Raw genomic sequence first — 72,089 nt, 5'->3', positions numbered from 1 at the left:
TGGCTTTCAAAGGGGAAAAGTTCTTGGGAAAACAGGAAGAGAAAAAGGTTGAAGCAGAGCCAAAAATTAGGCTGGGTGAACAGCAGAAATCATAAATCTGTGCACAGTTTTTACCTGCTCTCGAAAAATCCCAGTCATGAAAGAAAACCAAACTTTCATGCTTGAGATCTGCACAGCAACACATGAGCAGTTTCTATGGGTGAATGCTCAGCTGAGCAGCTGAAGGAGAGGCTGGCTGTTGGTTAAGAGTTAGTGATTGCAAACAGAGAGCTGTTTATGTTCACAGGAGAAGAATGGCATACAAATATCCTACTGTTAAAGAAACAAGGTCGGGTCAGGTGAATAAAAAGGATAAGACATTGTTTGTATAACAAAAGGGGCTGAGTAAGGATTTCAGAGTGGGGTGTGGACAAAGTTACATAAACAGAACCATTAATAAATCTGCTGTCAGTACTGAACATTTGCCACTTGTGCATGTGGGCTGGGCAAGGGGCCAAGTGAGTACACATTCATCTGTAGATTCCTAATTTTAGCTGGATAAAACTTGAGTGTGCCACTGTAAATGGAGTCCTGTATATTTTCCCTTTTGTCAATGGAAAAAGAGGCGATCTCACATGGGGACATATTCTGTTGTCAGACTCTCACAGAACTCCCTATAAAGGATGTATATATGTGGGTGGCTCAGAATAGGTGCCTCTTTTCTAGATGGCTGAGTTAGGTAGATGAATCCCAACCACAGAAAGTGCTTTTCTTCAGAGTAACCGTGGAGTTTTCAAAATGTAAAACTAATGCTTGAGAAGCTGAATGTAGCTTGCGGTCGCTAATATTGATCTGTAAGTACATTTCCATCTCCCCAAAATTATTTATTTCTGTATCTCCCCATCTTCATTTATGATGGCAGCTCCCACTAGATTTGACCAAAGAGGTATTGTTTTGCTATTGATGCTCCCATGATACATGAGTTCATCCGAGTCTCCTGTTTGAAACAAGCATGCGAGGGGCCAATTCATTGAGTACAATTTATTCCAGATCTTTGCAGAAATATACAATGCTCTTGAGCCTGTACAGATGTGTAGCCAATAGGGAGCTGTTTGGCTACACAAGTTTTTTATATATATTTTCAACTAAATCAGAAATCCAAATGCAAAAGTCAGCACTCGGATGTCTACATGGATTTGTGACTCTCCTGCCTGAGTTGTAAGGTTATAAACCAACTGAGGGATTAAATTCATATGTACATTCTTTTTCTTTATCTGACAGACCTAAGATGAATAATACTGCTCATTTACAGAATTACAGAACATTTAAATGGGAAACGTTTCTTTAAGCCACTGAGGTAAAACCATGGATCTTTTGAAAGGGTTTTGAGAACCCTCAGTGTCACCATTTTTCACAGGAAGACATCTCTTCTGCTAACTCTGATGATTTCTCATGTGTATTTTTCAGAGCCTTGCCCACTCCAGCTTAAAAATACTCAGAAAGGGGACATATGCTGGCAATCCTACTAACATAAACCAAAGTAATTTAATAAAACTGTTAAACTCTCCATTTTATCCAGTCCTTTCAGAAAGCCATATGTGAAAGAAAAGGAGGACAGCAGAAAAGTGATGCCATTGGCAGTGAATACACAAACACTCAGGTTGCTTCAACCCACAGAAATGGGTTCAAGGATTATTATAGCTCAGGATGTACACATCGAGTTCCTGAATCCTGCCGCACCCATCCCTCTGACCTTAGTGCTGTCCTCATCTCAAACCCACCAACAGCTGGTCAGGTGGCCAGCCAAGTACGAGAGCTGTGTCACACTTGCTGCCAAGCCCTCGTGCCAGAAAGGGGGGTCTGGACTCGCCACAGGCAGCTCGGGGCATAAAACCTGACCTCACAGTCTTGCTTTACAAACATCACTTGCAGGCTTGGTCTGTACTTTTTTGGAAAGGTTCAGCTGAAAGTGTTACACAGGATAATGCTGACACCTGAGGGCAAGATGTGTTATATGGGGCCTGCAGGAAATCCTGAGCCAAGGTGGCAGGGATGCAGTTTGCCTGGGAGAAGGCTTGTCCCACGCAGTGTAGACTAAAGCCAGTTGGTGCCTGCTAGAAGGACACTCTTAATCCAGTTAGACCTTTTTCCAGGGTCCAGATTAACAGAAACCTGAGATTATATTTGTTCCAAATTTCAGATGATGCCCTGACTACCCTTCAGCTTAGGATGCTTTTGAAATGAGTTCCACTTTCTCTTGGAATAGTGGTTGATGTCACTGCCAGGAACATATCACAGACCCTACAGCTGGGGCTGGGCTGGTACCTACATTTAGGGTATGGAGGTCAGCAGCCCTTGCTGGTGAAGCTTCAGAAAAGACAGTCCCTAAACCCCCAGGCCTCACCATTGCTTAATCGGAGAAGAAGGAAGACTGTACCTTTTACTAAAGGCTGGAAGAATCCATGATGAAGTGGCAAGGCAAAAATAGGGTCAGTCTGGAAGAAAAATTTTATATGTGCAGTTAGGTTTTCAGTGTAGGAAGAAGTGATGACAGCCTGTTTGCTTCCATCCAAATCCCTCTATCATCCAGTCTTGGAGAGGACCAGGGTCTCTACATGGGACACACTATATTTTAAATCCGATTATATTATGGCTCAGTCCCTTTCCTACAGCTCAAGCTAAAGCACTAATACAATTAGACAGCAACTGGGTTTAACAGCCATAGCCATAAACTTGATGGTTTGCATAATTTAGTTGGGAGTTTCCTTAGAGATTTGCTGAAAATACTGAACTTTGGGGTTTGTTTTTGTTTTTATTCCAAATGTAGAAATGGAGACTATTACAAAGGCTATAAATACAAACCTGATTTCTCTAGAAAGAGAGGCCTTTGCAGTGTGTTCTTTTTTTGCAAACATGGTCATGAACTGCTATTAAATTCAGTGTGGCTTTGCATCTTAGGGAAGAGCCTGCAGGATTGGGCTTAGATCCATGGAATTGCATGCCAGACCTTCCCCAAATACAGCATTATCAGTTTTCACATTGTATTTTTCAATCAGAGGTGTGGCAATCAAATGTGCAATTTCTATAGACAAATGCAAGAATGTGAATAGAAAAGAAAAAAGAAAAGGGGAAAAAAGCCTCTCAAACCACAACTGTCAAAGTGATGGCAGAAGTCAGGGTTGGGCTTACAAAGAAAGGTGAAAATGATATGGCTGTCCTGTTAACATTATCACCAGCCAGAGGAGCAGCATGACATGAAAGCACTTGAGTATCTCCTTTGCAGGCCCCCTCCTAGATCAGAGCTATATCTGGCCCTGAAAGTACCTCACAATATAGTCCTTCCAATAGGAAAAAATCCACCTCAATTACCAACAACTTTGTGGTGTTTGCTGTAGGTGATTTGCTTTTTAATGTCATTATAAATTAACATCCCACTACTATAATACGAAAATTAACCCATATTTAATTTCTTTTTTTTGCTGCTCTTTTAATTTAATGTAATATGGTTTGGACAGGTAAGCATTTAAAATCATAATTCAATTAAATTACTACTGCTAAGGTATTTCCCTGACCAAAGAGCACTGAGTTCCTTAGAGTAGAAATTTAGACAAAACACAATGTCTCATTTTTATTCTATGGTTCTATTAAGGCAATGTGCCTGAAAGGAATCAGGTTATATTAGATGTGTTAGCAGGATTGTAAACCACATATGCATGTTTTGGTCCTGTTAATATAAGGCAAGATGCTGTCATTTTCTTGAATAGTTGAGGAAGTGTTTAATTTTCTTGTGTAGATTTTCATTCATGCATGTTTGAAGTTGTAATGGGCTATTGGACATGTTACAATGAATCCTCTGTATCTTCACTCACCTGAATTGCCCATGGTCATACTGAAAGTTAATTGGAAGATGTGAAAAATCCAGGGGTATAATTTTCTATATTCCATTACAGGCCAACAAAAGGGAGCGGAGAAAAAAAAAAAAAAAGGAAAAAGAAGGAAACTTTTGGTTCTGAAAGAATTTATTTGAACTATTTCTAATTTTACTTACCTATAGATTCATACCATGTGGTGAGTTATTTAGAGTTTATATTATGGATGGTTATAGTTACTCAATGTAAGAACATTTGTAAAAAAGACATGCACTGGATACAATACATACTCTATCTCTTCCCCTGTAGAAAAAACTTGCAGAAATCTTCTCCCTCACCCCTCCCAAAGATCTGGGACTGTCTCCAGGTATCTGTCTGCTTTTGCTCTGAATTTTCCACCCAGAGTTGGTGAAATATATGTAAAGCTAATTCTGCAGGTCATGCTCATGGCAGAGCCAGAACCAGTTAAACAGGGCTCCCAAACCAGACCTAGCAATGTGCTCAGCAGGTGAGTGGGGAACCAGACAGAAGGGCCAGATGGATGTCAGATCTCTGTGACTTCATCGTTGGCTCTGCAGAACAGGCACTGGTGAATGAGTTTCAGTTTTGGGCCTGAAAAAAGGCGGCAAGGAAGAAATGGTCTGGGTCAGCTGCGGCCCCTAAGGAGAGTGGGGTGCTGAAAAGGATCCAAAGTCATTCCCAGAGGGCTGAAAGATGAGACACAGGGATGTAGCAGACCAGCTCCTGTCTAGGGCAGCAGCTGGAAAGCAGAAGAGCTACAGCAACACATCGCAGTCATCATTGCATGGTTTACATTTCAGCAACAATTTGCATTCTTTAATGTTTTCTTACAGTGCCTTGCACTTCGATTTTTCAAGTGATTTTAAATAACTTTTAACTAGCTAAATAGATAACCTCAAATGAAATATTTAATTAGACTTTTCCAAACAAAACCTTTTGTTGTTGTTGTTTTTGTTTGCTTTTTTGTTGTTTGTTTGGGGTTTTTTTCTTCAGCAAAAGCAGTGTTTTCCACTGTAGGTTTTTGCAGAGAGTACTGTTTCTTGTCTGGAAGGTCTGCCCAAGCAAAAAATTTCCAACAAGTTCTATGCTGAAAAAGTGGTGGGGTTTTTTCAACCTCTGAGACTCTGAAAAGTACAGTCAGGGCTGCTGTGGCTTTTCACAGCATTTCATACAGGCTTATTTGTCTCACTGTTTATGTAGATAGGGGGCTGCTAAGAAGTCTTTTCTGGACCTTCCCCTCTCAGATGTCTGGGACACTTCATTTTGAAATCAGAGTGAAAGGATCTTTTCTCTTCTCTTTTCACTTTCTTTTCATCATGCCAAAAGCTGTCTTGAATTATGCAGCTTTTGTAAAACTCCTTGAAATGTGTTTATATAAGAACAAACCGTAAAAATTGAAGTGAAAGGATCAAATCCAGTGCTGCACTTACTCTCCATTGATGAGGTACTCAGGGAAAGCCTGAATGGCAGCATGTGAATAAGAGCAGAAGAGAGACTAAATAATAATACTTTAGGGAGTTGAGGCACCATGGGCAGGCAGTGCAGATTCTGAACTTACTCCCTATGGATCCCATATGTAAAGGTGGACGGTTCATTCACCACACCAACACAAAATAAAGACTGAGTTTCTCACCCAGTTTGCATGGCAAACTCATGGTGTAGCTGGCAGCTGTTGCTCTGACAACCATACTTGGGAAATTCATACAGTGCCAAAGAAAACAGTGCTCCTCTTCTCTTTATAACTGGTTTCCTTATGGCTGGAGCACTGGTGCTGCCCAGCCTGGCATGTGTGCTGGGCCATGGCTGGGGCAGGCACCGTGCCACAGAATGGGGCCCTGAGCTCTGTGGCACCCAATGTAGGAAGGACATGGACCTGTTGGAGTGGGTGAGAGGAGGGCCACAAAGACAATCAGAGAACTGAAGCACCTCTCCTACTAGCACAGGCTGAGAAAGGTGGAAATGTTCAGCCTGGAGAAATCTCCATGAGACCTTGTACCTGCCTTCTAATACCTAAAAGGGGGCCCAGGAGACCTGGAAAAGGACTTTTTACACAGGCATGTTGTGCTAGGACAAGGGAGAATGGCCTTAAATTGAAACAGAGTAAGTTTAGATTAGATATTAGGAAGAAACTCTGTACTGTGAGGGTGGTGTGGCCCTGGCACAGAGAAGCTGTGCATGCTCCATCCCGGGAAGTTTTCAAGGCCAGGCTTGATAGGGCTTTGAGCAACCTGACCTAGTGGAAGGTGTCCTTGCCCATGGCACAGGAGCTGGAACTAGATGGTAATTTCCAACCAAACAATTCTATGACTCTATGATTCTTTATCCTCCTGGGAGAGAATCTTGCAGGCTTACAAATGCCCTCCACAACTATGCCTTGAAGGCCATGAGGGTCCTTTTCTTTAACACCCTCCGGCACTGTCATTGCCAACCAAGTTATAATCATATTTTAATGGTTTTTTTGTTTGTTTGTTCATTTTTAACTAAGGTGAAATTACTGGAATTTACTTATTACAAACACTGCTTTCTGACCAGTCACCGAGCCCCCTCTTTGCCAGTGTATGGATACAGAGTTTCTAGGTGTTGAAAACATGTAAACCCCAGTGACTTAGGGTGAAGCTAAAATAGCCCATCCTCTGATTGACAGCTCAGACATACCATTTAACAGTACTCCCAAGTGTCCAGGCATTTTGAAGCAAGACACAACTCTGTCTCTTACTCGAATTTACTGCCCAAAAGTAAATCCCATTGGCCAAATCCCCACCTTCCCACTCCACGAGGCGGATGTCCTGTTGGGAAGACCAAAGAACCAGCTGGCTCTAAGAGCCTTCCTTGTAGCAACCATGAAGAGTTCCTGGAAGACACCTGACTGGTCCAAATCACTCCCACCCCAAAACCATACTATGGGACTGCAAGGGAGCTCAGCCTTCAGCTGGGGAAGAGACTGGAGCAGGAAAGGGTTTCATGACTCTCTTGCCCTCCCACGATCTGCTCACCCCCCCATGTCACCACAACACCTTAGCAGCACAGGAATGACCCTCCCTGGAACCTCCCCCCTCCTGCCAGGGCTGCCCAGTGCAGCAATAAGAAGCTTCCCTACTCTTCACTGACTTATAAACAGAGGATAATGCTTGGCTTTATGAATGTGACTTTGCCTGATTTTTGAGATACTGACACAATGCATATTTGCAAAGGCTGTTCCTTCCTCTGGCCATCTGAGTACAGTGTTTGAGAGAGTATTTATGTTTGGATATGTGAGATCAAAGACTTAGGCAAACAAAGGCTTCAATAGAAAAATAACAAACAGAAGACACTTGTAAGAGCTGAACACAGTTGAAAGCACAATGAATATGAGGATAAATACAGGTTCCTGTCAGCTGTATGCTTGAAGGAAGAGATCAGCCACAGACCCAACAGACAGGCACAAAGGCAGAGTGCTACAGTGTTTACAGAATCATGTTTGCCAGGGAGTGCCTGAAGGATCTGAGCAGGGTACTGGGAAAATCTGTGCATAGATGCTCCCAGCCAGCACCAGAAAAGGCAATGAACATTCCATCTGAGGTCTGGAAGGACCTAGAACAAGCCCCAGAGATTGTGTTTTCCCAACCTGTCAGAGCACAGAGTTGGCAGCTGTGTTTTGCCAGTGCTGGCCAGCACAGCCTTTCCCCTCTGGTACCAGGGGACTGTTACTTTTCAACCTGTTTCTGGCTGACAGGCAAGAGATTTCAAAGGACCACTTTTCTGCAAGACAAAAGGGCACGTGGAGTTACTGAGGGATGATGTCAGTGCATTTGCAGCTAATATCTGCATGCTGTCTTTTCCCCATGGTAGCTTACCTCTATCCCATCAGAGTCTAGTTGCAAGGCAAAGTTGCACTACAATTAAATCACTTAAGGGAGAAATCTCCCCCAGACCCCTACACAGGTTACACTGGCCCTCAGCTACCTCTCAACACAGACTCTATTGTTTCATTCTTTCTGAAAAAAAATAGCCTAGCAGTTTGATTCTTACCTTTTGTTTCCTACCAAACCTTCCAATTCATTTGCCCAGAAAGAAAAGGAAAACAAACAAACAAACAAAACTCCCAAACAAACGAATAATAAAAAAAAACATTAAAAAAACTTTTTCCTTTAGCTCTAAATAAATATTTTGGAAGTACATGTACCCTAAAATGTTCTCTGAGATCCCTACTAGCTTAAGTACTGGTAAGTTTAGAAGATGGCATAATTTGGTAATAAATTAGAAAGACATGTAGATAAATGCCTGACTTAATGCACTTTGAAGGTCATAAAGATCAGAGATGGACAATACTACCAAAACTCATGATGCAAACAGCAATAACTGTTAACTGGGCAAAATAGTGGAAATAAAGGGACAAGACACACACACACATGCTGAGAAATCATAGCTGAAATGAATGCCCAAACACAGCAAATTAGGCATCCTGAAGTAAGACGCACAGAAAAATTAAAATGAGCAGAAAACAGAGGAATTGACATATTGCAGGAATTGTATATTTTTCTCATGCAGGTCACATACCTAGGAGCTATGTGCTTTACAGGAATCTGTCAGTTTAGTGCCTTGGTGCTGATGGTTCTTATTCCACACTGCCCGAATGCCTGGTGGTTCTGGTTTGCAGTTCATAAAAGCAGTTATTCTGAGAGCAACATTTTATTTGTGACCCATTGTGGTTCCAATTTCTATTGTTTTTCCCACTGAAAACCTCTAAAAATACATTATGTCATTTTTTGAGGGTGAAACTGTAATAGCTCATCTTTTGTTACGCATGTTCACTATCTTTTCTTGTTGTTTTTCTCAGGGATCTTCTGTTAAATGAAAAATAACATAATACAATAGAACAGATACTATTACATGCTTGTTACTAAATTTGCTTGATACTGAAATTTTAAAATGATTGTACAGTTAAGTCTTAGCAGAGAAACCCTGTAGAATATGTGTGAGAGAAGCGAGGCTGGTTTAGTGTATACCCTTATACAGCATGGCATCCTCAATATTTCATTTGGAACAACAAGGACATGGGATATGCACCTCCATAATAAAGATGGGTGATGAACATACTGTTCTTCAAAACAGGGTTCAAAACTCTTCTTCCAGAAACCTCCTACTTTGCCTCTCCAGGTAGGATCTGGATCATAAAGATGTTTCTGCAGGTATTTATCTGGGGGCATGTTGTGTAAACTCTTGTTGCAGTCAGCTGAAATCCATTTACTGTCAATGGGGTTCCTAAAAATAGGTTGAGACTCCCTGGCTCCATAATGAGGCATCTATACAGGCTGGCAGGTGTGACATAGAGTTAGAATAGGATTTATGGCAAACCAAAACCTTGCAGTAGCAGCAGGATGCTACAAAGATGCCCTTTACTATCTTACTATTGACTGTGTTTCAACAACTCAGTGAAGCCCAGTGACTTCTGGCTTTGCCTATATTGTGACCATAATAATTGCACTTTTTAAGATATTTTGTCTTTATTGAGTGACTTGGTTCTGATCCTGACATGCAGGATAATTCTGAAGAAGCTATACATGATACTTTCAAAGAATAATTTCATTGCTGTGCATCATTTCAAATAATGATGCACAGCAATGAAAAAAAAATCACAATGTTCTTTCAAACTAAGGGCAGCTCTAGCACTGGTGGCAATCCTGCTTTGGGAGGGAGATTTCACTGCATGACCAGGAAATCTCTAGGCATCTCTTCCAACTGACATTTCTATGATGCTACAGGCCTGGCTTACTCATTCCTACATAATAGAACACTTTCATAATCTCTTCAGGAGAACTCTTCCATTCTTGACTGGAACCTGAAGTCAGTATTTACATTTTTTATGACTTTATTTTGAGTCTGAGTTGGTTCAATAATTCCCCTGGCCATGGGCTGTGCCTCTACATTTGTAAAGGGTCCAGCACACCCTCTGTGCCATGCAAATAACAGTGTCTCAGGATACTGCAACTATTCTTCAACTGGATCTAATTATATGGAGGCCTTACAAAGAGAAATAGCTCACCAAATTTAAGAAAAGCTAATTATGAACTTAAAACTGATCATTTATGTAAGTGGTTTTCAGAACACAGGTAATCAAGAAAATAGCAAATATTGATTTTAACCGGACCAAGACTCTTGTTCCATGAGCAGCAAATTCTTCCTGATTGTGACAATTCATTATATTTGTATGATCTCTTGACAAGTTTGAGCTGTTAGTAGGTGTGAAGGTGTGCTGCTACAAATGGAAGGAGATAAGGCTGAACTTGAGCACAAGGTCCAGGTGTCCCCACTTCTTTACTGTTAGCTCCTTAGCTCCAAATAGTTCTCCCCAAAGCAAACATAAGAGAGAAAGGAGCTGTAAGCAGGGTAAATGGGGGCACTGATGCTTCTAACCTTCTTCTATTTTGTAGTAGAAACCACAGCACTGGTGAGACAAGCCTAGAGCAGCTTGGGCTTAGTGATTGCACAGATTTACCCAGAAACTGCAGGGGAAAGGGGGAAGGAAGGGTGGATACTATCAGTGCAGTAGGTGTGTTAGTTAGAAAGCACCTCAGGGCTGTCCAGCTTTGGGGGGCTCTATTACATGGTGTTATGGTGAGTGCTTGCACAGTCAGAACAGCTGCATCAGCACTAATGCAACAAAAAGGCCCAGAATAGAACCTTTGTATGTCATTTATCCTTTTCACCTAAGAAATTAATTTCAGAACAGAACGAAATAACTGGATGTAACTGAACAGACATCCAGCTTAATACTTGTGTTTGTAACATTTGATAACTTTTTTTTTTTTTGAGAGCATGGTGTTGGATTCTCAGTTGACTCATTCATTGTGTAAGTATCCACTAGATTTCCAACCACTGAGATTTATTTCTTTTCATTAAAAGTCCACATTATTATTTATATCGTCAAGAACATAAGTAATGTTGGAAAAAAATAAGTATTAAAGTCTAAGAAAAAATATTCAAATCAATAATAACAGAAGAAAAGAAAAATATGTAGTACATATTAAAAACGAAAACAATTGTTATAAATATAATGGCCTTAAATGTTTGCTTTTATGTGACAGATGTTTTTAACAAAATGTCTGTGTTGGCAGTTTGAGCACACTTATGATTTTAATTTGTGTAATATTCCCTTTTAGTATTGATGTCTATTTACAACATCTGTGAAGGGTCTGTAACCTGAATGTGACAGGGAAAAACTAACAGACTGCTATTGGAATCTTTCCACTGGGCCCATGTAACAGACTATTAACAAAAATCTTAAATAGCTATTCTAATCATCAACAGCAATCTTACACAAATTATATCAGACCCAAAGGACCCGATTAACTTTAAAATGCCTTACAGACCTGAAACATAAATTTTGCTCCTCCTACCTTCCTCTGTAGAGTCAGAATCAGATCATATCACAGGCACTGGTTTTAGCTAGGCACACACAAAATCAGTATGCAGGGCAGGCTGCAGACACGCAGGCAGGGTTCCACTTTCATGACAGGGAAAGCACATTTCTGAGTATTATAATTAAATGTAATCCTCCTTTTTTTTTCCCTGTTGCTGTTCTATAAATCTCCAACTGGAATTCCCATTCTGTAACAACTCTTTCAAACAGCTGGAACTTGGACAACATCCTGGCATGGGGAGGCATTAATATGTCATTGCAGTGATACCACTGATAGAGGCAGATACAGGATTTCTGCTGGAGGAAAGCCAAGTCTTACCAGGATGGTTTCACATAATAGGAAAGTGTAAATGAGAGAACATGAGTTGGGGTTTTTTGCTATTAATTTCTTAATATTTGCACCAAAATTTGAAATGCTAACTGTTATTATTATGTCCCAGAGGTCTTTTCCACTGAGTTCTTGCTTGTTCACACCCTCTAAGTCAGGAGCCAAGATTCCCCCACCTTTTGCCACTTAGGCCCTCTCTTTCCCTCCCCTCCCACACATACCCTTTGTTTGACCCCATCTATACTACAATAACTATTTAATTAACAACAGTTGTTAAATTTGTTTATGGCCTGACCTTGTAAGTTTGGCTGGCCAGTTAAGATGGAGCCAAACTGTTTTATATCTCGGTTACAAAAAAAAAGCCTAGGTAGAGACCTCAGCTAAAGAGCTTTTTTTAATAAAAACTGAAAACCAAAATGCAACGAAAAAAAAAGGTCATTCCATTTGTATCCCCTGTTGGCCTCATCCACTGTGGCTGTTCAAGCTGCATTATAACCAAGACCTTGACAACAGAGCCTGACAGCCATCGACTGCTAAAGTTTTCTATTTCTCATGCAGCAGAGGAGAAGTAGGACAGTCCTTTGAAAGTTTTTTTTGTTTAAGGCAAAGCTTTTCATTTAAGGTAAAAAGATTTCTTCATCTCTAACCCTGTTTTGCTTGGCATTTGGAAGTTGGGTCTCATTTCTGTCAAGACAGCCCTAGGTTCTCTGACAAATCTGGGTCTCTGCTGGGCACAGCTGCTTCTGTCTGAGCTGCTGATATTGTCCCATGGGTAGGAAATTTCTGGTGTTCCCTGCAGTTACTCCTTTTTCTCTCTCTAATGAAAAATTAGACATATTTCACTTCTTTGTTTCTATCTTTTTTCCTCTTTTGCCAAAATCCTCCTTATTTCTTGTGGGTTTATTTACAATTGTTCTTTCTTTTTTCTGCTTTTTGTCCATCAGAATTTCCACATTAAATCACTTTAGAGTTGAGCACCGAAGTCTTAGTTTAAGAACAAGAAAAAGGTGTTAGCTTTGGTTTACCTCTCTACTCCTAAGTGTATAAAATGTGGAAATCCTGCAAGGCAGAGCTAAGATAGCCTCCTCAAGGACTGATAGCGTCCTAGATGTGTTCTGTGTAATTCACAAATTCTATATTGCACAAATAAACCCAGCTGGTTTTTCCGTGTTTCTTAGGTTTTCTTCTGTTTTAGAAATATTCAGGTAATAGTTTTAGCACTTTGGTATTTTTAATACCTCAGTGGAAATACCTCTCCCCGAGTCCAGGATGGTTCCCCAAACATTCTGCTGCTTAAGCAAAAAACTGACTTGTAAAATTTTATTTCAAGTCTGTGAAGAAAAACGTGACTGCAGATGGGTCTAGAGCCAGACCATAGAAGGCTTAGAGAGTATTTGCATGGTGGAAAAGAAAAGAAGCAAAGCCTGGCTCCAAGTGAAGGAACTCCCCCTTTTGCCCTCTGAAGGCAGGTTGGTTGTTGGTGAAAAGGAGAACTGCTCTTCCTTGTGCCAATGTCACTGCTCACAGAAGAGGACAAAGCACTCCTGTGGGGGCTGTCTATGAAATAAAGCCAGCCCAGGTGATCAGAGATTATTTCATCAATGCATACCACGGCCAAACTGGCATTTAATTAAAAAAAAAAAAAAAGAAGCATGGGTGGGCAAATAGACAGGCATTCCACACTGTAAATGTCAAGGTCTTATAGGAAATTCTTCAAGAAAATCACTGAAGAAAAATAGGTATTCTTACTCCTAAACAGCTCAATTCTTCTGTTGTGCAACTGAACTGGAAACAGATTTCCCGTAAGAACTCATTGACTTCCTAGTCACACTTGTGGTTGAGCTAGCACAGTGGAACTGCCATCAGAATATCTCCTCACTCTGATTTCAGCCCAAGAGGATGAGAAGGTGCAAATCTTCATTTTATAATCTTCAAATGTGCAAAAATCAGTCAGATTTTTTGACTACAGGCTCTGCTGTTTTTTTTCTTTTATTCAGACTTATTCCAAATTCTGTTACTATCTCTTTAAACCAGCAGTTCTCCTGCTCTTTTTGTGTAATGAGCTGTACATGTTCCAAAACAGTTGAAGATAATTAAAATCATAAAGCAGTAGATCTCTTATCCACCTGAGTGTCAAGGAAAAATTAAAAACATATTTTGGAGAAATATTAAGGAATCACATCAGCCACAAGTCTGGGTACTTTCAGAAGACACAGGTATATTAGAGAAGCTGAGTTCAACTGGTGATGCAGAGCATTTCTACAGAAGTTTGTGTTCATTAAGTTTTAGTCTTCTGTTCAGCTCTCTACCAATGTACATAGCAGAATCAGTTGCCTTACTTGAAATGAAATTTTGGACTGAACTCTTCTATATTTTTGAATTAAATTGTTCCAGATAGACACAACATTTGGACTTGTTTTCAACAATTCAAAAGAAGTGTTAATGAAATTAAATGAAAATTTATTCTGTTTTTGCAGTATTTTTCTACAGTATCTAGAGCAATATTAAAGCACATAAATCACTATATCAAATACACGTGCCTCCTAATTGCTATTACTTTTAGCATAGTTTCCCATTATTCCCAGAATGGGGCAATCTGTCTGTCTTCCTCTCCTGTCCTCCATGGCCACTTTCAACCAAATTAGAAAGAACATGATTCAAATTGGAGTCTTACCGTAGATTTTTAACTTGACCAAACATTTCAGAAAACTGAAGAATAAACTCTCCTAAAGCAAAGCTTTTCTCTAAGGTCAGCGGAAACAGGTGAGTACCTTTGGATCTCTCTGAAGGCAGACTTTGTCTGCAAAAATTACATTCCCAGTCTCAGGAAGGCAGCAATGATCTATTGTTGCTTTGTAGGGCAGAAACACTGAAATAAGGCTGGTTCTCTGGCTTTCTTGAATTTAAGCTCAAGTTAGGTCCCTCAGTTAGGCAGGCTGGAACCCCTCTCAGGCATCTATGAAACAATGAAGTTTTTCTGGAGGACAGAGGTGCTCAGACGACTTGTCCTCACTGAGACAGAGACACGGTGAGCTCAGCTATGGCAGGGCCTGGGGGCCAGCAGCACGCCCCAGCTCTGAGTAAGCTGCAGCATATGATGAGTCTCAGCCGGCTCCAAAAGTGCAGAGGGCCTGGGCAGGGGAGCTGGGGTTGTGATGAGGGAGGCTGAAGAACAAAGACAGAATTCCATAAGGAACAATTTGTTCCTTTTAGAATTTGTTTGCATTCATTAGTTCTGCTGCGCACAAAACAACTTATTCAAGTGTGTCAGTTGTTTTTGTTTACTTTGTAAATGCCAAATGCATTCCAAATTCAACTGTTGGAGTAATGGGTAAGCCTGTCCTTACAGTACCAATTGCTTTTCCAGGACATCAAATGAAAATCCTCTGTTTAGGAATATATCTTTTGTGGGTGGATTTGCTGATATTGCAGTCCAAATGCCTAACTCTTAAGGAACAACCATTGCACTGACTCTTGCTTACATTTTTAATCTTTCTTTGGCCCCTGGCCATATTCTAAATAAATGAAACATGCCTGTATTGTTCCATCCAGCAGACAGATGATAAAAGGTCTGTTTCAGACAATGGGCAAGTCAGTCTTCAGCCAGTCACTTCTAAAGATATGGAACAAGTACAGCAGTCTTTAAGTTTAATAGAACCCTTTCACATTTTAAATCAATTTACAATCTTTCTTTGTAATCAGTTTGGTTGCTTCCCAAATCTAGTACAGGGGATGTTTTATTGCCAATTCTTTATTTCTGGTATGATGTTCTTGATAAGGGTTATGTAAAAGACAACAATTCTTGATCTGTGGAGAATCTTTGAAACAGCATCGCACACAGGTCCTTTGTTTCAATAAAGCTATGGATGGTACATAAACCTCAACAAGTTGTTATTGTAATTATCTGTCTTGAAGGTCACAAAATACTATTAATGATGTTCCAAGTAACAAGGACCCTTTTCCTCCTTCAATTTCCCTTGATAACATACTTGGCTGAAATCAAATTTTATACATATTAACAATATAATCTTTTTTGCAGTGCTCACAAAATAAGACGTAATTGCATTAGTGAAGACGCAACACTTCATAAGCCAATACATAATTCAACTGAGAATACTGATTTTCAGTCTAAATTAAAAGTAAACTGAGAATATAGCTAGTTTCAATATGATTAACACATGCAGCAAGCTAAGAATTCACCAATATCTAATTTCCAGTAAGGTTTCTTTTGCCCATGAATTCAGGAGACTTTTAAAAGAGAAATGAAAAACTGTCGTGAAGTGAAAAGTTTTATATGGTAAAGGAGCTGAAACCATTAACTCAAAAACAACTGAAAATTCCAAATTCTTAAGTATATCTTCACATTCCACAGAAAATAACCCTTTTTTTTTTTTCCTGAAAATTTCTACTGTCAGAAAAAAAACATGGTCAAGGATCCCCACATGACTGGCTCTCCATTTGGAGCCATGGCACTCACTTTGCCAGGGCTGGTAGTTCTGGGTAAATGGACACGGTACATGCCCCAGTATCTGCACACATCTGCAGTTATTACACAGTCTATTTCACAGAGATGCAGATCTACAGTAATATTTCTTCATGTGCAGTAAGTCTTACACTTCCAGGAATGTCAAGCTCAACAACTGGCCATGCCAACGAAATCTTCACCCACAAGTCCTAGAAATAGGTGAGCCTTGCAAGATTTATTAGACTACTGACCTGTTGTGCCTTCTTGCAGTCATCCTATTTGGCAAAAATTCTCACTGGACATGTTATGAGCCATAGTGAAGCATGGCTGTGTCTAAACTAGCAAATACATTAACCCAGAGTGCCTTCCATGGGCCCAAGGGAAGAATGCTGACACTGTACTCTTCCCCCAACACAGGGTGGCTTTGTGTGGTGGGTTCACCCTGAGTGCCAGATGTCCACCAAAGCCACTTTGTCACTTTCCTCATCAGCTGGACATGGGAAAGAAAATATAAGGAAAGGCTTTCGGATACAGATATGGGCTGGGAAAAATCACTCAACAATTACTGCCATGGGCAAAACAGATTCAGCTTGGGGAAATTAATTTATTGCAAATCAAAGCAGAGCAGGGTAATGAGAAATAAACCCAAACCTTAAAAACACACTCCCCTCACCCTCACCTTCCTTCTTGCAGGCAGGGCTCAGCTTCACTCACAATTTCTCTACCGCTGCCCTGCCAGTGGCGCAGGGGGATGGAGAATGGGGGCTGCGGTCAGTTCATCACACATTGTCATCACACATCCTCAGCAGGATGACTCACTCTTCCCCTGCTCCAGCAGTGTCCCTCCCACAGGAAACAGTCCTTCACAAACTTCTCCTACATGAATCCTTCCCACAGGCTGCAGTTCTTCACAAATTGCTCCTGTGTGGGTACTTTCCATGGGGTGCAGTCCTTCAGGAACGGGCTGCTCCAGTGTGAGTCCCCACGGAGGCACAGGTCCTGCCAAGAGCCTGCTCTGGCACAAGCTTCCCATGGCGTGACAGCTTCCTTTGGAGCATCCACTTGCTCTGGGTGTGGTCTTTCACACGCTGCAGGTGGATCTCTGCTCCACTGTGCACATCCACATGATGCAAGGGCAGAGCTGCCTCCCCATGGTCTGTACCAGGGGCTGCAGGGGAATCTCAGCACCTCCTTCTCCACTGACCTTTGTGTCTGCAGAACTGCTGCTCTCGTGTAGTCTCACTCCTCTTTCTGTCTGCAACAGTGCAGTTTTTTTACCCCTTCCTAACTCTGCTATCCCAGAGGCACTACCACTGTCACTGCTGGGCTCAGCCCTGGCCAGCGGAGGGTCTGTCCTACAGCCAGCTGGCATTGGATCTCTCAGACATGGGGAAAGCTTCTGGCAGATCCTCACAAAAGTGACCCCTGTAGCCCCTCCTACTACCAAAACCTTGCCATGCAAACCCAACTCACACTGCTCACACTGCTTATTGGGCAAAGTCTTGCTGTCCCCGGCATTGTGCTGATGCAGTATCTGGGAAGTTCACTACATGGCACAGGATTAAGCCTGGAGTTGCTACCAATTAGACAGGTTTCAGGACAGTGTTTGAGGCCATGTTCTACCCTCTTTATTTTACTTCTCCTGATACAGTTACAGTCACAGTTACAGTAAAGAAGTCACAACCAGGAATTATGCAAGAAGCAGGAGAAGACATCTGTGTTCTGTGGGAATTGGCCACTCCAACAGGGAAAGAACCAATAAGTTGTCTTAAATAAATTTCTCCATCTGTGAGAACAGTGTTTGTATTCTGTGTCAAATGAGGCTTCTTGGACTTAAAACTCAGGTGTCTCAAACTGCTATAGACCTGTTCCTTCTAAACCCACCCATACCTGTGCCTTACAGCTCACCCTGCTTTCACTTGCAGGCAAAGCTTGGTTCTCACACAACCACTACACAGCCCACACTTCTGGCTCCATGGAGGGATTTTTGTGCATGACCACAGATGGGCATAGGCAGATAACCCCTTCTAATATATCTGGGGTTTAGACTAACAACAACAAAATAATGCTCCAAATTCACTAGTGAAGCTCATTTTCTAATGATTTTGAGTTCTGTAGGTGATTGAATTTTCCTTTGAACTATGGCAAAAGCTCAAGTTCTTGTTAGACATCACATAATCCATGCACATGTTAGCCATTTTACAAATGCTATTATTCAAAGCTGGGAAGCCTTCAGGAATATTCACACCTACATGTGTTGTGGTTTAACCCCAGCTGGCAGCTGAGCACCATTGCAGCTGCTCACTCACTCCCACCCTTCCTGGTGAGGGGGAGAATCAGAAAATCTTCAAAATCTTCAGCCCTCATGGGCTGAGGTAGGAACAGTTTAACAATTCAAACAAAACAAAATATATTAATAATAAGAAAAATATTAATTATAATAATAACAATATTCATAATGAAAAGGACAGGGAGATAAATAAACCCCCCAAAAACAAGCAATGCTCAATACATTTGCTCACCACACACTGACTGATGCCCAGCTGGTCCCCAAGCAGTGATCTGCTTCTTCTGGCTAACTTCTCAGAGTTTAAATACTGGCCACGATGTTCTGTAGTATGGAATACTCCTTTGGCCAGTTTGGATCAGCTGTCCTGACCATGTTTCCTCCCAGGTTCTTGTGCACCTGCTGGCTGGCAGAGCAAGGGAAACTGCAAAGCCCTTGATTCAGAGTAAGCACTACTTAGCAACAATGAAAACGTCAGTGTGTTGTCAACATGGAGATATATTCTCATACCAACTTCAAAACACATCACTGTTCCAGCCACTCAGAAGAAAATTAACTCTATCTCAGCTGAAAGCATGACAACAAGGAAAAATAATTAAGAGAGAGAAATCTTGGCTATGATGCTGACACTCCACTACCTTATGGCATTTGAACATCAGAAGACTCACAACTAAGGCATTTAGAATTTGTGTTTCTTTATCTCACAATCCTCCTCTTCCCTAGGAAGGTCACTAATGTCATCTGAGATACCCTAAGGTATCTGACACATGTACATTATGACAAAATACCTATGGGAGACAGTGCCCTACTAGACCAGAAGTGGATGGCCAGGTGTTCCCACTCTGCAACCAAACTAAGCCTAAAGTCAACAAATGCCATGAATTTTAGGGAGCTGATGGGCTGTCCAGAGATGGGTATCTGTTTCAGGGGGAGCTGAATGTCACCTGAAAGATGTCTCTTCCCTTAGCCTGAGTGTGCACTCTCATAAAATATGAACTTGCATCAAACGTGTGTGAAGTCAGTGACCACTTACTGAGGGAGGACTCAGACATGAATACAAATAAACAATATGCTCCCCTAAGCCTTACTTCCTTAGGAGACTGGGCTATAAACACCACTCAGAGTTTCCATAATCATTTTACCATTACTGTTGGTTCCCTGTCCTACTCTATTGATGGTGGAGGACAGAGACCTTTTATGGCAGCCCCAATAACAGAAATTCAGTGGGTCTGCTGCAAGACTAAGTCTGGGTTTGAAGTGCACAAATGACCATCATTGGTGACAGCTGTGCTTCCCAGATTGCCACACAGTATTTGCTAGGAAAGAAATTAAGTCTGCATGGAATTATCTCTTTGAAGACGGCATTAGAAACAGTTCTGTTCTTTGAGATTCCACCTGGTGAGTTTTCTGCAAGAGCATAAGTGTGTTGGTTTAGACTTGTATGTCTGAAATCAGAAGTTAACTATTTCAAGTTTCTTAATTAATCATAAGGGACCACTGTAATGGCATCTTAGTTGTTGCTGGATAAAAGAATTATAAATGTCTTCCTTTAATAATAGAATTGCTTTTAGTATACAACAGGAAGGGAAAAAATAGCAGAAATACATCCTTTAATCACACCGTGGTTGTTCAGAGGGAATTCCTCAGAAAAAAGAAATAGGAACACCACAGAATAACAGAAATTATAGATGTTTAAAGATGTTTGAGGAGAAGAATAAGTGGCATTTTTTTAATTACATGGATAGTATCCTAGGATTAATACTACTTTAGGATACTCTAGGGTAAGTAGTATTCTCACAAATGTCTGAAAACTTTAGACTTAAATGGCTGTGTCAATATACATTGATACATGTACAGTGTATGTATCCATGTACATAAACTGTGGTAGAAAGGTGTTAATAACATTTTGTTTTATCCTACAGATATTACATTTTTAGCCATTGATACTCTGGGAAGAAAATTGCAGCATCAAGACTGTCAAAGTACTTTTGGCTAATAATAATAACAACAACTATAGTAACAGCAAACATAGCAATAAGAATGCCATAACACAGTGTTTACAAGGTTCACTGTAGCATTCAATCTCAAGTGTTAATTTCTTTCTTACTAACCTGGACATTTTGTTTCATAGCTTTTATTAATGCTTTGCTTTTCAAGTGAACATTTACTTTCTGAGAGTGTCCTAATGGGGCTGAGAAATTTGTTGAACTACACAGTAAAGGAAGGCAGGGTTAATATGGCTTTTTAATAAGGCAGGGTTAATAATGCTTTTGATGCAACAACTTTTAATCTGAAAATATTAGTAAAGACTCATACTTTTGGCTTTTTTTTAAAAAAAAAACATATTTCAGGGGGTTTGTAGGCTTTTCTTATTTGGTTGGTTTTGGGGATTTTTTGGGGTGTGTTTTTTTTTATTTTTTGTTTTGTTTTGCTGTTGGTTGGTTGGTTTGGGATTTTTTGTGTGTGTATTTTGGTTTTTTTTACCAGTGTCTGAGTCATAATGAGGATATTTTGCAGTAACTTACTCCTGTGGATAAATGTATCAAGCACATTAAACAAGTGTTGCTACTGTTCATTTCAAGCCAGCTCACAATCTGTATACTCATTCAACTTTTTTCTCTAAACAGTATACATCATTCTGAGCAGCTTCTATAAACAGACCGAGGTCTGCTTGCTATAGCAACACACCTCCAACAAGAGAATTTTCTGGCTGATTAAACAGAGGAACAATAACACTTTTTAGATCTAGCATACTTGTGTCAATAAATATCTGCTTGTGCTAACCCTACAGTAAGGTCCTCATCCATTTTTAGGGTGCAATGGATGCACCAAAAACAGGGGGAAAGGGAGAAGGATCACAACTGTATGTAAACAGGAGCCTTTCCCAGTACAGACAAAAAGAAGGAAAAAAACCCTAAACCCACCAAAATGTAGTGGAGAAAATTCTTACATTTAATCTGAGGTATCTTCAATTTCAATATCTACCTATAGATAGGTGGGCTAACTCTGACATAAACTTTGGAAGTAGTCCAGATGGATGCTACTCTGTTTCTCTCCATTTAGTAGAAAAAGACACTATATAATCAGATTGAAACTATGCATTTACAGCATAAAATTAGGCAATATGAATCTCACGGTTTCTGTGGGTGTGTCTATATTTCTAATTCTACTTTCTTCCTTTTTACTCTCCTGCTGCTATTTGACCTGACATACTGGCAAACTCTTGGACTCAGTAGTATATTTCTGTAAAGGTCAAAAACTATAATTGTTACCTATAGATGCCCTAGGTGATCCAACTTTGTTTAGTGCAAAGGACAAAGTAATTTCTGCTCAGAGCTGGTTAGAATATTTTTCACCATTGCTTGAGTGCTTTTAAAATGAATACTGTTATTTTCCCCAAAATCGACTATTTTCAATAAGAGAAGCACTTGCTTAGACAAATGCTGTCATGAAAAACAATTTAAAATAATTATTTCTCAGCTTGACAGATTGACTTGAAATATCATTTAGAAATTCAAATGATGTTTTAAAGGTTTGCAATGCCAGTATGTGTTCTTTCAGATCAATGCCATCTCTGTGTCTGGCCTCCGTATTTCAATTTGTTTCAATGCCACATATGCTCTGTTTTGAATAAAACCAAACAAAGCAATAATTTGGCCTGTGATTAACTTAGAACAGTATTTTAAACTAGATAACTTTAAATGGATCATAATTATCATGGTACATCAGCTAGTTACATGTATCAGTAGGCCTTTTACTGGCATTGAATGTAATCCTTGCATCCCTACGTGCAGGTGACCTTTACATCTGTAGAACAATGGATTTAGAGCCATGCATGCAAATGTTTGAACCACTGAAGCATAAAGTAGGTAAACTTGGCCCATATTTGTTGAAACAGTGTAAAATGAAACATAATTATGTGTATATAATTTCCTCTTTTAAACAACAAGCTCTACTTAAAAATTAATCACACTTCTTTCTATACAGTCTTTTGTTTCTTGCTCTGAGCAAAGTTTAAAATGGCCTTCACTTAAAACTAGTGTAGGGTAGAAGGAAGGAATAAATTCTGCAGCTGAAGGTGGACAAGAGGTAGCATTTCTTTGGCACCAAAAGTAAGTAATTTTTGTTTGGCAAAAAGGGATGCTTGCATTTGCACAGATATTTGCATTATAAGAAGCAGGCCTAGCAGAAATGAATGAACAGAGAGCACGTAGGTGAAGTCTGAATTTAAATCAAATGGCTCTGAAATGTGGAAAACAATTGTCCTCAGATTGGGTTAGGGTTAGTCCCATATTGGATGCATTTAACTTTCTGGACTTAATAAGTCATATGGACCCAAATGAGAATGCCCATGTGCATGAAATTAAGATTTGAGTATATAAAAAGATATCACTGCAGCAGTTCAGATCAGTCTAGTGTTTTAAACATCAGCATTTTCTTTCAGGGAGACACCATTACAGCTTAAAAGTGTTGGCAAGCCTGAAGGTATTTAATTCTTAAGCAAATAAGATTTTAGTATCATCAGCTCTTGACAGAAATCCCTAATTAGTTTATCTTTTGCTTATAATGATATAGTATATCCTCTGTTTATAAAGGGGAACAGTATATATCAAGTGTGGATGAGTAACAGCAGAAAGTTTTAAATATTTAATACATATAAATTACTGTATAATTTCTATTCCAAAACTGATGTCATTCTAGAGCCTTGTCCAGGCCTATTTGAGAATTTCCGTTTGGGGCTTTTCAAAGTATCTGAGAAAAACATTTCTATCTGAAAGTTCCTGGAAAAGGACATTATAGATCCCAGGGCCAATATACAGCTAGAGATTGTGGGAGATGCTCATAAATCAAAAGAAATGAACAGCTGAAATGTCCATTCAGCTCAGTTGATGGTAGGAGTACTCAGCACCTCTGAAAATTAGCTTGCTTACCAGGTGCCTAAATAAGGATGGATTGGTGCTTTGAAAAATTTGAGCTTAATAAGTCAGTTTTGTAAACATACAGCAACACTTGCTACAACATTTCCATCACACACTACAGCCACGGAGGAAATAGGAGCTCTGGAACGACTGCAGCTTATGCTTCTAGACTTGATCCTGACACACGCTGCATCTGGAGGCTGGCAGACTTGGATTCCTGGCTTTTCCTGAGCTTTGTTAAGCTCAATGGTGCACAACATGCTGAGAGCTGCCATTTTCAGGACTAGGAGCCAAATCTTATGGTGAACCCTTTTTTCCACATGGAAGGCTTTCCTTCTAGGAAGGTTTCAAACACAGCTATCAGCTCTGCTCTGCTCTTCCAGCAGTTTTGTACAGATTACAGTGGAACTGGTGAGCTTCCTTCTCTCTTTGCTAGCACAAGAAGTGAGGAGAATTTTACAAGACTCATCAGTGAGTGTTGCAATCCAGGCATACGCCACGGCAAATTGCAATCACTCTGAGAGCAAGTGATTTCTCTGGGGACTTCAAAACACATGGTGCACTGCGGTCTTTGGCACTTAAATCTTGCCTTACTTCAATCAGTGGAAAATAAAGTCAGAAAAATTAAAATAAAACAAATTTAGATTAATGTAATCTCAGTGATGAAGGTATATGCTCAAACTTCAGGAAATTATTTTTTTCAGCCTTACATCAGCTCAGCTGTTTTGCATATGCTGGCCTTGGTTAATTCTGCTCTGTTAGTATGTTTTTAATATTTGTTTCATATCTCTGAGATTTACAATTGATGTGTATACTTTAATACTTTTGATAACATAATATTTATTCCTAAATCTCTGGGAAGGTGGCCATCCATCCAGTCTTGTGTGGGTAAAGCCAAGTTTATGTACATATAAGTACATGTGCATGAAAATATGCCTTTTGTGTTGTGGCTATGGCTTCTCAGCAAGATCTGGAGGTAAAGAACCTATTTACCAGGATCAGGTTGTACACATGACCCACACAGCTGGGCAGGATGACAGCTATGAGAAAATTGTGGCTCTGCCCCCGACCAGCCTTGTGGGACTGAGGTTCCATTGAATGGCCAAGGCTGGCAGGCACCGCTGGAGAGGGTCTAGTCCAGCTTCTCCTCAGGGCCATTGCTACAGTGGCTGCTCAGAGCAACACCCAGCCTGGTTTTTGATACCTCCACTGACAGAGACACCACAGTCATCCAGGACAACCTGCTCCACTGAAGATACACTTTATTATGTTTAAGTGGAATTTCCTTCAGTCTACGCTGTTTGTGTCAAGCCCTGGCACACTTAGAAAGAACTAGCTACTACAGTAGTGACATGTCATGAGATAGAACAAGATGTGGCTGGAGAAGGGGGACATGCAGAGGTGGGGCAGCACTTTTCCTGGACAAACACCCTTGTTTTAGTTCCTGGAAATGAGCATAACACCGTACAGTTATGCACGGGAATGACAAAGCCAGGAGGCGGGCATGGACTGTAGAGGGGGATCAAGACCACCTAGGCCCCCCAATACCCTCTGACCAATTTCCAGAAAGATAATAAAGATCGGACTGCACTTGGTAACTAATTTACACGGAGAAGCCTGTCTTCAGGGTGGAGAAAACCTATCCATGAAAAGGTATCCTTCCCAAGCCTGGGCAGCGACCCCTAGGACCAGGAGCTGGATCAATGCTAGAACCAGGACGGGCGATCTCTTTTCCTCTCTCTCTTTCTCTCTGCCCATCTTTAACTCATCTCTTCCTTACTCTCCTCCCTTCTCTACCCCTATATCCAACACCCACTGCCGTGTGCTTACACTTACACAGTAGGTCAGGGATTAAGAAAACAATTTCCACGCCAAGTGAGCCATTCACTAATAAAACTTTCTGACTGTTTGCGAACCCTGTCACTTCTGTCGCTCCTTTGGACCACGAGCGTTTAGGAACCTCGGGGGCTCCCTTCCCCTGGCGGGCGGGACATCCCGCCCGCCCGAGTCCCGCAACGCGGGGGACAGGAGAAGCTCGGCAGCCGGCCCTCACCACGGCCGCACCGCCCGCTCCCCGCGTGTGCCGGGAAGGGGAAGAGGCGGAGCGGCGGCGCATCCCGAGTCATGGCCGCGCCCCGCCGCCGCCCGGCCCCTTCCCTTCCCGGCCCGCCCCGCCCGCCATGTTGCGGCGGCGGCGGCGGGAACGGGAGCGGCGGGATCGTGGGATCGCGGGGCGCTCGGAGCATGCGGGGCGCACGGAGCGGGCAGGGCGCGGCCCCCGCGCAGTGGGTGCTCATTGCCCCAGGTAACCCGGCGGGGCCGCTCCGCGCAGGGGCGGCTATGCCGCAGCGCCCGGCTCTCCTGCCCCGCCGGCCGGCTCGGGCGGGAGGCGGGCGCTCGTCCACCGGGCCCGGGGCAGGCGCCGGGGCTGCTGCGGGCGGCCGGGCCCCGCCCGGGTGTGCAAGGCCGCTTTGGGACAGGCCTCTACACGAGGCCCCGCACGGTACCCGGCCTCCTCTCTCCAGGGACCCCGTTTCCTTCGCTGCATCAGTGCGTTTAGTTTATGTCTGTCATTAGGGTTTGGCCAAGGGCTCTTGCCACCCGTGTCCCTGATGGGGTCTGGCTGTCCCCTCGCCGGAGCTGGCGGCCCGCCTTGTCTCCATCCCCTCAGTCCCTTCCTGCAGATTTTGAAGGAAACGGTGTAGTGCCCTGAGCCACAGCTGTCAAACAGACTTCAGTGCTAAACCAGAGTGAGATCTCCTCACTCACTGACTGTGAAACAGCAATACCCACTGTGTTGCGGAGGCTCACTCTCTCCCGTGCCGCGCTGCGTCAGTGGGAGGATGCCTTTGCTCCTTACACGTATTTCTGCCCAGTATCAGGTTTAAACAAACAGATCACAAAATGTTTTGCTGTTAAAGAGGATGAGTGAAACTGGATGTGTTCAAATGCCAAGACATTAAGAGGAAGATGTAACTGTCTTTTTCTAGTTTAGTGTTTTAGGAAGTGCGACTACCATGTTTATCTGTGGGCCAGCCTTGTACCGTGGCTGTTTCCTAACTCACCCATAACTGGAGAGTGTTAATAACCAAGCCTGATAAAAAGGATGAGTTCTATGGAAATCATCCCTTTCTGAGCTTTGCCTGTGATGATGTGAGAAATGCTGTAAATGGCACCACTGAAGGAGAGGTATAGCAAGAGCTTCGTTCAGCTCTTGAAAATAAGGTTGAAAATAAGGCAGGAGCTCAATCTTGTGACATGTGCCCATAGGAAACGAGGCTTCTCTAGTTACATGAGAAGCAGAACCAGTTATTATGATTTCACTGATTCCTCTCTTCCTCTAGTTTTAACTTTTTGGTTCCACCCTTTGGTATCTGACATGTTTGATGACTAAGAAAGGAATTTATGAAGTGAGGAATTCCTTTTTTTAATATTGACTCTATGCAGACTAGGATTTAAAGCTGAATCTCATATCAGATGACTGGCTATGCCAACAGATGTCCATACTGTGCAAATATTTACAAATACGCTTAGCTTATGCATGAGTAGTCAGTTCTGTGCAGTAAGTTAAATTCTTCAGTAAGTGTTTGCAGGATTGGAGCCAGAGCTTGTAACTTTCATGAAGCCAGACAGTTTGTATTACCAATTATGCCAGCACAGCTCTGACAAAATTTATATAGTACTCCAGACCTGTAAGAAAGTTTATTAAGCCTTAGTTGAACTTCAAAGCACATAGTGATTTTTTAAAAAAGTCTGTAGCTGATAAATTCAGGACTCCACAGCTGATGAGAGCCAGCCAAACGAAACATTTCATTATTTTAGTTTTGTTTTAGCATTATTTTCAGAAAAGCTTTTTTGAGTTAACATGTTACCACTTTTCACAATTTTACATTTCGTAACTGCTCTGTTGAATGAATCTCAGAATTTTTTCATTGGCTGTTTAGCAGAATGTATAGTAGGAAGATCTGATTACTTTCAGGAATGAAGATGGTTGCAGTTGGATTTAGAACAAAAATGTCCTTTGACGGTAAAATTCTATTCATACGACAATCTCTATCTTCATAATACCTGTATGGCATGATATTACATAATACCTAAAACCAACTGGTGTAGATAAGTACAGGATGTGTTTCTGGGTGTGAGTTCAGTGCCATTTGTTGCTGAGTCTACTAAAAAATGCTTGTCTGCTTTAATATGGAAGGTTATGAAATTACTACTGATTTCCTTGTTTAAGTACACATTTATATGCTGTCATATTGCATGGATAATGAATTGCTGCTCTGCCATTCAGAGCATGTGTGATGACTGACGAGACATATTTCAGTTTTATTTTTGATTTTGTAGTTTTTATATTGGTTTCAGTTTCTGGAAACAGCTCAGAAACAAGGAATCTCTTCTGTCAGGTAGAACTGCGCATGTTCTTAGTTGGAGTCTATATTCTGGCTAGAGGAATGCAGTCAGAGTGAGTTTTCTACCAATGCTGTGAGCTGTTTTTAGAGGGACAGACTATCACTTTCTGTAGCAAGCGATTAATTCTGTCAAATTTCCAGTGCTGTAAAAGTTTGGTAATTAGTGGTCCTCTCATGCCTGCACATCACAGGGCAGAGCTAGAACCATATGCTCAGCAGTTACTTTGTATGGTTTGTAAAGGTGGGGAGGGCAAGCAGGGTTGACTGAGCCGGTCTTTGCCCTCGCCAACCCTTCTGCCACACCAGGACACTTGGGCTGTTTGGCATGGGGGAATCACACAAAGGGGAGTCCAAGTAGGAAGGGAAAAGGAGAGCCTCAGACAGTCATGTCTGAGCTGACTGCTAAGCAACTTCTGGGTGAGATTGCAAATTTTACCTTTAGAGATGGCAGCCTGCCCTTGGCCTGGTGAGAGGTATTGTGTTTCTTTGATACTTTCTCTTTTTTCCATGAAGACAGGACAATATGACATGCAAATACAATAATATTTTTGTTTTGTTTTTCTAAGTGTAATGATTCCTTGGTTAGGGATTGAACCACCAGGGGCCGGACAAAGAGGGAAGCCAGAAGTGGTGGGAGAGGAGTTAGGAAATGCTGCTCAGGCAGGGTGAGCAGAGGGTGGTAACCATGTTCATCACTCCAGAAAGGCTGGAAGCCGCTGGTGTACATTGTGCAGCCTCATTGGGGGTGTGGAGTGGAAGGTTGAGAAGTGGATGTGAGTGGCCAGGAGAGAAAACAGTGAACAGGAAGAGGGTAGATGGAGGGAATGGTTGTTATGGAGGAGGGTGAAAGGACAGAAAACTTGGTTGTGTTGGTAGTGGTAGAGCTGTGCATGCTGGCCTTGAAACAGAGTCAGCTCTTAGGGCCGTTTGTGCAGTTGCAGATTAACTGTGCAGTGGATATTCAGGCATCAGATTTAGCCTGGGGCAGGCTCGGCTCAGCACTAGCAGTTTATTAGTTCAAGTGCTGTGCCATGTTAACACATCTCTGCTGTTTCCAGAACCAGCTTTGCAGTGCAGCTGCTTTCAGACAGTGTCTGAACTAATAAGTCCTGATGGACCAAGCTGGCTCTGTGTAGACCCACTTGGGTGTTTCTGTGCTGTGCTCCATGTTCCAGGGGATTTTATTAGCTTGGCTGGAAATCTGGATCTGAGCTTGCTTTGTGCAGAGTAGTTGACGTCGATAGTTAAGAAGACCTCCCGAATCTGGAGTTCTGGAGGAATGGTGGTACAGAGACACCAAAGTGCTAACGAGTCCTGGAGGACCACACGGGCTTCGATGGTGGATGGCTGAGTTTCCAGATGGCGCTTTCCTGCATTTCGAGTGGGAGTTGGGTGATCAAGGCTGTTACATTGCCCTTGTATCCAAACTGGTTTTCGGTGAGAATATAGAAATGGCTGGACTGGCTTTCTGTTGTTGGTCTAGCTACTGATCAGGCACAAGAGAAAAGTAGTAGCTCCTGGGGATTAAACCTTGGCTCTCTCACGGCTACAAAGTTACTAATGATGTGCTTTAATAGAGCAGAATCTGTCTGTATTTACTGAGTATCCGTGTACTTAAAAAAAAAATACTGCTACTTTTTAACAGGAATGTAGGAAATTTCTACCTGCCTTTTCAGCTGGGCCCATGGAGCTACCATTTTTTATGTGTTCTCTGAAAATGACAAGAGCTAGAAGTTATTTCCTAGACTGAGAAATACTGCTGAGACCTAGCAGTATTTTAGGGCTATCTAAAGATTTTTAATCTTAGAGCTATCTAAATGGAAAGGTGGAGCTTTGGAAAACTCAAATACTGCGGTAAAGTCGCTGTGTCTGACATAGATGTGATCTGAGCTCTGGATAACAGATAAACATTCTTATGCAATGGCTTCAAACCAGTCTTACCAACATCACACTAGCTGCTTAACAGGATTGGTGTGAAGGACAGTCTCTTTTTCAGTATTCCTCAGGGATAGGTGTTATGTCAGAACTGAAACTATTTATATCCTTCACTGGTTTTAGCAAAGAGGTCAGGAATTGAAGGCAGTTTTCTAAGTGTGATGTTCCACTCCACACCTAAAATTAAGACTGATGCGTTTAATATGTTCTGTCTTTGTCTGTATTAAGAAAATAAGTAGGGGTTAGCTACATGCTGAAAATTATTCTCAGCCTTTATTTTTCTGAGCTAGACAAGTTTAGCTGGGCACATTTTTTTCAGTCTGCTGTTTTCTTAAACAGTAAATTGATTAGCTCTTACATTGTTTTATGGGAACTGCCATATGAATAGAACTGGAAGGGTTGCAATGGGGGAGGGAAATTTAACAATCCTATTATTTTTAGGCATTACTTATTCAAAAATAAAAGGAGCAGTTTCAAATTGTACTTGGCAAATTGTTTGAACAAATCTCATGTATGCCAAAAGTCAAATGGAGGCAGAAATAAATGGACTGTGATGCCAAACCATGGGGCATCAGCACACATTAAATTAATCCTCCATCCTTTCAGTTGAGACTAAGGAACTTTTGTCTCCATGCAGTAACCGAGGAAGTATTTGACTTGAAAATTTTGGGTCATAGTGAGAGAAGGTGTCATAGCAAAAGAAGTTGTGGAATACTTAATTTGTGAAAGTGGTTTGCTTTAAAAACAGAAGTAGACAGGTTTTGCATTAACTTTTTTTCCATCCTTGCACTTTGATACATGCTTTCACTTACTGTTTTTAAAAAAAATCAGTTTATCTGCTATGAAATACATCACACTGCTGGGCTGTTAGGGTGCTTGACTAAAAAATTGTAATGAGTGCCAAAATTGAGCAGAATAATTGAACATTAATACTTTCCCAGAATAATCTAGGTAAAGAACTTGGAAATAATGTTTGCAATAAAAAAATATGTATTTTTTTTTTAACAGCTGAGTCAAAACATCAGAAAACCTATATGAAATAATAGCACATGTTTGTATACCTTTTAAATAAGGTGGATGTGAATATGCTTATTTTAGAAGTTAGCACTCTGTGGGCATATTTTACTAAACCTCCCCCTAAACTGGCATTTGCATCTCCTGAACAAAGCCCTTTGCCTGCAGGTAATTTGCACTCTTTCTTACATGTCATCTCCTGAAAGGCATACTGAGCTCTGCTGTGAATAAAGCAGATATAACTGGCAAGCTAAGGAGCCAGAAGGAAGCATAGCAAATAAAATAACTGAAAAGACATGTTTTAATGTGTAACACCATCTCCCACTTCTGCTTTCTGCCATCTGGCTTGGAAGAGACCAACGTATGCCAACTTAGGCCTCTCTGCATATGGGAATAGGGCTGATTCAGCCAGTAATACAGCTGCACCAGTGCTGACCCTATAAATATTGAGAAGGGAAGTCTGTAGCTTTTATCCTTTCAAGTGATAACCAGTTCTTGAACTTCTCAAGACTGACCTCCCCTTTATTCAGCTGAAACTCTGCATGTTCTGCCAGGCATCTTGACTTCAGTAATGGATGAATTAGTACTGTCCATTGCTACTAGTGAGTCCATGAACGTGGGGGTTTTTTGGCTAAGAAGTGAATTATGCCAGCATAAAGGGAAGCCAAAAGATGCTCTCAGGCTTAAGTCTTAAAATTTAGCTGTATTGCCTAGCTATGTCCTGGAGCAAAAGACCATTCAAACTGTCAAGTAGCATTTCTTTCTGAACTTATGGTCAAGATAGAAACCAGTGCCTTTTTTCGATACTGTGTTTTATTGTGGAATGTTCTAAATTATGTCACATTGAACATTGTTTCCTTAGGGCACCAAATAATAAATGCCATGATTACCAAACTGGTTATCATTCTGTGTTTTACAATGGGCACAGCAAAATTCCCCTCATTGAAGTGAGTGCTATGTACAGTCATAGAAGGAGTAAGGTGGTGAGGTAGCATCAAGTTTACATAACTGAGTAACAATTAAGATTATTTCCAAAAATCAAGTGTGGGCAAGTACAAACCCATACCCTCTATGTAAGCACCTGCAAAATATTGGCTGTTTGCAGAGGTGAATCGAGCTGTGTTCTGTTCAATGCTCCCCTGAGTATTGTGAGCCAAGGAAGAAGCAATGTAGACCTGTGGCTCATCTCCTGCTTCCTCAACTCTGTCAATTCACACATGATCTGGTTTTATAATTTGTGTGCATTTGTGTGCAAAGACACCTGTGTCACATGTGGAGTAGGGAATATTCTATGCCATCTGCTCCTGCCATGGGTTCTGTCTCTTGACAGAACTCCGGTGAGCTTACTGATAGGATTGAGAGTTATTCACTTCTTCATTCTGGTTGATTACTTCTCAGCTGGATGAGTGAACCGACTTGACTTGCTGTAGAGCCATGAACTTGCTAGTTTTGGTGGTACAAAACAAGAAGGGAGCGGAGTTGAGAACCCCAGGACTGCACTTTTCTGTGGAGTGTGATCTTTGGTTATTTGAAGCCATTTATGATACAGACTGTATTCTCAGTCTGTGCATACCAGAATTCATTTATTATACTTGCAGTTAATTACCTTGTAACTTGGAAAAATTATAAAAAAATTTGAGTGATACAAAGTACTGGATTTATTAATTATTTTTCACTAGGCTTTTTTCAGGTCATGCTGCACAACAAAGGACACAGACAGTGAATTAAAGCCATTTTCTTGAGGGTTGAGATTCTAAAAATAACACAAATAAAATGTTTAATAGATCTAACCTATCTGTACCCTTAGGCTACACAGTGTAAAGTCTTCCATAAAATGTCTATTTAATGGGCTCCATCATAATGTCTCCATCTGACACACCTTTCATGCACAGTTAGAAGCTAAGAAGGGAATGGAAAAGACTTGTGTAGATGACGTATGGTTTAATATCTGTTTTTAAATGAAATCTTAACTTTATATTTCCAGACTTCAATAGTCCTTTTTCTTTGCAGGGTGGTGGTGGTGGTTGGGAAATTTGTGCTCTCAGAGGGTTTTTTCCTCTTACGCATTTGACAGATATTTACAGCCTTTTTGCTTGCTTGGCTGGCAGCTTTTTGCATGGGAACTCCATATAACTTGATATTAGTCTGTTATATATAGTATTCTATAAGCATTTTTTTTAAAAGGAGAATAGACTTTGCATCATCCATAACAGTTTCATAGCTCTTAGTGGGAGTTTTATGTTGTTTTTCAATTTATTTATGTTGCTGTACCAGGTAACACTTTTTTCTGGTTTTAACAACCGGATTCATTAGTGCCTCATATCTATCCATTGTGGAAGAAGTTATTGCCAGAAATCCTTTGAAAGCTGGTTAATTTTCACTTTGTTTTGTTTTTGTATTTGGTAGAATTTGCCTGGTTGTATGTCTGACCTCCATGAAACACAATAATCTTTTCTCCTTTTCTTCAGCTGCCTCCTGGAAGTGTCTGCCTTCTGTCTTCCCAGGCAGTTTAAAGAGTGACTTGCTGACTGAGATGCCTCCTTGAGACAGGATTAATAGAGCCCCTCTCTACCCTTCTGTCAGGTTTTTTATATCATTGTAGTGTGTGTTTTCCTAGGAGAAAATCATGCTGTAATGACACATGTTAGTAAGCTGACCTGACTGTGGGCCATCGCTGGTAGAGGGTGTACTGTTCAAAAAGCTCTCACCTCTCTCCCCCCAAGTATTCTTGTAGATGACCAAGTTTGTCAGGGCTGAGCTATGGGAACTGTTATAATAAGCGTAGCAGCAATCATCTGATGTTTGCCTTTAGAATTTAACAAAACAGCTCTTCCTGTAATGTTACTTTTTACTGTTTATTTTCTGTAGGGGATGTTTTCTTATCTGGATGTGAACCTTAATATTGAAAAGAGTTCCTAACCTAGTTTAACTCTCAGTCTTGATAGAAAATGGCTACAGCACTGCTTTTTTAAGAAGTCTGTGTTTACTTAGCTATAAGAGATCCTTGCTGAAGTAGAAGGACTGATAAATGTAATGGCATTAAAGAAATCCAGTTACCTTTCCTGGCTACAGTCCAGAACACAAATAAGTTAGGTTTGGACACCTAACATCAAAAATCCCTTGCTCAGCATTTTCCTAGTCATGAGGTATTTAAACTCAGATAAATAGGGCCTTCTTTGCCCTTAAGGCCATATTAATACTGCATCCAGTTTTCCAAGCAGGCATTCTCCCAATTGCCTCTTTTTTTTGTCTGCCAACTTGACATATAGTAAGCCAATCTATAACAAAAATATACTTCAGATGCCCCTGGAAGTGGAGTGGAATACTGCCTACATTTTGAGGAAACTGAATGTTAAAGAAACTCAAAGAACCACTTTTGCTGTTGCCTGGTCCTTCCCTTCTTCTCATGCATGTGTGTGTCCCTTCAGGCAAACCATTTTCTGTGGCAGCTGTGTGGAGAGTGTGAGGTACCCTCTGATCCCATCACCATGAGATACTGGGACAGAAGGCTGCAGCTCAGGCTGTTTGTTGGGGTTTGATCCCTGCTGCCTCTGTGCCGTGCTGAGACCCTTGAGCCTGAGGAGCACCAAAGAACCCCGTGGGCAGGGCTGTGCTGCTCTTCACCACCTGGGGAAGAGCTCCTGGCAGGGCCAGAGCCTGGGATAGCATGGGGCAGGCCTGGATGAAGGAAGGTGGTTATCTGGTTGGGAAGGTAGAGGATTGATGAGGAAGAGAAGGGACACTGTATTCCTTGGGTTTGTTACACTTAGTACTCCCTACCTATAGGTATCCCCCAGGCTTAGCAGAGATGGCTAAATTCAGTGTGTTACTAGCAGGTTAGGAAGAGAACATCTCAACCCAGTAAAGATGCAAATGTCATTAAAACCAGCAAAAAATTAGGAGGGATTGTTGACTTAATTGCTGACAAGATGCAACTTTGGGCTCAGCTGGACTCATTCCCAGTGCTCATCAATCTATGCATGAAGAAAGCAGAGCAAGCGAGCGCTGAAAGTTCCTTTGGGGTTTTTTTGTTTTGCTTTTTGTTTTAAATTTTGAAACTCACATTTACTGTGTATATTTTAATATGTTCATGTGAAACACATCAAAGTAAACACGTGCAGTGTGTTTCTTTCACTATCATTAATCACTTCAGTGTTTTAAAAAGTAACAAAAAATACACTAATGTTAAACTGTGGTCAAGAATTGAAATATACACAGCTCTAGAAATTGGAAAGTCGCCTTTGCCAGGGCAAATGTAGCTTGACAACCATGTGTTTATGTATCAGCATATGAAGCAAGTCTGCTTAGCAAATACGGATTTTTTCCATTAAAAGCCCTCAACTTATATTGAAACTTTTTGAAGCACTTTTCCAAACCACCTGAAGACTCAGTTGAGTATTGAAGAGAAGAAAATTACTTTAAATTGTCTGAACAGCTCTGAGAATTATTACTCTCCAACACTACTATCACTAAACACTGTTGGTTTTTGTGTCCCACTTATGCCTTTATCTGGGCAACTTCTGTTGGTGGCACAACTGAATAACAAGGGGGGGATATGAAGCTTGAGAGTGATTTGGGCCTTTTTTTTTTTTGGCCCATGAGGTGTTAGTGAAGAGCCAAGTGGGAGAAGTCCACTTGTCCTTTTCAGATATGGCTGGGGCTTTCAGCCAGGGTGAAGGACAGCTGCTTTCAGTTGTTCCTACTTCCCTGTTTGCCAAAGAATTGTGCCAGCTCCCTCTTCCCAAACCTACTGGATGTTACTGGAACGGGAAGGACAATGTGGCACTTCTGTTCCTTTGAATAATCATGCAGTCTGCCTCTACTGCTCGTCTCTGCTTTCCTCAGCAGCACTGTAACACAAACATCAGCCTGAGCTCTGTCAGTCCATTCTCTGGGGTCTGGATACTCATTATATATGTGAAATGTTTTAGTAATTTTCCTTGCTCTGATGAATGCCTGTATGAAAGGAATTGAGGCAGAACTGGCAGTGTGCAGGCTAAGAAAGATGATTCTGTCATGGTGCTCTTTACTGAGATGTGGGAAGATGTTTTCATAAATATAAGTTAGACTTTCCCTACAAAGAGAGCTTGGCTAGAATATAATTAACTGGGGATACTTATAGATGTGGTTTTTTGTACTTGAGTCAGTGTTCTTGTGGTAGCTGTTTCCCTCTTTTTTCAGTTTCACAGAAAAAATTATACCTCTGTGGCTCTGCTTTTTATCTTCCGTTTGTTCAAAGATACAGGAAAGAAAATATCTGTAAGGGGCTTCAGCCAGAGGTGCTGTGTTCTCTCACCTTCTTTTTCTTGTGGGGGGAATTAAATGCAATCTTTATATTTCAAGTTCATACATATCAGATAAATAAGTGTGCATGTTTTTCACAGACATAGCAACTAGAATAGGCTAATTCATGTGTAATCTGACTTCGTGAAAGTTTTAAAGGATAGTTTCTCCCTGTGTGTATTTTACCTTTTGGACTTTCTTAATGTCCACGTTGTGCTTGGCCTGACTAACCAAAGCATTCTCATTGTCTTTGTGACTAATCAGGGCAGCATATCAGTTCATCTTACTTAACTGGGATGTCAAATTTAGGAGCTCTCTTGCCTGAAGGCTCTCTAGGGGGAAGTGGTTTTCAAAATCTAAATCATCCCCAGGTGCATATCTTTCCTGTGGCAGACAGAGAGTGCCAGGAAGTCTGGAATCATAATTTAAGTGCCTTGATCAGGTAGGATGAATTTGGGCTGAGGCATACAATTTTTAGGCAGATGTGTGTGTGTGTTTTCAAAAAGTGTCAATCCAATTAATTCAGAATGTCTTGGTGAAGCAGATGTGAAATACTTCACAATTTACAAGTTCCTAACTTTTTCCTCTCCCCCTACAGAGGCTGCAATTGACCCCCCAAAGACACCTGACAGCGAACCCTTGTTTACAAAACTGCGCAACCCAAGCACAGGCAAGTTCTGGAACTGTGACATGAGCTTATTAAAATTCTGGTTGATCTTCTCCACCACCAAAAGATTCATGTTTCTCAAAGCTGAAATAATGATGATAGGTACAAGTCTTACGTGCCAAAGATACTGCTGGTTATGCCAGATGGTTAATGCTGTGCAAACATTTAGGATTTCTTTTATAATTTTAATTGGTTGAACTGTTTATTCATCAGAAATATTGGCAGAACAAAAAAGGGGTGTAATTTAAGTTCTGTTTTTAAGTGCATTAGTTTTGGGGAGCTTACAGTGTTGGGTGTTGAGTCCAAGCCTTTTTTTTAAATCCGAATTTAGGCTTCTTAGCATTCATCTTATGCTATAAAATAAATAGAGTTAGAAGAAGTGATTCAATTGTACTTACCAAGCTTTTTGGTCTTTTCATTTTTAAATCTAATTTTCTTCTCATGGCCTGGGTCATGGTGTCTCTTTTCTCCTTAACAGAGGACGAGGCACTTTGAATTCAAAATACATTAGAAGGACCAGCAAATGCAGGCAATTCAATGATACCACCATCCCACCATTACTTTCTTCTAGTCATACTGTTCTTTTTGTCAAGGATTTTTAATTATTCTATGAATAATTAATAATTAGAGTGCATGATGCTGCAACAGAAACTTGCAGCAAGCCTTTGTTAGGGTTAACATTCTGTTTGAAAAACGTTTTTCATGGTTTTTTTTTTTTTCTTTGCCTGAGTTAGTTTCTTTTCCGTAGATTAAAGTTTTATGGTTTTGGTCTGAAATTGACTGCTTGTATTTATATGTATTTACATGTATGTGTGTAACTGAGTCTTCAGATGAATTTTATTGTCACAGTATAGGAACGATATTTGTTCTTGAAAGAGGAAAATTGTCAAAAATAATAATACAGAATGTAAAATCACTTACTCCTCATGATGCGTGTCTCTTGACTGCTCAGATTTGCAATGGGAATATAAAGCCACATCTATTTTCCACCTGTGTTATTATTTCCTGCTGTAGCATACTGCCTTTGTAGTTTGTTATGTTTTTAAAAGCATAGATGTTAATTTGTTTTTCTCTGTGTAAAAAGAGATCTGTTTACCTTGTAGAATCAGAGGTCTTGGGGAAGTTTTCTGGGCAAAACCTAAAGTGCAATGATTGTCTGGGTGTGTTCCTTTAGAATTTACAGGACTTTATTTATAGGCCTGCATAGACTTTCAGTTATGTAGCCTGTTATAAATACAAAGTCTGAAAATGGAAGAACTGAGAACACACTATTAATGTATTTTCCTTACCTTTGTGTCTAACAGATGAATTGTTGATGCCAGATACTGTATAAGTAGGCACTGAAGGACTCAGCACACTGTAGAATCGATGCTAACCACTTTATTAAGTAAAAGCATGCTTCGTCCTTTATATAGACAGGTAAAAGAACAAGATTTCTATCCCTTAGAAAGACTATAAAGTAGGATCAGACTGCAGTTCAGAAGTACCACAAGAACCATTAGTGAAGTTGTGAGCAAAGCTGTTGGGGTTCTCTCTCCATCCCCTGCAGTTCCTGTCTTACAGTACTGTAGGGAACCCGTGGTGACTGTCCTTTTAGCATAATGACATAAATTAAGGAGCTGTACTTAGGTAATAAAAAGGGTTCTTTTCCCAAGATTTCATAGCTCACCACTGGATTTGGCTAGCACACTCCCTGGTAGGAGTCTTAAGTTGTTCAGTCAGCACTTCTGTGAGTAGTTGGATATGGGGCTGATCAAACTGTGGTGTAGACCCTTGTTGAGGGTGCACATGGTAATGATTGAAACTTCTGCTCCCCCCTTATGACTACTCATTGCTCCTCTCCTCCCCTACCCAAAAGAAAAATTATCAGAGTACTGAAATTATATCCTTAAGTGAGGTTAAACATCTGGTCAGCTTTTGGATAAAGGGGAAAAAAATGCATTACCAGTCATTTTTGGGAATTCATCTGTCTGTTCATTTTTGCTGACCTCCCTCCGCACCTGGGGGTGTCTGCAGACTGAGAAGAGCAGTGCTGATGTCAGCTTTCAGGGCTTACACTGAGCCTTCTCTGAGCCAGCCCATCATCTGCAAGTCACTGCAGCTTTGCAATTTATGTGCTCTGAGCAGGACAGCCCTGCTGTAGTTGCTCTTGTTTCCTGAAGATGGATTGATAAGCAAGATAGAAGCAGTCCAGCCAACAGACTCAGCTGACCACATTTCAGTGGCCCCTTCTGTAGTTGTGGCAACTTCCCATTTCTGATATGGAAAATGCCAGTTCTTTTTGCAATGTGTTTGTCACCCTTCCATTGTATCCCAAAACTAATGTCAAATGGTAGAGCTGTGATGACCTGAAATAAAGCTATCCTTTTCCTTTCCCAACTACTAAGGTTCTGATGGGCACTTCAAACCAACTTCTTCTAGCTTCCTTGTTTACTTTATATGTCTACCCATACAGAGTCATCACAATCCATTTTGGTGCACAAAAAAAAAAGAATTATTTCAGATTGTCCATGAAAGGTTTGAGACTTTTGTTCCCCTAACCCAGAGTCTGATATCCTCAAGACAAACATGATGGAAGGAGAGGGAATTCTCTTGTTTTCCACCTTCCCTCTTCACTGCAGAAAAAAGCTGATTTCTTGAGTGATTTTGATTTGGGTTTGGATCAAAGGCTTTGTGTTGTAAGATGAACTATTCACACATCTTATTTATTGATTCAAATTCAGTTTCGTTTATAGAGCTGGTAAATGAACATCTGTATATAATAGTGTTTTTTGTCTGAGCTCTCTTTGTAGTGAGTTTATGTAGACTGTGTGTATGTTTGTGTGTCTGTATGTATATAGGGCACATTCTTCAAACATATTGGGTATTCTTTTGATTTTTCTGAAAGCTTACAAACACAAACCAGATTTCTTTTCAACAGGGGAAGCAACCCTTTACTTATTCAATAGTGGTGCACAGCAGCTGTTTGAAGTAAAAGCTTTTCACGAGGAACGTCGTTCCTGGTTTATAGGTCAGACTGTTCAACAGGGTGAGTTGGATAATGTGTCTTTCCCCCATCTTTAACTAATGTTTGTACACAGACCGTCCCTCTTTCTTCTAGTAAATTTACAGGTGTTTTCCCTTGTTTGAGACATGCTGCATCATATCCCCACCTTCTGATAGACTCATTTGCCATAAGGATTTAACCAGGGCTGGGGGCTTTGTCATTTCTCTTTAAAAGGTTGCCTTTGGCAGCCTCAATTAGACTGATGTTCATTTGTCATTTTTTGAAGGGGGAAGGAGGGGTAAGTAATTCAATTGTGTTTAAACTGAAGTGCCATAAAATAGTTAGCTTTCCTTGTCAATCACACCAGCAAGTCCTCTTTGTAAGTTTATATGTATTTTCCACTGGGAAAGAAAAGAAAGGGCTGGAAGGCCTTAGCTAGCCAAGCAAAGTGGTGTGTTAGAGCTCCAAGCACTGGAATGTATGGTCTTGTGTTCTTAAATTGCCTCTGTAGTCCCCAACCTAAGTGCTGAGTTCTCAGGAGAGGTCTGAAGCTGCTGTTTCAGTGTTCTCTCTAAGGGAGCTGCTCTGTAATATCCTGGACATTCTCTGATCCTGTTCACCTTTGTGAAAATGAGGAGGAAGCTTGTGTAACTTGCTTGGGATGGCTTTCACAATCCATTTTCAGTAAGGATGTTACTGTAGCAGTGTTTCTCTGCCAGCATGTCCACAGACCAGCATGTTCATAAGTATTAATTCAGAAGATTAAGGTATATTTGTTTTATTCCTTTTCATTAGAGAAAAGTCCATTTATAGTAATAAATAAAAGCAACCCTTCCAGACATATGCCTTCTTTAACAGTAATATCCCAAAGTGTGTGCTAACTTTTAAACAGCCTCTGCAGGCACATAAAGCAGTGCAAGCAGTATGTCTCTGAGCTTTTCCTTGCTCTGTCTTGGGGGTGAGCCAACAGACTGGGTCTGCTCCCTGCTCCCAATTATGTCCACATTGTATTCTCTCTCTCCCTTTCTAACCTTTATTTTGGCCCTTGGGAAACAGTTGCCTTAGGAAATCATGCCCTCAGTTTTCTTTTAAAAATACAGTGGAAAAATTGTTCGTGAATGTTAGGGCTGCTGTATCTCTGAAAGGGTCAGGAGAAGAACAATAAAAACAATTCTGTGTGTTTGCAGTTAAAACAAATTATCTGGTTATCTGCAGAGAAGGGCAGAGGTCTTTATACACTTCTAGTGAGTCTGAATCTTTAGAACAAACAAAAATATCTCCTCCTGGAGGTTGGGTGGAAAGCATTTAAATGGAAGCTTTTAGAAAGTGGCTAGTGGGTCTTTTTCCTTCCAATTTCAATATCAAAGCTTTTGTGTTTGTAAGTAGCCCTGATGCTTGCCTTGCCTCACACTGAGCATCATTTTGATAATACACATGGTATATTGGATATCAGCTTTACCCAAAACACATTCTTCCCACATGATCTTTTGTTGGTTTTAGGGCCATCATAATAGGATTTCCTTTTCTTTAATTATCTTAATCATGTGATTTAAAACAAAAATAATTACATTTATTTGCTTTTGGTTTGCTAATTACTGTCAAATTGTCATCAATTATTTGGTCTCATTAGTGAATTTCCTTGATGTTGCATTGTTTCCAATTATCTGCAGTTGTACAAAAGGCCTGACTAAGCCATTGTCCTGCAATGAACTCCAGATGGGCAGAGGTGTCTGTTTCAATGGGAGACCAAGTTCTTCCTTTGTGTGTAACCTTGAATGCAGCACTTTGAGCCATGTATTCTGATCTAAGTTTATTTTGTTCTATTAGGAGACTGCATCAGATTCTCCCTTTGCAGATTAAGGCAGCTCTCCCTTAACTAGCCCTTGAAACTCTTTCTTGTCCTGCCTGTCTCTTCTGCCGGTGCAGTGTTACCTTGCCCAGTGTTAGAGGTGAGGTATTGCTGAGTATCTCTGGTGTACCAATCCAATTTCTGTTGCCCCCAAATCTGCCAATAGAGGGCAGCTTCAATGTTGCTGGTTTTAATACAGTCCAGAAAAAAAGGCAAAACTCAGACTACACAAAGCAGAAGTCCTGAAGTGGAGTAGGTGCTTTGGTTTGGTAGGGTAGAGAATTGAATTATCTCTGTGTTTTTAATATGAATTAACAAATACTATTTTTCTGTTTTATTCAAATATTGGGATACTTACTAAAAAAAATTCTATTCACACTCCTAAAAAACATCCTAAAACCCCAAAAAGTCAATATATTGTGGAAGCTTACTTTTCCTTATCTGTCACCTAGATGGGCGCCTGCTGTTTGTTACACCAATGGACCCCTTATTTCTGATACTTTACTACCTCATAAAGGCAGACAAAGAGGTAAGCCTGCTTTATTTTTTCTTCTGGAATTCTCAGGAGAAAACATTATTTCTGACTTCAGTTCTGCAGAAGTTATGTTAATTTTACAAAGAGTGGCTTCCATAATAGTGGAAATTTAATTTGCTTTTAAAGCAGTATTATCTTAATACCTAGAAGTACTTTTGTTTCCATCAAGTTTTTTGGTTGGTAAATTATGCTACAAGAGTCAGCTTTCAATCTCAACAAGCACTAATCACCTTCTTTTTTTTAGAGAAGAGAATCTCTTTTGTCTTTTTGTGAGAGCCTGTCCCAGAACTATTGAATTTAAAATGCTGACATGTCATCAGATCAAAACCAACCTAGTGCCCTTTCTGAGGCATCAGTAAAATGGTTATTTTGGGAAAGAAGGGGGAAAAAAAAGAAATATTTGGATGCTATGGAGGAGGAAGGAGGAACATTTTTGTGGCAGTTTGAACTTGAAAGGAAACAACAACATTTGTAGACATGTCATATCATAGAACAGCAATGGGATGATTGAGTATCCAAAAGTTGGGTAATTAAAAAAATGGGTTCATTGATTTATAGTGGGTGTAAACCTCAATTAAATTTCTGAAATGTATCAAAAGTTGTGGGCAAATTTTCTGATATTTTTTAATATGAAAAAAGGGGCACAAAATAAAATTGAAATGCTGATTTTTGTTGTTGTATTTTTGCTTGTTTGTTTTGTTTTGTGGAGACAATGCACTTTATGCATCCTAAGACTTTTTTGCTCTAAAGAATTTCTACAAGGTTGTTTGCTGTTTTCTGCTTTAGATTGCAAGTGGAGAATGCAGGAGAACAAATTATTTATGGTGAAGATATAAAGTCTCCCTATACTTTTGTAATAGTAACTTACTGTTCTGTCATTATTTTTTAATTATTTAAGGTATAGGGTGTTCAGATGTATTCTGCATTTCAGTGGTCAGGCTGGTCATCAGAAGAGGCCATCCCACAAGTAGTTCAGTTTGTTCCCTGGGAGCTGCACTCTGAATTCATCATTCCTTTGAAAGTTTTATACCAAACTTAAATTAGGGAAGTAGTAAATCTCTCTTTATGTGGGGTGTTGTTGAGGTAGCCTGAGTAAAGGACAGCTGCTGCTGCTGTTTCTGTGCATGGGAAGAGTCCTGTGCTGCCATTCACTTTTTCAGTACATTGTTTTCTAGGTTTTCTGGTTTTCTAGGCCAGGTGTGATGCCAGATAAATGCATAGAGCTGTTGTGGGTCCTAAAAAAGGGCAAATGCTTTCCTGCAGCACCTTGCCTAAGTTAGTGTGTTCTGCAGTCTTGTGGCAAGGTTAGCCTGAATGCAGCACAGTCACTTCCAGCTTGAATAATGGATATCACTGGATATCATAGAATCATCCTTTGCACTGTCCTTTGAATTTGATAGTGTGATTCAGGATTGCTTTGTGTGTCTCTGAGCAGAGCCATCTCCTATACAGCACCTTTCTTGGCTTAGGCTCTGTGCCCGTGCATGAGGTAAATGCAGCTGTCATGCTTTGGGACACAGGCAGGTCAGTTATCTGTAAGAAAGAGCTTATTGCAGTTTTATTTTTTTGTGCAGTTTTATTTTCCTGAATTCCTTTTGCCACGGTTATTGTGCCTTTTCCCTTTTAAGGAGAAGAAACCCTCTATATATTTTCTTGGTTCTGCTTTTTTTGTGTTTGTTTGGGACTTTTTTTTCTTGTTTTTATTGTGATTTAACAATAGATGGTTACTTTTATTAAGCCTCTGAGTGTCTAGCAAGAGAATTAATTAATAATGAAAGCAGTATACCCCAAGTGGGTTTTTTCATGCTGACCAGTATAATGAGTTCAGCCTTGGCTGCGGAGACCACGCACTCTCTAAGTTCACAGAGTCTTTGTACTGATGCACTAAAGGATCTTTCCAAAGGGAAGGTTGCCAGTTGTGCCAAACCATGCTGAATGATTATGCATTGTTTGGCAATGGCAAAATTTGTTTGATGGTTCTGTCATGTGTGGGGCTATTTAAGTTGTGCCAAAATCACTTTATATCCCTACTCTGGCCAAACTGGAATTGACTTTGCAGAGGTGAAAGGTTAATACTGTGTTCCAGAAGCTGCCCTGCTCCTTTGAGATGTATCTTTGTGGAAGAAAAAGCAAAATTTGAATGGAAGTTATGACACTGGGTTTAATCCAACAGGTTTTGGTCTAAAACACTATTGGCACACACTGACTACTGTGTCTTATGTCATCTTCCAAAAAATCCTGCTGTACTTCACATTAGTTTCTCCCTGTGTTGTTTTAAATTTGGCCTTTTAAGTGCAGTGTTTGAAGAGTTCAGCATTTTGCAGGTATTTACTGGTCTGAAATAAATATTTATAACTTGCTTTGTAATCAGTTTCTGAATGTGTCATGTGTTACCATTCAAAATACGATCTTCTTTCAATCCTTTATTTTAAAGCTATGGCCACTGCATGCATATATATTTATATACGTATGTGTAGTGTGTATATATGTGTCTTAACATTTTAGTAATGCTTTTGTAATCCCTTTGATGTATTTTCAGCAGCAAGGAAAGTTCCAGCCACTTGATCAAGTTGTGCTAGACTCAGAATACCCTAGCTGCCCACTGCTGCTGAAGTGTGCAGATGTTAAACAGTACATACAGCATGTAACAGAAGAAAAAGGTGAAAAAATGGGGTGGGAGGGGAGCGAGGACAAATAAAAAAAGACTCAATTTGTTAGTGTCACCTCATTACAAGATAGATTTAAATATTGTTTTTTGCTTTACCAAACAACTGAAGTGCTGGACACAGCTGTACTTTAAAAACAGAAGCTTAGGCTTAGAGCTTGTCATTGCAGTCTTGTGAATAGAAATATGTGGATCTCAGATTATCTGCTGCAAGTCTGAAAATCTCATGAAGTTTTGTTGCTAGGTGTCATACAAATGATAAACCAATCACAGCTGGCTTCTTGACATTATTATATATGTTGTGAAGTGTCTTTGACTTGGATCAGAATCTTACATCTCTCTCAATTCTTTATTTAGTGTAGGATGGTCTGGCATGGAAAAGGTCCATTTTATTTTTTTTAATCCTTTGTGTCAAACCATTGAAACAACAAGTAGAAAAGAGCTGGAGAAGAAGAAATATGCTGTTGAGAAAGAAGAACACAAATTTTCTGGCTTTGCATAATTTAGTTTTGTGGGTTTAACCTTAAAGACTTAATTGTTTTAAAATACAAGAATTGATTGGGATGCATATGTATATGAGTGAGAAAACTCAAATGGAAAAAGTTAGCTAGCTATGAATTCTGTACATAGTTCCCTCAGCCTTTGCTCAGAATTCCCTTTGGTGTGGGGGCTTTCATTTTATTTAAGGACAATATAGGCTTTCTAAGGAAGGGACTGGAGCATCACATTATTTTTGTAGGTTTGCAGATACACAAAACGTGCAAGACCTCAGTTTTTATTTTCAGTCCTTTAAATAGCATTCTACTTAGGCTTGCCAACTCCCTGATAGGGAATGGAGATTTCCCTACGTGCACATGGAGACCTACAGGAGAACATACAGGAATCTTTTGCACCACCAAATGCAAAAGTAGTAAGCTGTCTGCTTCTTATGCACCAGAGCTGCTTCAAGGAGTTGAGATTTAAGTTAAAAGATAGATTGAAAGCTACAAACATTAAGAATTTGCTTTCATGAAGCAAGCTGACCCTTATCATTGATATATATATATATATATAAAAGAAGAAATATTTTGATGCTGTACAGATAATTGGGAAGTAGCTAAGGAAAGGTGATGAAAAAATAGTGTCTGCTAAGTAAAAGACCAGACCTCCTTCTAGCTGTATAGAACATTCAGGTGTTTGTGAGGGGTGGAAGCTGTAAGTTAATTTAGGTGAACAAGTTTAAGTATTTTGGGCTTTTTATGGTGCATGTGCAGTAGGGTAGGGAAGTTGCACTTGAACTACAGGGCAGGACATATTTCTGTTGAAAATGCTCACTTTCACAAGGGAGCAGAAAATCTCGGTAGCAAGGTTGTTGTCACATTCTGTTTGGGACTGGAGTAGTTGGAATTATGTGCTTCCATAAACACGTAACTGTGGAGTAATATTACTATTCCTCCTGCATTTCCAAAAGAGCCTACAGAAACATTTAGTTACATTTTGTATAATTTTGGACCAAACAATCTTTTTCTTTGGATGAGTTCGGACTTTTGAGAAGGCTTCTCTAGGACAGGTGCATCTGAAAAGCAAAACCCTTTTTGCCTTCTCATGAAGTGACAAGTATTTCCATTAAAAAGTATTTTTAAGCTTTCAGGCAATCGTCCCACAACTTGTGTAAGATGGGATAAGTAGCCAGGGTGAGAGAAGAGCATAGGAACTTAGGACCAGGTCTGGATGATTTTTTTTGAAGGGCCACTTCCTCCAAACAGCAGCACAGCCTTTGGGCAGTATTTATGTTCCCAAAACAAAACTTTCTTAAAAATTGTTTGCTATAGACAAGGTCTTGTGTCTTGGTCTAACTTCTGTATCCATTCTGATACTGTATTTGCAGTTATTATCCGTCTGGGAGCATCCTCCCATAAAGTGTATTCTGTTAGACAGTAGTGAAGATGCTTCTCTGCTTGTTTTTTTCCATTTTAAGTAATGCTTTATGTACACCCATAAGTTAGTGTCATTTTGCCAGCAAATTGTATTAGCTGTTAAAGGTGTGTTCAGTTCCTAGGTTTTGTTTTGAAATGTGAGGTCAATAATGCTTTTGTCATAAAAGCTGTACACACACACACACATATCAGCTTTATGTGATGTTCTTGGATTTTCCCAGGCATGTACCTGCATGTACATGCTACTTCTTTTCTTGTTCAAGTTTGGATTGGGTTACAGTGGAGCTTGTTCTTAGGATTTCTTTCTTTTTATAGAACACCAAGAGTACTGTTATGCAACAAACCCCTTGGCACTTTCTTGCCTGTCATGCACGCATCACCTTTCTGTTTAATCCACTTCTATGTGTTTCATATTCTCATGTCTTTTATTGCTTGTAAAAAATACCAGCATTATGACTTCAGGTACTCACTCTTTTCTGGCTCTTAAGAGCTGTTGTCCACTTTGTAGCCTTTCTCATTTTAGGAGTAGAGCATTAGGGCAAGAAATACCAGTTGCGTTAAGGCTTCTGCAGCTCTGTTCTGCTTGACAGAACTTAACAACATAATTATTTCACTCTTCATTTAGTCTTAAGACTTTTAACATCTGTCTGAGAAATTCTTACCCCAGAGCACTCACAGTTTACACACTTACTGAATTAGCAGAAAATCCACCTTCCTTGGCCTCATTCTTGAAGGGCACTGAAAATTCATTTAGTTGAATTAAATTCTGAATTACCTGCTTTAGTAGTTCTGGAAAGGGTGTGCTACAGCTCACTAAGTCTGGGTGAGGCAGGTTGTTTGCTAATAAATTTTGACATTGGATTGAATGTACAGTAGAGAAGGTTTAAGAAAGGGTTATGAATTCCAGTTCTAGAGTGTTACTCTTTGTTTCATTTTGCGAGGCAAAAGCTGCACTATGATCTTGTCTGATGTGATTAACATGAAGAGCCAAGAAAACTTACCTGATTAGAAGAACTAAATAATATTGCCAAGCTTGTATTCCCAGGAGGTAGGAAAAAAGGGGCCCTATAGGTTTCAGAGTTATGGAAAACACTGAGAAAATGGATTTTAAAATGTGCTTTAGGCAGTTTGCTCAACAATACATCAGGGAAACTTCCAAGTCTACATAGCGATTACCCGATCACTGAACATATTATTTAATTGTAGAACCACTTATATTCCATCTGTATTTCTCAAACCCAATCTTTCCAGATGTCTCAGACCAGTTTTATAGGCACCAGACACATTAGGGAACAAAAGGCTTTCCAATATATACTCATATTATCAAACGTAGTCACTAACTCTCACCAATATCAAATGTGCATCACATGTTAAATCTGCGTTCCAATATTGAATCCTTTTGTCAGCAGTTTGTGACTTTCATAACTCACTTTAATTCTTCAGAGGTCTCGAATATTGTCAGTTTCTAGGGTTTAATAGTCAAAACTGTCAAGCACACAAAATATTTTCAAACAAAGTGATCTCTGAAGGGTTCAGTGTAATTATTTTTCACATGTTTTAATGAAAATGGCTTCACAGTTCCACATTTCCTTTCCCTGAGTCACTCTGAATCATGCTGTTGTGGGGGAGTCTGCCTGGGAATCCAGACTAGAATTACTTTTCAGCATGGGTTGGGGGATGGTGCCCAGAGGATGTCCCTTCCTCAAACTTTCACAGATAAGAGAGGAATCCATGAATTGTACTCACTGTGCTTGAACCCAAACCAAGTTAGCCCTTTGAGAAGCAGATTCAGGTATCCAGAGAGTTTCTCCATTTTCTGCTCCTTTTCTTTCAGACCCATTTAGAAGCTTCTAAGTCCTAAAGCCTGCAGCCAGCAATGTCACAGCTAATTGTTTTACCTGCAGCTCATCATTAAACAAAGTGTACATTAGTGTATTTTTTTTCATTTTTGCTCTGAAGAATTTTTGTATTTTGCTATTATACAACTATTGAGAGAGATTTAAACTTTTATCTTGCAAGCAGCTTTCCTTGACCTCTCCATAGCCCCTGCCATGCATGCAGAAAGAGCACATAATAGTTCACTGTTTGTGTGCAATTTGGAAGAGCCAAGATAAACCCCAAAGAAGGAAATGCTGAAGGAATCATAAATAATATGTTGTTGTTTGCCAGGGGAGAAGGAAAATCCATGAAATGAGTGTTGGAATATGACACTGTATCAGTAAATGACATGAAACAGATGTAGGTATTTATGGGAATGGTATACAGGAGATCAAAACTTATTGAAATACCTGTTAAAGAAAAGGACTGAAACAGCAGGCTCCAAAATCTCCTGTGAAAGCTTATTAGGCATCTGATTCCATTTCCCAAATGTAGCTTTCTGTGAGTTAACACTGAATTTTTATACTGAAATTTCCCTGAGCCTTTGTAATTTTCTCTTTTGCCTGGATGTTTTGAACTGATGTATCTCCAGATCACATGTGAATGGCCAGTGCTCATGATGCCCTCGTTATCACAGGGGAAGCACTCTCCAGAATTCTTATATCATCAAGTTAATTTGTGTTGCTCCATAAATCATGAGTGAATCATGTACTTCCTCCCACAAGGAGTGAGTTTCACTATTTTGGATTCTGTGTTTTCTTTTAACTTTTTATTGAATTATGTAAAAGGGGGATAGAAGTAAAAATCCTGTTTTAGTTACTCTGACATGAGAGAGGAGAACTGATAGGGAAAGGGTTTATAGAAGAGGTGGATGGTTTAGCTTCAGTAACCAACTCTGTCCTGGTCCCTTACTAGGTGCTGAAATCCAGTACATAAAGATTTAAGATAATCTGTTATTTAAAAAAAAATAAAATTGTGGAACCAACTTTTTGTGTTATGAGATACATAGTTAAAATCACCAGTCTGGTGACACAGGGCAGTGAAGGTGAAGTGAAACTGCAAGGACTCGAGAAGAATCTTGGTGAATAAGACAACTCAAGATTGCACATAAATAAATAAAATCTGTGCTTTGTTGGATTGGGTCCTAATTAAAGAACTGTCAGATTGTCCAGACTTGTTCATATCAGCTCAGTCTGTTTATTTTTTTTTTACTTCCCATATTTTTTAAACTTATTGCCCTGATATCAAACATGTGCAAGATGCAAATTAACTTTTATATTCTATCTACAAGTTAAAAGATTTTAAAGGTATTGAAAATGCAATCCAAACCAGGCATGACATTTTTCCCCTTGCTTGTTTTTTCTCAGAGATTGGCAGTCAGAAATTCCACAAATACAGCCAGGAGAAGACACTGAAGTGGTTAAAGAAAAAGGTATTGTGTTTCACTTTTGCTTTAAAAATTGCTATATGTTTAAAATGGAAATGCTTTTTAGCTTGTCCATATTTGCATTGGAGCCATGTGCTGTGCCTCCGTTCAAGGTATATGTCCTGTCCAAGAAGGACAGACATCACAGTAAACGTTGCTCCACTTGGGAATGTGATCAGGTGTTAGAGATATTCACAAGCTTGTTGCATTTCTCTTTTTGACGGGACTGGTCATGAAAGGGGCTTATATGGGGTGTGGGTAGGAAGAAGAAGCTGTCAGCTTACTGCTGTGGGCTTTGCGTAAGGTGAGGGGCTTGCTTTTGTTTTGTCCCTTTCATAGATGGACTAGAGGAGGGTTTTAATTGTTACAGTTTCTAAATTCTGCTGTGCTTTGAAGCTGGACAGAACTGCCTTGGTTTTGTGCTGCAAATGTGTTTCCTGAAGTTTTGGCAGAGTTCACTCAGAATGGTCCTGGTTTGGTTGCTATTATCCTGATCCAATCATGCTGTTCAACAGGCCTGTAGAGTTTGCCAGAGATAAACTAGTGTTAAAGCTAAGCTTGATGGGGTCTTTGTTTCGGTGTAAAGAAAGTGAATTTCATTTAACTCATGCGTATGTGCCCTTAACATGATGCCGCTCTATAGAAAAAGAGGTTGTGCATCACATGATGAGGAGGCCTTGTCATTTAAATTAATCAATACAAGCACAAAATCTGGTCCACTTTCTGCAGTGATGAGGTGTGGGAATGAATACCTATTTTGCAATGATTACCTGAATATTTACGTGTGAACAGGTACCTGTTTGTGTTGTTGAAAATACCTTCGTCTGACAGTTCTCTCTCTGTTGGATCTAGCACACCAGTACCCTGTGAAGTCTTTAATCTTTGATTTCCACCAGGACTGCCTTTGCCATCCTGCTGAGCTCAGGAGTGTTCTCTGAGCAGGTGTATTTCTCACCTGTATAATCATGGCTGTTGAGTCTGAGTAGCTCAGCTCATCTCAGGGTGCTGCAAAAGTGGTGCTGTGTTGCCAAGGCAACATGTTCAAAGACATGCTAGTTTCTTTGGGTTTTTTGAGCTCATCTGCTAGTCATTACAAATGTATATTAAATTTCACCACAGTCCATAACTTGAGTGTTTTATATGCTTGAAACAAAATTACAAGAGCTTTGTCACTGCATTAACATGTGCATAACAATATTGATACAGGCATTTCATTCTTTGGTTTTCTGTAGGTTAATCAAACAGTGAAAGCACTTAAAAGCAACAATATATCAGTAGGTGAAAGGGTGCTTGCAAGTACATTTATCAACAGTAAACAGATCACAGATGCTCAGGAAGGTAAGAATACTAAACATCATAATGAATTTCATTTTTGTGAAGTCACATATGTAGAGATAAAACGCATGATTAGAAACTAAAATATATTGAAATTGACCTTTGCAGTAAATTTATGCCCTGTACAGAAAATTCCATATAAGTTGCGACTCTGTGCCTTGGCTTTTCCAAGTTCTTTGCTATATTCATCAGATGACAATGTAATTAACAATTACAATGGTCTCAGCTGGGGTTCTCTTAGCTTCTTCACAGTTCAAGGAGGAAACATTTTTCATAGTGAAATATTTGCTGAAGTGCTTTGCTGAACTAAGACTGTGTTAAAGAATAGGACACATATTTATAATATATATGAGTCCCAACCAGTAAGTGTGTCTGTATTAGAACATGCTTCTTTTCATTATTATTTTTATTAGGATGCATGGAGTATTCACATTCATAGAATTCTTCAAAATGGTGAAGGGATCTTAGGAAGTCATGGTCACAGAGAAAAGGCTCCTCGTCCAAACATTACTTTATGCAACATATGTACAAGTTGAACGATTTTTGTGGGTGCACTGGCATTTTACCATCCTCAACCCACTACAAATGCACAAATGTGTAATTATTAAGGGCAAAATTTTGATAATATGTGTATTAAATTATAACAGTCCTGTTACCAAAAAGTCTCGTGGGATCTTGTTTGCTTCTATTCACTATTTTGCTGGGGAGGGCAACGTCCTGAATGTTACTGACACCAAATTCTGTAAAGAAACCTGAAAATGGACTCAGAATAAAATCTTCAAATGTTAATGAAAATTAGGAACAGTTTAGAGCAAGATGAACCAAGGCAAGTTGTTTCTTATTACAGTCAGAAGTCTTCATGCTATTGAAAATTAAGAAGAAACAAAGCAGCTTGCTCACAAAGTGGAAAATTAGTTACCAAGTCATGATATCAAAAGAAACAACATAAAGGAGATTTACAAGGCAAATAGACAATTTTATAGAACAGAGATTGTAATACATGGTTTTTAAAAAGAGACAAAATTGCAAAAGTTGTGACTTTAACTTCACAGTAGCTTTTCACCTTTTTCCCAACCCCTACTCTTTTAAAGAAAGGGGAAAGCGTCCTGGCAACAACCATCTTGACTATGGTTAAATACTTTTTCTCTGAAATTTATAATGAAATATTTCATCTGCAGTGGGTTTTTTTCCACCCTGCTCTTTATTTGTAGTGACATGATTATAGTAGTCTTTTTAAAAACCTTGGGTTTTCATATTTGAGAGAGCAGCATTGAAATTGGGAATACTGGGGTCTAAAGTAAGTGAGTTTTGGAGGTAGTCCCACTGTATGTGGCAAGGTGTATGACAGGAAGTCAAATGGGCATTTCTCAACACTTGTTTCTAGTAAGACTCATTTTCTTGTCTGATTTTCACTGCTGTGACAGTGCAATTTATTTCTGTACAGAATTGTTTTCATTGGGGTATTATGAAATTTCAGCACCTTAAAAATAGATGGGTATATGTAGTTAGCTTCTACAGATGTTGTAGAGCAAAAATAGGGGAGGATATAACGAGAACAAATAGGGAAGTAGGGGAGGTTTATCATATGGGACCTGACTATTTCATTCAGAAGACAAAGAAGGGAAGTGTGCAATATTCCTAATGTTTGATGAAAGATTAATTACAAAGATAGGCTGGTGTAAGAACACAGACTCCATAGGAGGCAAATAGTGGTGTTTTTAAATTAGTAAAGGAAGATAGTGAAGATTACTTCAAGTCAGAAATGCAAAGGGAATGTGTTTTGTATTTAGTATGAAATAATAGCAGTTGATTTGGACTCAACATTCAGTGACATAATGCAAAGAGTGAAATGATTGGAATATTTTTCTTAAGCAGTAAATTGGACATATTAAGTGTTGAGGTGAAATTGTCTTGAGTTGGAATTATTTCGTATTCTCTCCTGATCCCAAAGTAGGCTTAGAGAGTGAAAAATCTTCGATGAATCTAGGCAGTGAAGGAAGGAGAAGTGCTGATAGGTGATAGTAGGAATTTATTATCAGTTCAACTGAAATGCATATGCTGCTGTCAGTTTGTTAATGCTTTCTCCTTCAATGCCAGTTTGCATTGGGCTTTTCAGGTTAAAAAAAGAGAAAATGGGGAAAAAAGGTAAATTTATCTCTGACACTAAAGTAATAGCTCTTTGCTGCCTTAAGGTTGGTATGCCATGTGCTTCTGAAGTCTCTAAGTGTGGAGGCATATGAGCAGATAAACTGGCCTGTTGGAGTTGGAATTCAGAAAGGAGATTTTAGCTTAATATCTGTCTGGCAAATGCTTCCTGTGCATGGGTGCAGTTACTCCCTAGCAGCCTCAACAACAGCAAGTTTAAAAAATCAGCCCATGATCAGTAATTGCTTGTGAAGAACGTGACTGGAAAAGATCTGGTTTAGGACTTTGTGTTATAAAAGGGTCACTTTTTTTCCTCAGTCTCTCAGAAGAACATTTATAGCAGGAGTGCCCTGTACTGAAAACAGCTTCTAGTAGTTCAGATTTCCACAGATAATTATCCTGTCTTGCCAGTGATGTTTAGATAGGCCTTGGCATTTTCTATAAAGTACTGAAAATTAAGTACAAGACTTTGAAATAGACTCATTGTCTCATCTAATTGTTTTCAGTTGAAGCCAGAAAATGTTCTTTAGTACTGAAGCCCTTGCCAAATAATTGTAAGATCCAGATGCTTTAAAATTAATGATTGCATGTTCTGTTGAGTCAGCTTTTTACTTTTGCAGGTTTTTAAAATTTAATTTCTTCGGAAAAATACACGATATCTAGTACTCTCAGAAAGTGAACAGCTTTTGTAAAGTACATGCAGCAGATATTAATAACATGTGCTGACAAAGTGAGTGTAGTAAGTCTTTACTTTTTAAATAAACCTACAGGTGTCATATAACATAAACTACTCAAGGCAGAGAAGCATCACAGTGTATCCATTAGAAGTCTGTTGTGAGTGATTCAACCTTGTGCCTCATGGTAGCACATGCAACATGGCTAAAGCAACGTGACTTTGTAACATGAATGTTCTTTTTCTCCTCCTCCCTGCTCCCTGACCTCTTCCTGAAGACTATGTACGGTATGCCCATGGGTTAATATCAGAGTATATTCCTGAAGATCTGAGTAAGGAGTTGTTAAAATACTTGGGGTAAGTATTGTTCCCCCTGGCTTATAGCTTTACATGGCATGGATTAATGTCCATTTGGTCATTTCTGTTGAATACTGAGATTTGTTCATCAAGGCAGTGCAGTGAATGACACAATGAGATTATATTTGCCACACTTGAAACGTGATTTTTCAAATGTGAATTATGGGTTATTTTTTGGCTTTCCTATGGTGTTAAGGACTGTGAGCTGGGGGAGATGTAATGTTAAAGTCGGATATGTCTGTTACCACTGTTGCCTGATGAAACCCTGAGTAATGTATCCTGTTTGAAAGCAAGTGGGAGGAAAATCCAAAAGAACAGTTTGTCCAGAATTGTCAAGCACAAACAGCAGAGCCAGAAATTGAGTCTTCATCCCCCCTCCTCTTTCCTTTTCCCTACTCACTCAATGCTGCTTGGGTTTGACTTATTTATCTCACCTGTGTTATTTTGTATTTAAATCTGAAAGGTGAGCCAAATCCTCATCCTGGTGTTCCCTGCCAGCAGCAGACTTGGCTTGGAGCATCACTGGGACTCTGCACCTACTCATCAGTTCAGTTCTGCTCAAAGGCTTCTGTTATGGTGGCCTTTGGAAAAGTGTGCAATTTGCAGCCTGAAGCCCCATAGTTTCATAAGTCAGAAATACAGTCCACGAGCTGCTTTTTTTTGCAAGTGCTTGCCATGTGTGAGTAGCTGATAACCAAAGCAGCATTCATAAAGAAGGATTTCCAAACTTTAGATTGTGCAATTCATCTCTCTTAATTTTTAATTTAAAATCTTTTGTTCGGCAGGCTCCCAGAACTTAGAAGCCCAGCACCAGAGCCACCAGTGAAGGTAGGAGAACATTAAGATATTGATAGATGTGTTGTAAGTTAATTTTTCTGAGTTTTTATTAAAACTGGACCAGACCAAGCTCTGGGTACAATACATTAAGTTAGGTGGCCTTGTGAAAAGCCAGTCTGAAACAAGCTCAAGAAATTTACCAGGTAACTCATATTTTTAATAAGGAATATTTTGGTTGGTTTTCCTGCTTAAAAAGGGGAGGGAAAAAGACATATTTTATGGTTTCGGTCAGCAGTCTTTTTCATACGTGTTTTGCTTATTTAGTTTTATTGAGGTTGATGGGACAATATGACCTCATAGGTTTTCTTTCATATATAATTTATGAGGACCCTGAAAGGGACCTCCTGGGTCATGGATTCCCAGACAACCATGTTGAATAATCTCTCATACACTGACCATTCTTCACTGTAAGTCTCATTAGGATTTTTTATTTCCATTACTTCTCTTGGAAGAGTGTTCTATAACCTCATTCCTCTGATGCTCAGAAACCTTTCTGTAAATTCCACCTTGAATTTATTCATGGCCAATTTATTCCCCTGCCCTTTTGTGCTAACTTTATCATTGCTTTTTGAAATTGAAATGGCTCCTTTCCCTCCCTAACATTAGTTCTTTCAATGTGTAAAGGGAAAACATATATGCTTTGTGTTTTCATTTTGAGAAGCCAATTTGGTTGTGTGAGATGGGTTCTCCATTCCCTCATTGTGGAAACATTTCTTTACACCTATTCCAAGATGAATTCAATTGTTTCAAAGCAGGTGACCAGAAAAACGTGTAATTATTTCTGATAAAACCTTTACTCATACAATATGATGGCATTCTTCCCTTCTTGTCTTAACTAGAAATACTTTGTCCCATTACAGACTAGAATCCCATTTGCCTCTATTGGTGTGTGATCAGATAACTCTCCGTTGTGCTGTGAATAGTTAAGACACACAGTTGGTTTGTTTTTTTGTTTGCAGTTTCTACATGATCAGTTCTCAGATTTACAAGAAATTCAAGCAGTTAGTTTCTGTGTACATGACCTTTTGCTTCTTCTGTACATTTAATCTGGTTTTAATGTTTCCAGTCCTGAAGGTTCCCTGACTTTTTTTACACAGTGTTAAAAGCTCTTTAGGTGTTCATAATGCTACTCAGTGGTGCACATTTGGCAAATGATAGCATTGTATTATCATCTTTAATTAGTAATTAACTAGTAATCTCCATCTGATCCAATGGCATCCCTTTCTGCATTATTTGCCTTTGTTTCCCTTTTCCCCAGTTTCTTACTTACCTTAAACTTCTTATGCAGTATTTGTTTTCTGTAATTTCAGCTGCTTAAGTGGCACCATGTCAAGTCCTCTGGCAATCCCTCACATTCTGTCGCCAGAAAATGTGTTATATTTGAGAGAATAAAGGCAACTTAGTAGGCATTACCTTGTTTTGATTTTAGGCTGAGACATACTGAGAGCGTTGGAGTTGTTCAGCCTGGAGAAGAGAAGGCTCCAGGGAGATCTTAGTGCACCTTCCAGTACCTTAAGGGGGCTACAGGAGAGCTGGCAAGAAACTTTTTACAAGGGCCTGTGGTGACAGGACAAGGGGCAATGACCTTAAGCTGAGAGAGAGTGTAGGTTTAAATTAGATGTGAAGGTGGTGAGGCAGTGGAACAGGCTGCCCAGACATGTCAACTCCCATCCCTGGCAGTGTTCAAGGCCAGGCTGGATGGGGCTCTGTGCCACCTGGTCTAGTGAAAGGTGTTGCTGCCCATGGCAGGAGGGTTGGAATTAGATGATCTTAGGTCCCTTCAAACCCAAACCACTCTATGATTCTGTGTTTCATTTACTCTTCAATTATTCTTCCTTCTTTCACTTTTTTCCCCACTCTCTTCTCCTGAGTCCTACTGTCACTTTTTCTCCCTTCTTATATTAAAGATGGGTCTGTGGCTGTTCTGCACTATGATCCCTTCCTGACAGAATATACATCAGGTTCTGGCTCTCATCTTGTAGCTTCTGATGCGGTCTTCCAACCAGATCAGCATACTGAGTTTTACTTCTGTCTTGAATAGAGTGATTTCTATTCTCTCTTCTGTCCCTGTGTTTAACCTCTTCATTTTTATTGAAAATGATTTACTGAGGCAAAAGAGTTCTTCCATTTTGGGTCCACACATAGGTTAACTTTAATATCTATCCAATCCCTACAGTACAGCAGCTTCACTTTCTCTTTTTTTAATTCCTTTTTTGCCTCTGTGGCTAAACAAACTTGTACTGTTTGTTTTAATTTCCTTTCCAAGGTCTAACTCAGCTTGACTTTTTGGCAGTTCTCACTTAGTCCCAGGATTACCTGACCCCTAAACCAATCTTTTTTTTTTTTTTTAATATTTCCTTTCCCCCAGTCTTTTTTCCCTCCATTCATTAGAGACTTCTGCTTACACCTAGTGTCAGTTGGATTTTTTGGAGGATGAATGGGAGGTGGTGGAATGTGTGTGCATCTGTGTGAGCAAGGAGCCACATTTATAGTGTTTAGTCTGAAAAGCTTTTTCCTCCAAGATTTTCACCTTATTTGAAGTCGAAGATCCAAAATCACTTCTTCAGTCTTTTTCTTTTACCTTCCAAATTTCTTCCTCACACATCAAGTCCCTTTGCTTTGCCTCAGACAAGTAAGGCATATGGTTTGCAAAGTTTGCCCCCTAGAACCAATAACCCCACTTTGGATAATCCTTTCCATTTACTTTAAACTGGGCAGCCCATGTCTGCTGAAATGAGATTACCTATCATGCTGGCTTTTCCTGCAATGTCCCTGCTACTTACTGAAACAAAGTCTAAAAAAACCCTCAGTTCTGGCTCCTTCAGTGACTATTCTGTTTAGCAGCATGTCAGCTAGCACATAGAGGAATAATTGAGCCCTACTGTTATTAATAGCATTTGTTCTCCAATGGATATCCAGAGATATGTTATTTCCATGTGGCTGGACAGTTGTTCTGGCTGCACAGTTACTTGGCCCTTTGATTCAGTTAAGAATTATCTTTATGTGTTGTAAGAAATATTAAGCACACATCAGGAGCCAATTGATAGTCATTAGCTATATAAGCATGTTAAAGCAACTGTATTAAACTACGTGTGATGTACATTCCATATTGTGTACGAATAGCTCTTATACCATTGGGATAGTTCTGAGAATCTATTTTTAAAAACAGTTTTATTTCAGCAGTTTGGTTGCAGAGGAAATGAGGCTTAGAACTGTTCAGTTGTTGGGTAGTGAGACTTTGCTAAAGGGGTTGATTAATTTCCAGAGCACTGACCAGGGTGTGTATGATGTTTCTGTGTTTAAGTCCTTGCAACTTCAGAGATTAAAACACTCCTTTATTTCACAATCTCAGAGGAGCAAGGTAGGCTAATACATGGAAACTTCGTCTCCTTCAGACTGTTTCTAATCACTTGTGTTGACATTTCTCTTCATGAGAACAAGGTGTATTATCAGACATAATATATGATTATTCCAAAATAAGGTTCTAACATGCATTTCCTGTTTTGGAAAAATAATTGCATGTTTGTACATTACATTAAACTCTGAAGGGAGGAAAGATGTAGAAACTTCAGTGATCAGCCGAAAAGTAATGACACATTCTCTTTCTTGAACAAGAACAAGCTGGGTGCAGCCTGGTCTTTGTGATTTAATAATTAAATCAAAATTGCATGTTCTTTGTATTTATTGTAAGCTGTTGATCTTGTGTTGTAATCATCACAGTGTCCAGTTTGTCAGCACAGGGAGTTTGGCTATTGGCAGATGATGAGAGACATTTACAAAGAATATGTAGGCTTTGCTACAACTAAACAGCAAATGTTTTGCTGAAATGCAAACATTTTTGTTATAAGTTTTAAGAACTTGTTTATCAGGTTCCAAAAAGAGGAGAAAAGTAATTCTTCATTAGATTGTCATTTGAAAATGTAATCACAGCACAGTAAACAGCCTCCTAAAGAGGCTGATCCAGATTCCATTGAAATCAGAAGAAAAGGCTTCAGTTGGATCTGGTTCTAAGAGCTGAGAAATCTAGGCTGCAGACCTGACTTCTGTGCCAAACAGAGAGAGGGAGGGGAAGAGAGAGAGAAGATATCAGAAGCACCATAAACAAAATGAATAAAACAGGATCTTAAAATGTATAGTACCATCCAAGTTGCTTGCAAAATCACTCTCTTTGGCACAGAAGCTGGGAAGGCCATGGTCTAGATTTCACAGGATATTAAGGACAGGGTAGTAATATCAGATATATAATAATAATAAAAATACAATGTTGTAAAATATTACATACTTTTTTTTCCCTTTTGGAAACATACCAGAATGTTTTCACCTTTAAACTAAACACATGCTCACAGTTTATGGAAAGAAATATTCATTTTTACTGCCTGATCATGTGGAGTGCTTAGAATCGTTCACGTGCATTATTTCTGAAGTTAGAAGTCACACAGCACATGCAGTCAAACTTCCATAATATACTGTTGGATTCAAGTGATAAATGAGCTATGGCAGTGTTTCACTCTTGCCAGCCTGTAGAAGCTAATTAATTCTAAAGGTTGTGAACAGACAACAGACTAAATGATGATCCACATGTGCTGGCAGATAGCTACAACACTGGAGGTGCTGCACAGGTCTATGAGATCATAAGCACCACAGTTCCTTGACTGTCAGGCACTGGCTTCCAACAGCTGCTCCAGAAAGTTCTCTAAATAGACTGACACCAAAGTCACAATCATGGCTGATTTCTAGCAGTCATTCGTCAGAAGGCTAGGAAGAAAATGCTTCCCCTGACACTGAATGCTCTCTTCTGAATGCTGTCAGGATGGTTTATATTCAAATGTAGAGAAGAGGACTGCAGACAGAAATCTTCCACTCTTGCTGCAGATTCTTCAGTTGATTGCCAGTCCTGTTTTGGTGCTATGGTTACGTTTTAAAGCCAAAGCTTTGAACTTCTCTGTGTGTACATCATAAAAGTGGTTGACAGAGCAACTTCCTCACTCTAACATTTCAGAAAAGGAAATTGTCAGATGTCCCTGTGGAACCACAAGAAGACTATACTAAATTTAACAGCGACAATCTGAAAACCAAGAAGGTAAGCAAGCCTTGCATTCATACATGTTTTGTTGAAGTGTAGATGAATAGCAAATACTAGCACAGAGTGCATAACTTTCTCCTTCAAAACACATCACAAATACAAAACAAATACAAAATTGTTTGACATCTGTAATTATATCTCTTTGAACTTTTCTTTCAGGTTTAATGTGACAGTTTTAATTTCGTATTCTGAACTGTTTTGTACTACTGCTGCCAGGCTGTATTTCACCAGTTAACATTCCAGTGAGCCTCACAGACTCAGACACATGTGTTAAGGTGTTTGGCTAATGTTTGCAAAGCTCTTTGAGATCTTTAGATGAGAAATCCTGTGGCTTAGTGATAGCAACTGGTAAATTTCAGTTACTCAAAAAAGAAATGAAGATGGCAGCATTTACTTAAGTTCCAAGGGATACTAGGACAGGCTTTATTTTTACCTAGAAATATTGCTTGTGCACTTACTTATGTCAACTTAATGAAGTTAAGTCAACACAGAACTTACTGATTGCCAGCTCCAACGCATGTTTGGAGGCCAATCCAAATCTGAGTCCAGCGGTGCCTGCCACTGTACTATTCCTAGGAGAGCAGCAGAGATGTGAAAAGAAATAGATCCTGTCTGTGTCTGCCAAAGCTGTGAGGCTTGTACTGGCTTATTTCTCTGAACATTGAAAGAAAATGAATCTTCCTCCAATCCGTGGGGAACTGAGAAGGCCCGCTGTGCTGGTCTTGTGACCTTCAGTCTAATGCTGACTACTCGTTATCCCTTTGCAAAGAGAAGCAGCTGGTGACAGATGCATTCCTTCCTCCCCCCAAAACCCCAGATTTTTTTTTTTACTCATTGCACATTCTAGTTTGGAAGTAGGAGGATTGTCCCCTAAGTGAAAGTGATAAATAGTTTAAATATGCGTGCTTCTCCCCTCCCCACATTATATGCTTTTGAACTTAGCATAATGATAGAAATAAACTGAGGAGAGATAATTCATTTTAACATTAAATAAGATTTACTTCTGAAGTAATAATGCACATTGATGAGAGAATCTGGGAAAGAAAAGATAGCCCTTGGACTCTGTACAGTATACTACCCTTTTTAAAATACTTTGGCAGTGGTTTTATTTGTAGAGTAACACAGACAATCATACAGTTGTTGCCTATCTCCATCTAGCTGATCCCAAGTACTGTAATTGGGAATTCCTGCAGACTGAGGAGTATCATAAGGAAAGGTCAATGCAAAGTTTTCTTAATAGGGAAAGCAGCTAGAGATTTAAAACATAACACTTTAAAATACAAGAAAGAAAAGAGGTCGGCTCTATAAAATGTGGTTCATAAAATGTGTTTTAGGCGTAGAAGTCTGGGAAGTTGTCCCAGTGGCCTCAAAATTGCTTTGGAAACATTAGTTACCTTCTTCATTCCTAGTTCTTAATCCCTTTTCCCTTTATTTCACTGTGCATAGTCTTTGATAGTAAATCAGTGTGAATTATTCATCATCTGTAATGCAGGTCTGTAATTCAGCCTGCTGACAGCATAATCATGAGATTGAGTCGGAGGGTACAGAATGCATCTGTTCTATTGCATGCATTATTCCTATTAATGTACACTCAGGGATTATCCCAAAGTAAACGTTTGATTTGGGATACCTCATCCTGCAGAAAGGAGAGGTGTTTCACCTCCTTCTCCTTGTAGTTGGTTTTCTGTCTTTGTTTGAAGTTAAGTAATTCAAGACAAGTATTCTTCAGTTTGAACAATCTCAAATTTGTTTTTTAATATTTTTCTCCTACTATTCAAAGCCTGCATCACATTATCTTTACAGCCGTATACTAAAAAAGCAATTCAACTTATTGTTTGACTTCTGAATTTAGGAGTTTGTAGCATCTGTTTCCCCCCTATGGAGTTGCTGTTTAACTGTTTCTGTTTATCATTTCACTCACAGGCAAACACCAAGATGTCTGCAGCACAGAAGGCTCTGGCCAAAGTTGATAAGAGTGGAATGAAATCCATTTCTGCTTTCTTCAGCTCCAAACCTAAAACATCAAAATGAAGACCTATTCTTTAAAGAATTTCATACAATGGTTATTTTTTATGTTAAGCTAAAGAAGTCTCCTGGAGTTTTTTGTTAGTATAGTGTATGCAGGGCATGTCTGGGTACGAGTGTGATGGAGAGGTCTGTCAGCTGGCCAGGCACAGAGCTGCTGGTCCTTAGTGAGGCAAGGCAGTACCATGATATCTGATTTTCCAGCCTGGATTGGGAAGATGGCTCAGCTGCATTAACATGGTGCTGTGAGCTAGAAGCAAGGCTTAGCAGGGTACTATACTGTGCTGGTGCTCCTTCTAGAGCAAGCCCAGTAAAGCCCACCATGGAGTTTTCTCCATTACGCTTCATTCTAGGTCAAAAACTTGCCCACCTTTGATGATTTTTTTTCTTAAATTCATAAGGAATGTTATTTTTTTAAAACTTTCTGAAGTTTTTTACCCAGTGTTGCATCAGAGTAGGATGGCATCATTGCATTTTTATTTTGACTCAAATATAAGCGTTGATGTAAGGGTTGTCACTGGTGGTATTTTATCGAGGCAAGGATACTCTCTGTATTGGGATTTGGGGCGTTTTCAATATGCTGGAAACAAATGGCAATGAATGTCAGTGTACATGTAATGCAATAAAGTGCTTTGTGTAACAAACTTGTGCTTGCTGTATTTGCTGTATGCTTCAAAAGCTAGGTTGGGTTTCAGCACATTTTTTAAGTGCTTTTGGTATTTTCCTGTATATAAATTTTAATCCTTAAAGAGTTCTGGCATCTCTTTGGCTTTACGTGATACATCTCTTAGCGCATAGCAATATAGGGGTATTTTTATGTTTAGTTCCAAGGTCAAGAGGTCCTTACAAAAATAATCAGGGAAAAATTGATTTAAAGGCAAGAATGGGTGGGGGTTTTTTTAAGAAGCCTGTTTGGCGTTGGATTCAAAAGCTTAAGTATGAGTGTCTTAGATAAGGTTTAGTTTTACAAAGTTTTGCACAAGGTAGGACTGTTACTTAAAATGCACTACCCACTCTTTTCTGTGTTCTTTCATCATTACAGACTATTCCTGTATATTTAGAGGGATAACTGATGATGTGGCTTCCCTCAGTCTCAGAATTGAAAAAGAGATGGAGTCACTGGGATCATTTGTACCGATCTAGCCAATTCTGCACGATAATCAATGTCATCCATCAGTTGTTGCACTGAGTCATTACTGTAGATCAACTACGATGTGTGTTTTTGAATGACACTCTTAAAACACATCAGTTTTTGCTACTTCAGCTCAGTAAAGAATCTGCTTATATCCCTTGATCATACAAGTTTTAGAGAAATTAGGCATTTCCCCTTTTTGAGTAACTATGCCATTTTTCCACTTCAAACTTACTTGCTGTCATTTACAACCCTTGGATTACAATGGTGTCTGTTAGGTTAAAAAGCTCTGTAGCACTCTATTCCAGCCAGAAATGAAAGAGAAGTCTTGCCATGTGTTCTGTGCAGTTTTGTAGTTCTTGTTGGGTTTTGTGTGCCTTTCAAACGGATGTTTTTTACAAAGTGTCAGATGTAGTTTGCAAATGCACAGAGGGTCAGCATGGCTGGAATTCCAGATAGAGGAAAATACTTGGAAATCTACAGAATTATTATCTCTGATAATAAACAGCATTTGATGACCCCAGAACAAGCAATTGTGGTTGTGAACTGGAAGGGTTAAATTCCAGAAAACATTCAACCTCCCAAATTCATGTGAGTAGAATCATGGGATGCCAAAGTGATGGCAATTTTGAAAAACGCCCATCAAAAATGCAGGATGATGCTATGGGAAAAAAAGGAAAGAAAAAGAGCAGGCACATTCTGTTAGGTTAATGGAGAAGTTCTGTGCAGTAAGCAACTAGTTAGGGAGTGTTTTGGTAGAAAAAAGGAGTTTTGTATCTATTAATGAAAAGCCAGTTCTAGAAAATGCTGAGAAAGCAGACAAGCATGGGATGGGTGCTTGTTGGAAAACCAGGAATGGGAGAGGATTATGTTAGAAACGGTAACTATGGGGCAGAACAGATACATGGTAGAAGCTCTTCTGGATATTTAAATATGCTAGTTTTAGGAATTTGGATTTTAACAGTTCAAAAATTTTGTGAAATAAACTTTCCAAGCACACCTTTTCATTGACTGAGCTGTTCAAGAACGTTCTATTAAAAAGTCCCAGTTTCTCTGGTTAGAATTTGGGACAGAGAGAGAACAAATCTGATACAGATGAGAGGCCTTTGTGCTGACCTTCTGGTACTTCTCGGGTACCAGATTTTGTTTTTTCTTGCTCTATGCATGCCTTTCACATCTGCTGCTGTGCTCAAGGACTAAGTCTAGAGTTCTTCTTCTGTGCAGGGATGCATTTTGCTTTAGTGCCACATCTCAACTTCATCTGTCAGCTATGCTGTAACTTACCATAATAGTAATTTTATTAGTGACTGTACTTTTGGTTAAGCACGAATTTGTGCATGACAAGAAAAATAAGCCATTTCCAAAAACCATTAGAACTTTCACATGAAAACAAAAACTCTTTTCCCTTTAGGAAAGCAAGAAGTACATTTAGTAAGTTTGAAACTTCCTTGACATGTATCTGTAAGAAGTTATGAAGAGCATAAGGTGCCAAGTGCATAAAACAATATTTCCTACCACAATAAGGATTTAAATATAGTTACCCTGCTTGGCCAGCAGTAGCAGTAGATCATTATGAAGTGTTGCTTTGCTATTTCTTCCTTGGTTAGCATAGTATAGAGCAACATGCCAGGGCTATTATAGAAATGTGGTTTTACTTTATTTCTTTTTCTGGGTTAACATGACATCTCTACATGTTCATGTAAATATCTGATGAGCTGTGATGATTTTATAGTTGTTTATCTGGGATTAAACAGCTCTCACATTTTCACTTTTTTGGACTTTGCATAGAAAATGGATTGACATCAGTGGGCATGGAAAACATGGAAATTCAAGCACTGACTTAGGGATATTTAAGGGTCAAACTGGCACATCATTTTCAGTCTTAAGTAATAAACTTAGTTCTATTTGTAGAAGTGATTGGTGATTTGAATATTTTCAGTGGAAGAGGTGGTATAGTTGGCAGAGCTTGCATTCAGATCTGAAATCTGGAAGGGTTCAGTGTGCTTGCTTTCAGGTGTTCGGTTGCATCTGACGTGATGTTTATTGAGGCAAAATTAAATGCATTGATGGTTATTTGAATAATGTTTTTGATTAGGGTTTTCTCTTTACTTTGTAGATGCCTGAGAAAAGACGTGCAAAGAAGAAATGAAAGGAGCTTAAGAAGACTCACTTGTGTTATTGTAACTCTCCATAATCACAAGCTGCTTTTGACGGCTTCTTTTACGCACTTTCTGAAAAATAAATGTTTGACATCGGACATGCCCCGTTCCAAGAAAGAGCAAATCTCAGCAGATTATCATTGTTAAATATGCGGTGTGTTAAGCATACTCTGCTTCAAATTTTATAGCTCACACACGATTGGTCAATCGGGCCCTTCCAGGAAAGCACTTACGAGCATGCCTAATGTTAAGCACATGAGCAGCGATCCTCAAGTCAGCCGTGTTGTTCGTGTGGGTAAGTGCTTTGCTGGATCAGTGCCTGCAGCCCTGTTAGGTGCTGAGCATCCTGATCCATATCCAGCAAAGCACTTACGTCCATGCTTATCTTGAAGTGGAAGAGCCAGTCTAATATTTGTGCATTAGTGTTCGCCATAAAATCTCTCTTGGCACAATGACTCATATGCTTAATATTAAGCACCTGCCCAAGTATTTTGCAAGATCAGACCAACTGCATCCTTGAGCAAGTCTTAAATACTTGATCTTCTATGTTTTGTACTCATTTTTTTAATAGAATGTGTGCTTTTAGTGACTGTAATTACATGTTTTAGAAGCTGTATAGCAAAATATGTTTGTATCGCATGTTTTATGCAATTTCTTCTTTCTTTTTCAAAAGTCCAATGTTCAGTCAAAAAATCAACCAAAATGGGAAAAAACCCAATATTGACTCTCTATAGGACATGTACATTTTTAAAAGTAATTTCACTGAGTTTGATTTACATGATTTTGTCCAATGCTGACCTGTTTTACAGCAGGTGTCACCTAGCTCAGGTTGTGTGGACAGTGTGACTCTTTTAAGTGCTAATACTTTAGGTAGGTTGTGTATTGAGAAGGGCAGGTGGAGGAGCTGTATTTTTTTATTTTACTTCTTTTATTCCAAGGGACTGAATCCTTACAAACACATATAAAACTAAAATCCTTAAAACATGTATAAAACTAAAATGTGTTAAAAACTAAACCAAAACCTATGTAATTTTTCAGGTTAAAAAAAAAGACCTAATTATCCTTTATTTATTAATGTAAGAGGCACTTTCTGTGGAGTGAGCTTCAACCAAAATGTCAGCCTGAGTCTACATAAAACATGCAGAAAGTGGATACTAATGAGATCCTGAAGTGATTTGTGTCATATGCAATCTGATGTTCTTGACTTAAATACCTGTATATCAAACTACTGTTAATATATAACTCCTTGCTGGAGAACTTTTTAAAGTTAGTAATTGACAGGATTTTGAACAGAATGAATTTTACTTCTGTAAATTCCAGCTGTGACAGTTCACAGATGCCTACAGCAAATAACCAAAATGCTTGGTAAAACTTGAATGTATTTTAAGTGTTCTAGGTAAAATGTAAAGAAATATTTTACATCAACACTAGCAAATTTTGCCTAACTTTGAGTAAAGAAGAGCTCCAATAAGAGTTTATTTTGACCTTGCTGGAAGCTAAATTCCACGACAGAGGCAATAGCTTATTCAACTTTCTTTTCAACTGATTCTGCTCATCTCTGTTTCAGAATATGAAAAACCTGAACTATTCACTATTTAGAAATCATATATGAAAGGAAATGTAATCTGAATGCCTGTTTTAGGAATTTGCACTGAATTATTTTTGTTAGTCTGGTGAAGCAATGTGCACTTTCTCTTTTTAAGGAAAAATAATTTTTTAACATAGTTTTTAGGAATACAGCAAGATTATTATATGGGTCCAAAATGAAATTTCTATTTTTCTAGCTTACATTAAAAATGCTTGATGTATGAATTAAGATGATATATTTCAGTATATGGTTCCATATTTTGTAAGATTTTATTTTTAATATATGTGCAAGAAATAAATAAATGCCTTTGGAATATTTTGCTGATTATTTCTTCACTAGTATCACAGAGGAATGCAAAGAAAAACGCGGTGCAGTCAGGCTGCTGATGCTGTTACCCTCCACAGGGTAGTCAGTAATTCTTGGACTGAGTTGGAGGAAATAATGAGTCCTGATATAAATACAAATCTAAAAGTTCATTTAGACAGATTCAGTGATGCAATTAGGCTAATCCCTGAGGACCTTACTGTACAGGTTTTCTAAAGAGAACCCATCTCTGTCTACATACAGTTGCTGTCCTGCACACTCTGGACATTTTCATTTTCGTGAAGATGGTGGTGGATCTTTGAGTGTTGGTGGGATGAAGAGAGTGGAGGTGAAGAGAATGATGTGATTATTTGTGTGACTTTTTACGTACTTTGCATTCTTTGCCATCACATATGTGATACATGAGTGCTGCATCACAGACTGACACAGAACTGATAAACAATTATTTTCCATGGTTTTTAAGAGCAGACAGGTAATAAAGCACAGAGGAAAAGCTGTTCCTCTGCCAAAACATTATCCTGGTATCACCCTGATATTGTAAGTGCTGACATGAAGCTTCAAGGCTGTTAGGATAGTTTCAGTCATTGCATTTATAAAATCCAGACAACAAGGGGCAAAGCAAAGGTGATGGATGTTTTATTTGACTGCCAAGTTTGTTTATTGATATTAATGAAACAAAAAAAGAAAAGAAGTAAGGCTTGTACCATTTCATATACCCATCGCTCACCAAGACTTATATGAAGAAAGAGAAGTACCAGTGCTAACAACAAAGCAATGGCATGGCATTTAAATATGAAGTAGCATTTACATTTCTTAGTTCAATGAAGTCACCTTGCAAGGCATTGCTAAGACTAAGGAAAACAGCACATTGCTTTACATTCTTGAAGAGCTTCAATAGCTCAAGTGTCCAAGCTGAGCTCTCTAGTACCCTCTCTGTGCACAACTGTTGTCTTTTAGGGTCTGTCACATTGCAAATTGTGCTAATTTTTCCAAAGCTCCCTTTTAAAACGCATTGCATACACTGAGACAGTTGCAAAGCAAGCAATGGTGTGTCAGGTAAAACAACTCCCCTGTGAGGCTCATCAGTTTTTAAAAGGGGAAGCTAATAGGAAGATGAAAAGTTCTGCTTTAAAATTCGGCTTCTGATTTGGGATTATGGTAATTGTTTTGTTCATCCTTTCTTTTTTCAATCTGAGGGCCTGATTCTTTTTCAGAAGGTGCTAATTTGTTACAGTCTCACCTCCCCTTGCCTTCAGGCCAATTGAGCAAACTGTTTCAGAACAGGAATCCACATTCATGAGGGCAGCCAAAATCAAAACTCTCTGCAGCCCTGGTCGTGCATAGACTCATCACTACTTCCTCTTGAATTCCTTGTGCAAGCTGGCATTGCTACAGGTTCTTCCAAAACAGTTCAGAGTTGATTCAATAGGGGTGAAAGTGAAAAACCCCAACCTGAGGTACTTTCTTCTCTTATAGTTAATCCTACTCTAGAGAAACTGAGCAGAAAGGTTAGAGAGACAACAATGAGGATGAAAATTAAGAAGGCAGCAAAGCTGGCTCAAATACAAAAGGCAGTGTTGAAAATGAAGGAAAAGTAGGCAGAGAGGAAGGAAATAGTGGAAAATGAACTCTTGAATTGAAAGTGGAAAAAGACCACAATAAGTCTGAATATGAAGAAAGCAACAGCAATGCTGACACAAATGAAAAGACTATATCTAATTTCTGCTGAATTTCTCTACCTTTATTGGCATCAGTCATGGTATGGTCTCACCAAGGATCTGGTGCCACTTGAGTGGGCACACTGGGTACAGAGATTGGGCTGCTGTTATCAGCAGTGGGATTTGCTGCTGCACCTCTTCTCTAGATGCAGGTGGAGCAGCACTGAGCTCAGTCCTGCTGTTCCTTCCGTATGAGGTAGACCCCCAGGTGTCATGCCCTTTGCAGAGCTCACATCATCTCCAGACAGCAGCAGATGGCACTGGGTGGCTTGTGTGGTGTCTGCAACTCCTTACATGTGTTTCACTCTTCTTCTGACTTCAATTTCCTCCCCCAATGTCACGTCCTGTCACATCATCTCTTGATGGTGCAGCCACTGGACCACGCCCTTTCTTGTATTTCAGAATATCTTGGTGCCACCAGTGCCTGAAGGCTCCCAATGACTGAGTACCACTTGCATCAGCTACTGGTGCTGCAGAGCCACATTGCCAAAAGAGAATTGTCTGTATCTTCCTGTAGAGTCGCATGGAAAAGTGTCCTGGTTTAGGGCAAATTTTGGGAGGAAACCTCCAAATGGGGTGCCTTTAGAAAAGCAAATTCAAGCAACCCCTCCCCCAGCTGAGGGGTTCAGGAAAAGATTTCCTTGGAGAAAAGTGGAAAAAACTGTTTATTTAACTAGCAGAGTATTCACAGGCATAAAAAATGAATAATATTAAGCAGTATAACTTCTTGCTGTTTTGAAGGGATGGGAAATTCAGAAAGTTCTTTTTGTGGCTTGTAGCTTGGCTCACTCAGACTCTTGTCAGTCCCTCTGGCACTGGAAAGCAGCATCACAGGCCCTAGTGGGCCACAGGTGTGAGCTCCAAGTGTTTTTCTGAGTTTTCTGTCCAGAGCAGATTTGAACAGTTCCAAGAAAAAGAAAAAAGCACAGTCTGGGGAACTTCTCTGCCTCAATTTACTGAAAAAAAACCCAAGCAAAAAAGCAAAGGAGAGCTCTCTCCCAACTGTCTGTCCATGCTGCAGGTAACACAGTCCAGGAGAAGGAGCAAGTGCAGTCCCTGATAACAAACTCTGTGCCTCTTCTCTCCCCGCTTCACTCTCAGAACCAGTCTTAAAGGTGCAGAACTTAATATCCAGCATAAACAGAACAAACAACTGGGGATGCAAGCACCATAAAGTCATCCCAGGTCATGAAGACAAGCGGTAACAAGTATAAGTTGTACTAGGGGAGCTTTTTTCTTGACATAAAAGAAATTGTTCATGTTAGGAACAATCATTCACTGGAACAACCTTTCATGAGTTGTGGTGGAGTCCCCATCACTGGAGGTTTTCAAGGTGCCATTGGACAGGATGGTAGATAATCTCATCTAGGCTCTTCTTCCATGAATGGCTGGACCAGATGATATTTTGAAGTTCCTTCCAACATGGGCTGTTCTATAATTCTGTGAAATCTGTAATGAATGTGCCACCACATAATTGCAGCAAGAGTGAGTGCTATGTACGTTTTTCCCAGCCCATTGTTTAGACAGTGCAGCTTTGACAGAGAGGACACCTTCAGGGAGGATTATTTGCTGTGGTTTTTATTTCCAAGGCAAGTTGTCCCTGTATGCACATGCCTGACTTAAGCATTTCCCTTCCAGGACTATTTGTTAGTGACAAGCAGCATGGGACAAATGCTCTGCAGAGATAAGAGGGTTTTGTTGTTGGCTTGTTTGGAGGGGTTTTTTTGCAGGAAAATATGGGGGGGGAAAAGGCTCAAAGGCAGCTCATGAAGGTTGTAGAGTCTCCCACTCTGGAGATATTCAAAACCTACCTGCATGCATGCCTGTGTAACCAGCTCCACGTGACCATGCCTGAACAGGGAAGCTGGACTAAATGATCTCCAGAGGGCCCTTCCAACCCAAACGATTCTGTCACTCTGATAAGCTTGGAAATAAAGGAGTGGAGGTGGGAAGGGCAGAGAGAAAAGAGAGCTTGAATAGCACAGGGAAGCAAAGAGGACCATGGATCAGCACTTTTCCATGCTCTCATTTTATCTGGAAGTCGTGCTTTAAAAGTCCTTCTTTACTTGTGCCAGTGGTATGTGTAAACCACTAGGTAGCAGGCAACTACTAAAAAGCAGTAACTCATTAGAATGGACAAGCTACTCCACGACAAGAAGAAAATGTTACTGGACCCTTTTAAGAGAAAACCACTATAGAAATGAGTTTGCCAGTAGCACTTGCAAGGATCAGAAAGATTCTTGGTGCAGTTTGCCAGGGCCTTTTTCAGCAGTTCTTCATAGAAAATTGTTTTTTTTTACAGTGTACAAAAGAGTCCTACTTGGCTTTGAAGCCACGGAGAGATGAGGTATCTGTCCCAATGGGCTTACAGAATAACTACAAACAGTGACATTCTCAGATGTCCTCATACTTGTGTCCATGTGTTCTGTTCCGTGTGTGTGTGAGTATTTTCAACTCTGCCAAAGTGTAACCACACAAATTCTGTTGGACAGAAAGGGAGTTGTGCATCTGAATTCTGCCCTGGGGGTTTGGAAGCACTGAGCTTAAACTAACAGTGTGTATAAACAGTTTGTTTTTTGGTTGACATGACTTAGGCCATTATGCTCACAATACCTGGTCTCCATGAGTGAAGGGAAGGGCTTGGGAAGGAAAAAAGCTTCAATGGATAAACACCTGGCTGCACATCTGGTGTCAACAGGAATCAGGCATTGACAACTATGGAACCCAGTTTGAGGACTGAGACCTGCTGGGAACAGGTGGGACCCATGTGATAAAGTGGGGAGTTTGCCCAAGTGGAGAGTTGTGACAGATTGATACAAGCTCAGGAACAAAGCAGGGAAGATGCAGAGAGGGATTATTGTCTGTGTGACGGGACCCTTTGGA

General features: G+C 39.8%; 1 protein-coding gene across 4 annotated transcripts; it reads left to right on the top strand.

The window, feature by feature from the left end:
* The first annotated feature begins 25,495 nt into the window (after nt 1-25,495).
* On the top strand, nt 25,496-66,366 carry RNASEH2B (ribonuclease H2 subunit B). Of its 4 annotated transcripts, none has more exons than XM_054272057.1 (11): nt 25,496-25,572; nt 36,507-36,578; nt 39,496-39,603; nt 41,863-41,939; nt 44,488-44,605; nt 49,772-49,836; nt 51,063-51,168; nt 54,262-54,340; nt 55,126-55,168; nt 60,177-60,257; nt 62,184-62,987. In XM_054272057.1, the coding sequence occupies exons 1-11, from the start codon at nt 25,512-25,514 to the stop codon at nt 62,289-62,291; spliced, it is 918 nt and encodes a 305-aa protein (XP_054128032.1). In that variant the 5' UTR covers nt 25,496-25,511; the 3' UTR covers nt 62,292-62,987. The 4 variants fall into 4 exon arrangements, with proteins under 4 accessions (XP_054128032.1, XP_054128031.1, XP_054128035.1 ...); XM_054272056.1 differs by having other exon boundaries at nt 44,485-44,605; XM_054272060.1 differs by lacking the exons at nt 60,177-60,257; nt 62,184-62,987 and adding an exon at nt 65,534-66,366 and having other exon boundaries at nt 44,485-44,605.
* Nucleotides 66,367-72,089: the final 5,723 nt, after the last annotated feature.

Source organism: Melozone crissalis, unplaced genomic scaffold (assembly GCF_028551555.1).
Source record: "Melozone crissalis strain CALT ecotype California unplaced genomic scaffold, PUWL_Pcris_2 ptg000013l_1, whole genome shotgun sequence".
Lineage (NCBI taxonomy): Eukaryota > Metazoa > Chordata > Aves > Passeriformes > Passerellidae > Melozone > Melozone crissalis.
This window is presented reverse-complemented; position numbering and strand designations above follow the sequence as displayed.

Coding starts and splice junctions, on each gene's coding strand:
- RNASEH2B (XM_054272056.1), top strand. CDS start 25,512: ATGCGGGGCGCACGGAGCGGGCAGGGCGCGGCCCCCGCGCAGTGGGTG. Junction 44,606..49,771: donor GCATGTAACAGAAGAAAAAG/GTGAAAAAATGG, acceptor GTTTTTTCTCAG/AGATTGGCAGTCAGAAATTC. Junction 51,169..54,261: donor GATCACAGATGCTCAGGAAG/GTAAGAATACTA, acceptor CTCTTCCTGAAG/ACTATGTACGGTATGCCCAT.